Source organism: Ambystoma mexicanum, chromosome 9 (genome assembly GCF_040938575.1).
Source record: "Ambystoma mexicanum isolate Mex_15411 chromosome 9, UKY_AmexF1_1, whole genome shotgun sequence".
Classification (NCBI taxonomy): domain Eukaryota; kingdom Metazoa; phylum Chordata; class Amphibia; order Caudata; family Ambystomatidae; genus Ambystoma; species Ambystoma mexicanum.
The window spans coordinates 1,548,282,013-1,548,354,101 of record NC_090931.1 but is presented as its reverse complement, the minus strand read 5'-3'; positions in this window follow the sequence as shown (position 1 = coordinate 1,548,354,101).

Below are 72,089 nucleotides of genomic sequence, written 5' to 3'. Positions count from 1 at the left end.
GTGAGGGTAAAAGAGTCTCACTCTTGGCAGGAGAAAAAAATTAACCCCAAAAATCCAGCAAAGCTGCTGGGGGACTCACTAGGTTAGGAAATTCAGCCTAAACAGAGAATCATCCCTAACAAACACGTCACGGCCAGGCCCTTTGGCCTGCTTGAACAGAGTCCTGTTCCTACACGTCCTTGGAGCCACATCACGATGGATTTTATCGTTGACTTACCACCATCTCAATCCTGCACTTGCATAATGGTACCGGTGGATAGGCTGTCCAAGTTGGCACATTTTTCTTCCCTACCAGGTATACCCACGGCAGCTGGCATGGCAGAGGTGTTCCTCAAGGACATTTTTCACCTCCATGGCTTTCCAGACAAGATCACCTCTGGAAATCTTTGTGTGCCAACTTGGGAATCAAACGGGCTCTGTCTTCTGGGTTCCACCCCCAAACTAACGGACAAACGGAAAGGCTGAACAGCACTTTAGAACAGTACCTCCGTTGTTATACCAACCGGGAACAAGACAATTGGGTGACTCTATTGCCAACAGCAGAGCTCGCTTATTACAATTCCCGCCATACAGCTACCGGTCTCACTTCGTTTTACGGTACCTGCGAACAACATCCTCTTACAGTACTTCCCATGTCCCCAATACAGTCCACTCTACCAGCAATCGAACACACGTTCTACAGGTTGTCGGAAGCGCACAAGACCACCAAGCTCTGCCTAGAAGACAGTCAAAAGACCTACAAAGCCCAGGCCGACCGACATCGTCGAGAGGTGCCCGAATGGAAGGTGGGCTCCAGGGTATGGCTTTCAACCAAGTATTTACCACTCTGGGTACGACCATCCAAACTTTCCCCTTGATACATCGGCCCTTATTCCATTTTGGACAAACTCAATCCAGTTACGTTTTGGCTCAAACTACCCCCAAGCCTACAACGCATTCACCCGGTATTCCATTCCTCTCTTCTCAAGGGAGTGGCACCAGATCCCACTCTTCGTCCTTACCCATTACAAACACCAGCTCGCCCAGAAGTGGAATATGAGGTGTCGCAGATGTGTGATTCCTGATAACAGCGTCGTTAGGAGTATCTGGTACACTGGAAGGGGTACTCCAGGTCGGAGGATTCTTGGGAGCCTGTGTCACATATCTCAGCTCCAGAACTTCTCTGGAAATACCACCGGGCGCATCCGGGGAAACAGGGTGGCACACGTTTTGGGAGGGGGCATACTGTCATGCTTCTCTCTCCATGGCGCATGTGGCACAGAACATGACTAGGAGGCCATTAGTCACCCCACCATGTTCTGCTCACTGCCAGAGCTGTGGTCTAGTGTTTTCACCTTCGCTATGGCTGTACACTTAAGCCACGCCTGTTGCTGTAGGCGGCGTGTTGCAACCATTTCTGTTTGTTTACCCGCTGCCTTTGATTACAAGCACTAGTTTTTCTCTTTGTTCCACGTTAGGAACTTTTTTTGCTGTGTTCTCTCTTTCCGCTCGGTGCCCCGATCTCTTTCAGAGTGGCCGCGCACCTCGCTCTGTCTGTCTCTCCTCAGAGTGACCCGGTCTTGATCGGAGCTGCCGCGCCTCCCATTCTTGTTCTACCTTTGGCTCTGCGCCTCTGCTCTCCTGCAGCGGTGCTCTCTCCCTCTCTCCCGCCTTATTGCTGGCTTACCGGCCACTCTCTCCTTTCCCTCTTCAGCCAACTGTTGGTGTGCTACGAGTGTGGGTCTCTCTCTCCACGCTCGCTGCTCATGGTTCTTTTTTCCTCATTCCATTCTTCCGCCTCTCGGAACGCCTCGGTTCTCATGCGGACTCGAAGACCCAAGTCATAGGAGCCCATCTTCCACGGACCCTATCGGAGAGTCGAGGTTTGGAACTTCAACGGCATAACTACTGCTGTCAACTCAGGTTTTTTGTGCCTGGCAAGGCTTTTTCCCCATACGCCCCTTCCGGGAGGGGAGCCCCGGGGGAGCTGTGTCAGAAGCTTCCACTGTGGCTTCCTTTCGGGATTGACACTCACTTCCAAAAAAGAAGGATTATCAAGCCCGAAGACCGCAGATACCCACCAGCTCTGTGTCAAGTCTCTCGGGTGAGGAGGAAGAGGAGAGTCGGGGTTCCGGGGAAGATAAGTCAGCGGGGGCTAACAGGATCTTTGTGGGTTCCGAAGAGCAGTGCCTGATCATCTTGAAGCCAAGAAGTTCATCTGTGTCGCCCAGAGTCCGGAGGAGTGTTCGCGACCGATGGAAGCCAAGCTGCTGAATATCGCCCAGAAGAGGGGGTACCTTGGCATAGTTTTGCCAGACACCCGGAGCTGCGAATGTTCCAATCATCCAAATAAATCTTCAAGGGACATCCTTGCCATGACATTTGTCCACGCCGGACAAGGTGCAGGGTCGCTGCCTGCAGTGAAGTGTCTGCCGCTGTGTTTCCCACCACCAAAATCCAAAGAAGACATCCCGAGTGTCCAGACTTAGTGAGGGTCTGCAGTTCAGTCCAGTGGTCGTGTCCAGGTCGCCAGAAGCCACCCCCGAGGTCCATGTTTCGGCTGCAGCACCAAATAACCTAAAAGGCATTAAACCACGAAATCCCTAAACCCGACACCTACTTCTGCCATTGCACTCGTTGCCACCGAAAGTCAGCCAAGGCCACCAAGGTTCTTATCTTCTTGAGCCGGGCCTTGTCGAGTTACACAGCAAGTTTCACCTTCTTGGGACATCCACAGCTGGGCATAGCAATCCGACTTTGGAGACCACTGCGAAAGTCTTTTCTGACACTGCTTGGTTCACTTCTTCTAGACACCGACATCCCAGCGACTCCTCCTAGGGGGTGGTGGGTCCATCCTCGAGGGGTCTTGTTGATTAAAGCCAAGAAACTCCACCACTTCGCCTGCCAAGGCACTCAAGGTACTGTGATGAGGATGAGCATTTTCCATCCTCTGGATTCATCCAGGGGTCCCAGATGTGCCTTGGATCCTGTGCTCCTGTGGCCCCTCAGGTACTTTGGGGGTAGTGGGATCTATAGAAGGAGAAGCAGAATATTACTGAACATATTTGAGCTGGGCTGTAATATACAAGACAAAGTACACCTTAACCTTTCCTTACAGGTTGCGGAGGTGGGGGGATCCTCACACAGTATTGCATTTATACCCTAAAGAAAGCATTCTGCCTATCTTCTAATGATTAGCTGCCTTTCTACAATAATGTTTTATGAGTTAACCTTTGGCTAGCAATGTAATGCTTTTTAATAACTGTCAGTATTTTGTGCATTACAAGTGAATGTAAAGGTAACAGTGGTACCACATAGAACTATTTTAATCCCTCGTGTGGTGCCGGTGGGCTGCTTATCTAGGGTTAGGGGATAGATAAGAAGAAGCTTGCCCCAACTACTTCAGGCAGTTAATTATTTCATAACATAAGAAGACACCACTCTTAGTGTCTCCACCAACTCTAAACCCAAGCAATGTACTTTAGACCTTCCGGGCGACATATGCTACTTCATTGTCTTTCCCCGGATTGGCATTTAAAACATAATTTAAAATATACCAAAACTTGTTAAAGTTTGTACTACATCCTTTGGAGTAGTAAAACGGTGAGATTCCGGGATAATATTTCTGACTAGCAAGTGTTGTTCTCTCCACTTGAATTTCCTCTGGATCTTTTGGTCGGATTCTTTATTACTAAGAGGTCTGAATTGGCCAATTGGTACTTCAAAGGATGTAGCACAAACTTTACCAATTTTTTTAATGTTTTAAATGCCAATCCGGGGAAAGAGAATGAAGTAGTTGGGGCAAGCTTCTTATCTATCCCCTAACCCTAAATAAGCGGCCCACCGGTACCACGCGAGGGATTAGATAGTACGGTTGGAGGGCAAATAATTCTGAGTTTGACAAAAGGAAAAGAAATTCAAGTACTCACCTGTCGTATTTAGTGTTAATGTTTGGGTATATTGCCAGGCATAAGACACACTTTTGGTCTCCTTGTGTGTTTTGTACCACATAGAACTGTACATTTATTTTCAGTTAAGCTACTTGTTCAGATTTCTAGTACAAATTGAGTCATATTTATTTTTGTATATCTGCCTGACTTTTATCCTTTAGAGATTGGTGTTATCACCTACGATAGTGTGTGGACATTCCTTTGTGGGCCTCAGGGATTCACTGTACCTGGGACCAGCCTGCATCCCATCCTTTGAGCCTCAGACTTGGTTGCTCGTCCATATCTACCATTAGAGAACCTTGGCTGGGGTGCTCTGTGCCTCTATCCCAACTTAAAAGTGGGCAGAAATCTAGATACCCCTTCCAGTCTTTACAACAACAGCTGGCTCTTTGCAGAAGGAGAAAAAGAGCATTATTCAGTCTTGCACTTCACCGGTAAAGAGCTCCCAGAATCAAGGTATTTGGGAGACATTAAAGTACGGGTGGGGTTGGGAACCTAATAATCAAATACCCTGCAGTGTAGATCACTTTCGGTCTTAGGTACCTGGCTAATATGGAAAGAAGGTCATACGCAAGGGTCTTGAAAAAGAGTAATTACTAGTCAAATTGTTGGTGTCCCAGGCGGGACCACATAGCGCCATTTCATAGCGGTGGTAATAGCGCTGTTAGTGCCCCATAGAATCCGATGATGATTAGCAGCCTTACCACAACTCAGGATCTGGCGCGAATAGCGCCGAACTGAGTTGCACTAAAGCTATTTGAGTTGTCGGTATCGCGCTGCCTTTACTGCCTGTATACCGTCAAGGCCATGATGAGGCCCTTTGAGCCTTTCTTTTCTTTGGAACTTTTATTTTGTCACAAGGAGCACCATTTGTCTGTACGAGGAGTCCGCTGGGTGAAGGGAGTCATCCTCCCACGCAAGGGTGGACTGGCAATCAAAAGAGGCCCTGGAAATAATTTGACAAGTGGGCCCCATATTAAAAAAGTTTCAGCAAGCCTAAGCCTTTTCCTTTGAGAAAATTTGAAAATAAAATGTTTTACCATACAAAAGAGGCCCTGGGGGTAGAGGCCTACTGGGGAATCTATCAGAAATTTGTTTTGAGACGTTTCCTTTACCTGATAAACTGTCCATTTTGCTAAGCGGAGGGAGTCATCCCCCTTGGAGCCTAAGGGATCATATATATATATATATATATATATATATTAGGTTTTGTGTAGCATTAGGGATTGCAGTGTTTTGACCAGGACTGTTAACTCAACTGACCTGACCGCCCCAGTTTGTATTTTGTTAGGTAGGGAAACCACCTTAGAATAGGGATAGACAGGCGTTTGCTTTTTGTGTAATAATAAAAATAATTGAAAACACACATCTTGTTAGTTTGTAAGGCACTTTACAGCACCCATTTGCTCCAAAGTGCACAAGTTTATCATTGCTTTTCTGCATCACCTCTTAGAAGACGTTTTTCGTGTGATATAGAAATGTGTCCATGCCTTGGTTGTGAGCGTAGACAGTCAGCAGAATTACCTTGCAAGGTTTTTTCACTTTAAGTATTACTTTGGTAGTTAATATATTTTGATTTCCCCATTTTGTTTACCTTTTTTCAAGTCATTCTTGTATCACTTGAATGTCTTTGTCTATAGTGGGAGTCATGTGACTTTGGCATGTGATCAAAGTAAAAACGGCTTCAGTAAAATAATTGTTTCTTTGTCTAACATTCTCTAAGGTTCACAGGGAGGAAGAGGTCCCCTGTATTTTTCCCCCAACACAAAATTATTTTGTGGATATTTAGGCAGAATGAGAGTTGGAGGAACTTCCAAAGGATGGGTTGACGGAGAGGAGACACGAATAGAACAAGACCTTAAAATCAGGCGAGAAAATATTTGCTGCAGGTGGAACTTACATTTATATATCTATAAATTACATATTTCGGTCTTTATACCACAGGTGACGAGATCAGCAATCGAGAGGATTTATCAGTCATAAAGTTAGAAGAAAACCTGACCTCGAAGAGTCCCCCGAAAGCGGAAGGAAGAGAAAGAAATTACTGTCTCAGAACAGGTGAAGCTGGGAGGGCATGGGTGCACTTGACTGATTTAAAATATTCAATAACCCCCCCTTCTCCCTCTAGCTCCAAGATCCCTTGTAGAACTGTGATCTAGTGGATCCCTTGTAGAGATGTGACAAATCTCGTGGGTGTTTTTAATTTTTTTGTTTGTGTTTAGTTACAAAGAATCTTAAACACTATAAATTAATGATTTACACATTCATAATACAAAGCACTCAATATGCCTTATACACATTAATAATAACATCATTAAGTTGCAAGTTCAAAATACATTGCGTTAAATGGTTTATAAAACACAGTTCAGCCAATTTATAAAAATCAGATTTCATGTTCTTAGTTAATTATAACAGTTGTCTGATAAAAAATAAATAGAAATTATTTGCGATATTACTTATCTAAAATATGGCTAGTCTTAGAGCATTGCGTTAACAAGTGTCTGTCAGTTTCTACCTCTAGTTTGCACAGCCTGCAGATACGATCATCCCAAGCAAGGATCTTCCAAGCTCACACTCTGGATAAAGTAGGGAGTAAACCTAGGCATAGGCGTTAAATTAAACGCCTAGTTTGGAGGGGATTGGGTCCTCCGACGTATTCCACATCTATGACAGGTAATCACCACAGCTGTGCTGCTCCGAAAAATGTTCTGCGTCCTGCATCGATGACGTCGATACGCTGTCCTTGAGGGCCTCCATCGAGCCGATGTCACCGGATTTTATATGTAGGACGCACGACGCCCATAGCCTCAGTTCCGTTTTTTCCACAAACGTGTTCGCTTCAGAGATCTCGACACGCCTCGGTTCTTCGAACCGGTTTGTTGTGAAGATTTCCATGATGTCTTCGTCTTCTTCTTCCACCCCGTGGCCGGCTTTTAAGAAGTGTCGGGACTGCGGGTTCAAGATGTCGTTGACGGACTCGCACAACGCCTGCCTCTGGTGCCTCGGTGAGGGCCACGACACGGATGATTGTGTAGACTGCCAGTCGCTTACGTCCAAGGCCTTGCGGGAGCGTAAGAAAAAGCTTTCTGTTGGTAAGGTGTCCAAGTCTCGGAAGTCGAGATCCGCTGGGTTTTTTCGACTGACGATTGGAGGGGCGACTCTCCACAGCGTCATCTGTCCGGGGGGGGGGTCTCGGTCCCGGAGTAGGTCCCGCCATTCCTCTGCCTCTTCGAGGCAATCATGGAAGCGCTGTCATCGGTTGCCTTCCCTGTCCTCATCCGAGGGCTCTCGCCGTCGGCGGGTTGCTTGTCCCAACAAGCATTCCACTCCTGCGGAATGGGATTCATTTCGGCAGGAGATGATGGCGATTTTTCAGTCGCAGGGCTCCGTTCCATCCGCGCCGTCGAAAGACGCCGGCTGTGACCGTGCTAGAGCCGCCACTCGCACGCCTTCGGGCTCGGGTGGTCGGCGCGATCATCGAGCACCTTCGAGGACTCGATCGGACAAGGTGGATTGCTCTAGACATGCCCGCTCCAGGTCCCGGTCCTCAACGCCCTTGAGGCCGTCGGAGCCTGTGAAGTCTTTGAAGAAGACATCGACGCCTTCGGCGCTGAGTTCGTCGAGGGACTCTCTCAAGGCTCCGCCTCCGAGGAAGCCGTCAACGCCATCGGTGCCCAGGCTGTCGAAGGACACGCTCGGGGCTCTGCCCTCGAGGACTGTGTCGAAGCCGTTGACGCCAATTCCATCGACGCCTTTCGAGGCGGCTTTGTCGGAGGTACCCTGTGGCACGGTGGAACCCCCCTAGAAAGGCTCTGGCCAAGTCTAAAAATGTCTTTGTCCCTTTTTCTGTGCCCCCATTCCAGCCTATGGATTATATTTCTCAGGTAGAGGAAGGGTCTGAGGAAGAAGGTTTGGTTCCTGCTGAGGTACCTGATGAGATTTTGTCTGGTCTTAGCCAGCTTGAAGACCTGCGGCAGTCGTTGCACAACGCCAGTGGTTTGGACACCTCTCCGGAGGTGGAATTCGGTAGGCCTGAGCCTGGCACCCACGCTGAGTCCTCGTACCAGCGCCTTATGTCGAGGGTTATGGAATACTTGGGGTGGTCTGCGCCACCAGTGGATTTTCTTCAGGATGACCTGACGGATATCCTTGACCAAGGTCCACCAACTGACCCGGTACTGCCATTCCATATGGCCTTGCAGAGAAGGGTGGCAGCGACTTGGACTGCTCTGGAGAGTCTCCCGGCAGTAGCGACCCCAGCTACTTGACTACGCACCCCACTCCGGACAGTTTGGTGGTGCAGGCGGCTACGGCCCGGCAAAACAGGTGTCGTACCCTACCATCCCTCCTGATAGGGACGACAAATGCTTTGATGGCTGGTCGAAGAAAGTGTTTTCTTCAGTGGGTATGGCTTTACAGGCTGTCAACTCAGTGTGTGCCTTAGCACGTTTCACTCATACTCTGTGGAATTGTGTCTCTTTGGCGGCTGAACACATTCCCGAAGGGGAGGAACGGGATGGCTTTCTTGCTCTTGTACAGGATGGCAAGGATGCCATGTGTGAATCTGTTCGGTCGGGTCTGGACATGGCACATTGCGTCAGCCGGTCCATGGCGGCGAGCACCGTAATGCGCAGATTTGCGTGGTTGTGGAAGTCTGGGTTTTCTCCTGATGTACAAGTCCGGCTCCTCAACATGCCCATGATGGTGAACATCTTTTTGGCAGCAAGGCTGACGAGAGCCTTGAGAGGTTGCAGACCTCCAAGGCTGCAGCGAAGTCGTTGAGCGCTGCAGTTCACCAACCTCTGCCTCTTTGTCCTAGGGGACAACAATGGAGGGGAGGTTGCTTTCGATATTACTCATCTTTTGGTAGATCGAGGGGAGCTGCAAGTCAAAGGGGCAACCGTCGGAGTACCAGAGATGGAAAATAAGGTACACGAGGTGCCAAGGCCGCTCGGGCAGTTGCCTCTTTACCCTCAGGCAATGCCGCTTCAGCTCCGTCATGAGGCCATGTCCCATGGTTAGCCGGTTGGGGGAAGGCTGGCGCAGCATCTTGTAAAATGGCGTGCCATTACTTCAGATGTGTGGATTCTGGAGATCATAACCCACGGCTACTGTCTTCCTTTCCGGCAGAGGCCTCACGACAATCCACCAGGGAATCTCTCTTTGAAGAGTCTGGATCCGCTCCTTGCGCAGGAAATTCAATTCCTGCTGGAGAAAGGTGCTATAGAACTGGTGCCTGTAGTGGAGAGGAACAAGGGATGGTATTCCCCTTATTTTTTGATTTCGAAGAAAGACGGAGGATTGAGACCCATCATGGACTTGCATGCTTTGAACAAGTTCCGCAAGAAGGACAAGTTCAAGGTGGTTACTCTCTCTCTCAAGTCCTCCAGGCCCTTCAACTTTAGGACTGGTTGGTGTCTCTCGACCTCAAGGACGCTTACTTTCATGTGCTGATCCATCCCAAGCACAAGAAGTACCTGAGGTTCTTGGTTGGCGACTCGCACTTTTAGTTTCGGGTCCTGCCGTTAGGATTGACCTCCGCCCGAGGGTTTTCACCAAGCTCCTGGTGGTGGTGGCAGCGTATCTCAGTAAAGGGGGGGATTCACGTCTACCCCTACCTGGACGATTGGTTGACCAGGGAGCGCTCTCGTGAGCAAGTCCTGGATCATCTGTCAATCACCTGCCACTCCCTTCACAGACTGGGCTTCTCCCTCAACTTAAAGAAGTCCTACTTGACGCCAACACAGCGGCTCCAGTACATCAGAGCAGTTCTCGACACATCCCTGGGGCAGTGTTTCCCTCCCCAGGTGAGGGCTCATCACATTCTGCAGATGGTACACAAGTTTCAACATGCCCAGAGTCTCCCAGCGTTCGAGTTCTTGAGGTTGCTCGGCCTCATGGCATCCTGCATTCTTCTGGTGCCAGAGGCCAGGTTGCGGATGAGATCTCTGCAATGGGCTCTCAAGATGCAGTGGTCACAGTTCTCCGGCAGGATGTCGGACCCCGTTGAGGTGCCGCCCTCGGTCGCCTAGGACCTTCTGTGGTGGGCCGTCGAAGGCAATCTGATGAGGGGGGGCTCCATTTTGGCTACCCTGGCTGGAGGTGACGATCGTGACAGACCCATCCCTCATGGGATGGGGAGCTCATGCCAACAAGTTGACAGTCAGCGGTCGTTGGTCTCCATCGGAGTCCAGACTCCATATCAATCTGTTGGAGCTGAGGGCCGTCAGGCTAGCTCTGAAGGCTTTTCTGCCGACTCTGCGAGGGAAGAATGTCCTGATTCTGACGGACAACACAGTGGCATGCACTACCTCAACGAAAAGGGGGGGGCAGGGTCACTTCCTCTGTGCAGGGAGGCGATGCTGCTCTGGTTCTGGGCCGATCAGCAGGAAATTCCGATCTCGGCAGTTCATCTGGTCGGAGTCGAAAATGAGACAGCGGACGCTCTGAGCAGGCAGAGCGCGATCCCTCACGAGTGGGAGCTGGTTTAGGAGATTCTCCTGGAGATCTTCGCCCTTTGAGGGACCCCACAAGTGGATCTCTTCGCCTCCAGTGTCAACCGGGAGTGCGAAAGGTCCTGCTCGCGGGAATTTCATCCGAGAGGAGCCTTAGGTGATGCGTTCGTTGTGGAGTGGTCCTTCCCACTGCTGTATGTGTTTCCTCCAGTCCCCGTCATCCCGCAAGTGCTACGGAGGCTCGGTTCCCGGATGATCCTCATTGCTCCGGCATGGGCCCGGAGAACGTTGTACCCGGACCTTCTCGACTTGTCCATCTGCCCTTCACGTCGTCTTCCCTACCGAGATGATCTGCTCTCATGGGAGGCGGAGGCCAGGTTCTACATGCAGAGGTCAGATCCCTCAACCTTCATGCTTGGCTTCTGAAAGGTTGAGGTATAAGGATTGGGACCTACCTGAAGACGTGATGGAGGTGTTGCTTTCGGCCAGACAGCCTACATCAAAGTCCCTGTACCGATGGCGTTGGAGAAAGTTCTGCGACTGGTGCAGGGTTAAGAATGTGGATCCTTTTTCGTGTGACATTCCTGTGGTTCTGTCTTTTTTGCTTTCCTTAGCCCACAAAGGCCTGCAAGTGGGTACCATTAGAGGTTACCTGGCGGCGCTGTCCATATTTATGCGCTCGTCTGAGGAGTGTTCTTATTTCAAAATTCCTTTAATTTCTCAGTTTCTGAAGGGGCTCACTAATGTGTTTTCCACCGTCACCTTTCCAGGTGCCCGGTTGGGATTTGAACCTTGTTCTAAAGTTCCTAATGGGTGCTTCATTTGAGCCTTTACATTCCTGTCCTTTGAGACAGTTAACCCTTAAAACTGTATTTTTAGTTGTGGTCACTTCCGCTCGCAGAGTGAGTGAGTTGCAGGCACTTTCAGTTAAGCCACCCTTCACAGTGTTTCATAAGGACAGGGTTGTCCTTGGAGTCCATCCTTCGTTTCTTCCGAAAGTTGTATCGGAATTTCATTTAAGCCAGAAGGTCATTCTTCTGGCATTTTATCCTCCTCTGCATCGTGGTAAGGACAAGGAGAGGCTCCATAGGTTAGATCCTTGGAGAGCTTCAAGTTTCTACATTTCACGCATGTCCCGGGTCAGAGTGGATGATCAGCTCTTTATTGGTTACGCTGGAAGGCGTTTGGGACAAGCTGTTACTAAGCAGACTTTGTCTAGATGGATTATCTTGGCAATTTCTGAATGTTACCGCTTGGCGGGTAAGGACCCTCCGGTAGGCTTACGGGCCCATTCTACTAGGGGTATGGCTGCCTCTACTGCCCTGCAGAGGGGTGTTCCTATTCGTAACATCTGTGAAGCAGCCACTTGGGCTTCGGTCCATACGGTTGTAAGACACTACTCCCTAGATTCTATCCATGGGCAGGATCTGGCCTTTGTCAAGGGGGTCCTTTACTCTTCAATTTGATTGAGCATTCTAAATTTCTATATTCTAAATTCTTTTGCCTCCTCCATACGTTGGTACTGCTTTGGGAGTCTGTCATAGATATGGAATACGTCGGAGGACCCAATCCCCTCAAAAAACAAGTTACTCTCTTACCTGGTAACGTTCTTTTGATGGGATGGTCCGACGTATTCCATATCGCTCCCTCCCTACCTACCCCGCTACAGAATTTCTTATGCGATTGCAGCTTACGTTTCCACAAGGCTTTCTGGCAGAAGATTGGTGCCACACGTTCTGGGAAAAAACTACAACTGAGGCTATGGGCGTCGTGCGTCCTACTTATAACATCCGGTGACGTCGGCTCGACGGAGGCCCTCGAAGACAGCGTATCAACGTCATCGACGCAAGACGCAGATGCCGAAAATGTTCCGAAGCAGCACAGCTGTGGTGATTACCTGTGATAGATATGGAATATGTCGTCGGACCATCACATCGAAAGAACGTTACCAGCTAAGAGAGTAACTTGTTCTTTCCTATCTCTAATAGATATTGAAACGAGGCATTGATCGGGAAGGACTGGAATACATATCTTTCATAAAATGTTCTAGATGAAAGGGTTCTAAAATTCTTATCCCTATCCCATATCCCTGCATTTTCTTAAATTTCTATAAGTGCAATCCCAATATCATAAGTCTTTAGATCACAATCGGTCATATCCAGAAACTTCTTTCAACCAATTTTTTAAAGTGGGTTTAGGGTAGGTTTTGGCACTAAGAGGATTAAATTGTTGTACATTGTGTTTAGATTGCTTCCTTCTTTTTATGAAAAGAAGGCAGCAATCTGAAAACTTAGTTTTCTTAAGGGTACTGAGAGCCATAGTGCCTAGTTCAGTGTCTCACTTCTAAAGGTGTGCAGTTTGGTAGGCCCAATGCACGTCGCCATAGTTTCCCCTCCAGCGGGTCACGCACTCTGTCTGTAAATATCTCAAGTCCATAAAGGAAACTCGACATAGTGCTATTCTTATAGACTTTTAGGAGGCCCTCGATCGAGTGGCCTCCCTTAGCTCTTATATATTGCCTTATAGCATTACATTTTTTTTAGAGTTTTAGTGATGACATAGTTACTTAGTTTATCCCGGTAATCTTTTTCAAAGAAAAGGATGCCAAGGTAAGTATATTTCTCTCAGGTGGCCAGGGCGCGGCCATTGCCTTTGGATCCAGACTCTGGGGGTGGACCAGTGTGGGAGGATTGGCTGGATGAGGGCTCTTTGGGGAGTGTTGGTGAGGCAACCGATGGTGAGACGCAGAATTCCTCCCTTTCCCATATACATGATCCATCCTATTTTATAGGATTCTCCAATGTCCCAACTCCCCCCCACCCTGCCACACAAACACTGGGCCGAGGAAGAGGGCGACTGAGATTAACGAGGCTGACCCTTACATATCTCATTGGACATGTCCTGCTAATCGGGTCAGGCAAAGTCAGGCACTTGACTTTAAGTGCATACATATGATACCAATTAGCTCTACCCACACGGATAACAGGCGGAAAAAAAAGACCCACTCTGAGCAAGGAGGAACACGAGCAAGAGCAGAGCTTCCGGGGTGAATGCAATCCTACTGGAGCAGAGCGACGGACCTAGGGATGAGAGCAAGGGGTCGAGGACCCCAGTAAGTCCCTGCAGAAGGTTGTTGCCTCTAATAGGCTGTGAAAGATATGTGGAGAAGGCCGTACCCCAGACAAGAAGACTGCATTGTGTTTCAAGGACACCAGTGACCCTGCCGGGTGAACGGCAGAGTTGGGGAGGTGAGGCCAAGCCTGTGGTATTAACCTTGACTCATGGATTCTAACTAAAAGACAAGAAAGGAATGCTTGCAGCTGGTGAGATGGCAAGCCACATGACAGGCCGGTGTGTGTTAAACAGAGATTGAAGTTGCAACAATATATCACACAATTGAAGGCTGCACACGTGTGGATGAGACCTGGAGGAAGGCAGACCTGTGTTGAACTTTGAGTTACCGATAGCTGTGAAGCCAGCGATATTAAGTGGCGGAGTGGACCGGTAAAAGAAAGTTGCCCATTCGAAAGTCTCTGTGAAAAGTGAAATGTTTTTGTTACAAAGCGATAAAGTGAATCAACTATAAAAGTGAAGCCATCAAAATTAACCCTGAGGGAAAAGATGAAAGTAAAAGGTGAATGTTGAACTTTTGTGCTTATGACATCAAACTACCCAGACCAAGTAACACTGGGGCAAATAACACAAGGGTGTGGATTGAAAGGAAAGTTGAAGTGGTCCTGCAGAGGTCTGTAGTAAAAGCCACGTACATTCTTCGACATTTTCTTTATTTTATTTTTTTTATTATTATTGTTTGATCAAAATGTGATTTTACAATACTGAAACTTTGTAGTAAACTACAATGAACATGTCTTTGTGTTTTCTGTTTTGGAGGCTTATTCTTTACTGTTCGCTGTTAACATTTAGTAAATTCGAGTCAATGTGTTCTAGCATTTTTGCAGTTGCTATTTGCCACGTTGTTTTATCTCCCCCAATGAGTCTGCACCACCACATTTGCTCTTCTGGCAGTGTGCTGAAACCCGGTATCATTGGCAAATAGCACTAAGTGCTGCAGTCGCTGTACATGCCATGAGTAAATGTCTTATTGTCTCCTTTGGAGGTTGTGTGACGTTGGAACAGAATCTGCAGGTGTTTGACTGTGCTTGTCCTCGAACATATCTTATTTCATTTGTTTTGAACAGGTTGAGCCTAGCTCGTAGTATTAGGTTCTGTGCTTGCCTATTTGGAAATTGCTTTATGTAGTTTTGCAGTTCATTTCTTTTTACAGTGAAACTTGGTAAATGAGCGATGAGTTTTAATGTCGCGGTATCGTCATTCGTTTTGGCACAGTCCATGTCTTTTATTTTCTTTAGCACTTTACATGGATTTGTGATGAGTTTGTCTTCATCTGAGGCGATTGCATCTAATACTTTTTGATTTTGCTTTTGCCAGTTGGTTATCATATCACAAGTATTGTTGTTCATTTCTTGTTTAATGATACTGAAGATTTTGTTTTTGCTTCCATTCTGCATTTGCGGTATAACATGATGGCATTGCAAGTTGCGGCACATTCTAGAGATTGTAAACTTAATTTGCGTCGTATTGCTACCCCAGGAGTCGAATTTGGTAGTTTAAGAACTTTGCGCCAGAAATGTGCTTCTAATTTGCACCAAACTTTCTGTGGAGTCCTCGGCATGGCTTCTATGCCATATATGATGGTGGGTACGACCTTCATCTTGTAGAAGTTTATTATTGGTTTCAGGGAGAATTTTCCAAATTTGCTGTCAATTTTTTTTGCTTGAGCTGCTAGTTTACTCATTTTTGTATGTAGTTCCTGCTGCATTGTGGTTTCATGGAGGGAACTATCCATGTAGACTCCTAGATATTTAAAGTTTGAGAGCACTTCAATTTTGGTCTTGCCCAAATGCCACTGAAAGTTTTCCTTTCTTGGGTGACATTAGAAAATCATGATTTTTGTTTTATTTATATTGATTTCCAAATGATTGCTGTTGGTGTAGATTAGAAGGGCGTCAAGTTTGCGCTGCAGCCCAATTTGGGTCTGGTCAAAAATTGTTAGGTCATCAGCATAAAGTAGGTGTCCGATTTGTGTTTTTCCAAGTGTTGGTGGGAAGACTCGTGTTTGACTTTCCATATTTTGAATGTCACCGATATAGGTGATAAAGAGTGCTGATGCCAGTGGACAACCCTGTTTGACTCCTCGTGTGGTGTTTATTTCGGCTGATAGCTCTCCTTCACGGCTGAGTCTGACTCTTATGGATGTGTCATGATGCAATGCTTGAATTGGCTCTAACAGAGAGTGAGGACATTTCCATGCTTCAAGTTTGTTCCACAAGAGGGATCTTTCAACTCTGTCGAAGGCTTGAGAGAAGTCAATATAAGCTGCGAACAGACTGTGCTTCTTTTCTAGGGTTTTTGCTTTTAGTATACTGCACACTAGTATGTTGCATGTTGTACCTGTGTGTTTCTTGAACCCTGTTTGCATTTCATCATTACATTCTGCAGAGGCCGCCCATCTTTGAAATCTCGTCAAGAGTAATGAGGCATATACTTTCCCCATGACATCTAGTAGGGCGATCGGTCGAAAGTTCGTTGGATCCGTGAGGCTGCATTTTTTGTAAATCGGTACCACGATTGCTTTGGTCCATGATTGTGGCACTGATCTCGTTTCAGTGCATCGCTTGAAGATGACGCTTAACAAGGTAGCCCATTCTTCTGGATGACTTTTTAGTTCTGCATTACTGATGCCATCTGGGCCTGGTGCACGCAAGTTTTTCAGTTTTTTGATGATGTCGATGATATCCTCTTTTCTATCTAGGTTTGACCATTGTACAGCTTTTAGTTTTTGCGCCTTTGGTTTTACATTTAAATCAGATTTGAAGACTTTGCTGAAGTGACTTTCCCAAGTGTGTTGACTGATGTTGTTTAAAATTTGATTGTCCTGTGATTGTTCAACGTTATGTATTAAGGACCAGAAATTCCTACTGTTGTTGTTAAGCGCTTTTGTTATTTGTTCGGCGTCCTCTTGGTACATTTTATGTCTATATGATCTTACCCAGGCTTTGTATTTTGTTTTGATACTTTGAATCTTTGATGTACCGTCTGTGGCAATTTGCTTGTGGGCTGTTCGAAGAGCTCTTCTAAACTCGCGCCTTTCATCAATTAGCACTTTATTGTATGCGTGTTTAGTATTTCTGTTTGTTGCATTTCCTTTTCTTTTTGTCGTTTGTATATACGGCAACAGTAAAGGTTGGTAGTCGATGCTGGGGCATGTCACTGAGGTGGTGATAGCCTTGTATTTTGCTGTGATTTTGAGAATTTCAGCAGTACTTAGTTTGATTCTGGTGCCTTTCGCGTTTGCCTCAATTTGTGTGTTCATTTGACAGTTTTTGTTGGTTTTGAGGTTCCATGCGGTTTCAAGCAGGTTGTGGTCGCTTGTTGGAGTGTGCCGCACTTTAAAAAGTTGTAGGCAGTGCAACATGGATTTGGATACATAGATGTAATCGATCGTGGAGGCCGAGGATGCCCGCTCCCAAGTTGCTATTCTGTCGTTTCCACAAACACTTCATCCAAGTTGTATAGCTCACGCGAGTCGGTGAACTTTCGCCAAATTGTGCCACGGTGTGCGGACGCCTTTTGTAGTTCCGTTGCATTCATACTAGTTGTTTGGGTGACATTTAGATCTCCACATATCAAAATGTTCTCTATGACATGCTCGGTTCTTACTGCGTCAATTGTCCTTTCACAAAGGTCTATGAATTCTTTTGCGATGATTGCAGCTGGGTTCCAGTAAAGATTTATTATAACAATTTTTGGTAAATCTGTCTTATGATTTTCGTCGCCTTGCCAGGCAATCTCTACTGCCAAAATTGATTGATTTGCAACTATCGTTTGTACAATGGAGGCTCCAGAACCGTTTCGGCAGGCTATCAGGAGACCTGAAGTTGGACGTCCTTTGGTTCCTCTTGTAGCAGGGGATAGAATGATCCGATATCCTTCTAGTGTGGGGGTTTGCTGAAGCCAAGTTTCCTGTAGACAGATTATGTGAAATTCTCCAAGATTGGGGCCTCCTGGAGCAGTCAGGTGTATATGACCTCACGTATTCCATGAACATAACTTGATGTCGTTGATGACTTCTATGGGTTCATTACATGTGACTGCTTCCGCCCGCTTGAGTGGCTATTGTTTGTGATGTAGGTTTAGTGCTTTTGGCAACCAAGCCCAGATTCCTGTTTTACTGCTTGTATTTGGGCTTTGCTTGAATTGAGCCATCGGTGTTGAGCCGACTCTTTGCGTGCAGGTTATTTTCGTGGTGCCATCTATGATTGGTGTCCGTTGTGGCTTTACCATCTTTTCTTTCTCCGTTGTTTTGTTGTGTACTGAGTCATTCTTGATTTTATGGTGCTCATTTTTGCTCTTATTGTAATGTGATCTCTGATGTTTCTTTGATGTTTCAAGTCCCTTTTTTACTTTGTGGTCTTTCTGAGGATAATCCTCTGTATCTTTTTTGGCATCCGTCTTATACTTCGTGGTTAAGGGTTTGTTTTCCGTGGCGTCAGTCTCTCTAGTTTTAGCTGATTCAATGCGTTCTTCGTTACTGGGTACTATGAGGTCTTCCACGTAGTAACCAGAATTGTAGATGTCTCTTCTATTTTTTAGAATTTTTTTTAATATCGTTGAGGACGTTAGATGCAGTATTGTGACTGCCCCATGTTGTGTATGCCATGGTTCAACGATTTTCAAGTCGTCTGTGTGAAGTCTCTGTAGATCTTTAATTTGAGGCAGTATTTTCAAGACCGTTCTTCGATTTAAAATAGTCTCTTCTTTGATGCAACTTCGTTGGGTCATTCTAATTGAATATTTTGAGACATTTTTTGTGGGGTATCTCTCGTCGTTTTCTTCAATTTCTATGTTTCTTGTGTTTGGAGCGTGAGATGCTCGTTTATGTGGATCGTTCTGTTTATGTCCTGAGCTGGGATCATGTTTGGTATTGTTGTTAGTTTTTCTTACTTCGTGTTCTCGTTTCTTGGGTGTATCTTTGTACACCTTGAGCGTTAGTTTTTTTTTTCTCCTTGAGGTTCTTGTGTTTTGTTTTTTGTTCGAAGAGTGGTTGTTGACTCTCTGTCCGTTGTTGTTCTCTTTTTTTGTAAGGCGTTCTTCTGATTTGTTTCTGATATATTTTGTTTTATTGATGTTCTTACTTTGGATAGTCTCCATACATCTATCTGCAATATGGATTTGCTAGTGCTCTTTTTTGTTCTCACGGTATGCTGCACACTTTGTTAGACGATTTTGTTTTTGTTCCAGGGTTTCAAAGTCGTTTTCTTGCAGCATTTCCGCATGCTTTTCTTCTGTGGTTGCTGCAGTCTTTTGTTTCGGTGATTGTGTTTGTTCCGCCTTTTGATTGACTGCAACTAATGCTGTCGGTGAATCAATGACTTCATCCAAGTATGTGCTCAGGTTCGTTAGGGGATCCGTTAAGTCCAGTTTTTCGTTGGAGTTCCGTTCTTTGGTCAGTTTATTTTTACAGTTTTTTACGTTTTCTGAATTTTCATTTTCCCTCATTGTGGTGGCCGTTGAGCTATTCGCATTCCATTTTGGTACTGCGTGGCTCAGTCGTGTCTTTGTTGTTTATAAGAGTTTCTTTTGCTGTAATGTAGCCTTCCAAGTATACTATTTTCGTCAGAAGCATTGCTAGGATGACTTGTTGATCTTTTACTGCATCATTCATGGTCTCGTATAGTTTGCAAAAAGGATTGAGTGCAATAGTTATGACAGACATGATTCCTTGTAAGTCAGTTTTTTTCGAGGATGCCTCTTGTACTGCGTTTGGCGTTTGTGGGCATGAAGTTCTGCCTGATTGATGTTCAAACTCACTATGACTTCCCCTGGGTGTTCGTGGTTGCTGTGAGCTTCTTGATTCCGTTTGTATTATTTTTTCTGTTGGAAGAATCCATTAGGGTCTGTCTTTTGTTTTATTCACTTGAATGTCGAGTTCCACTATCTTTGGGCATTTATGTGGTTCTCTTGCATCTGCCACGTGATGACTGGTTGAGCTTGGACTGAGATTCTGACTGGCTGCGGCTGGTGATGTAGATGCTTCTGACGCAGAGATCTGGAGCAGGCTTTCTCGTTCTTGTGTTTTGGCCGTGACCGCAGTGGCCTTTTGGGGCTCTTTGGATTCTTTGCTGCCTTGAATCAGTTGTTCGTCGCTCGTCGTGCTCTCCTGGTCCATGTTAAACGGTGTTGAGGGCTCACCTTCTACATTGTCTTCGTTAGGTGCGTTTTTTCCATTGGGTATGTCTTCGCCTATATTCTTGAAGAGGTTGGCTTTTGACATTTGTCTTGTTGCATTCTCATCGCTCTCATTTGTTTTTTCGCCTTCCTCAAGACTAGAGTCTGTTGATGTGAGCCTTTGAGATGCGGATTTGTCTGCTTGTGACGAACCTGCTTCAGGTGGGGGGGTCCATTCTTCGTTGTTTTGCATGTGGTATGTTTTCGCTTATGGCTGTTAGCATATCTGCATCAGAAATTTCCGCGAAGTTTCGTGATTTCTTTAGTAGCTGGAGTTCAAAGAAGTCAGTCAACATACGCATGGTGTTTGTTTTTTTTGATTTCGCGATGTTTGTGCTTTTAATCATGCGCTCTTTCACATTGTGTGATGCGTTTTGGTGGATCGATTCACTTTGGTTCTTGCATGCATATTTGATTTGTTATTCTTCTGATTGGTGAATTTATGTGAGCTCGATTGTCCGAGTATGGTTTCACAACAATCTCTGCTTCTTTTTTTCATGTTTCACGCTGATGTTAGTGCGCTTTCTACGCAGTTCTTCTCTGGTGGAGCGTGTTCCATACAGTTTACACTTTCTTGGAGATCTTCATCATTGTTTGAGGCGTGTACTAGGACTTTTACTCGTTGATGAGCCCCCGTTGGGGATTGGTCCTGAGACTGTTTTTCACATTTTTTCCTTTCCATTTGCACGATTCAGAGCTCTCTACTTCGGTTGCGAGGCGCGTCTCCTTCATGTGCGCACGATCTTCCTCATCCGACGGCAATTCGGTGGTAGCTGTTGACAGTCGAAAGTTGTTAGGGCTCGGTTGCAACGTTTCTTCGGCGTCTTCATTTCGTGGGCATGTGTCTATTTCCTCACTTTGCTCTCGGCTCTCTTCATGCCTGCACTCCGACCCCCCCCCCTCCGGGGGTTGACGGTGTGGCTAGCTTGAGAGTGCCGAGTTGTGGGGAAGTTGACGTCTTGCCGTCCTCGCTCTTCTCATTATCCAACTGTTTACGACTTTTGACGCTAGTTGTTGTTTCCTCATTTACAGTAATTTCTGTAATTGTGGTGGGAGTGTGCACGGTTTTGTAGTTTTTTTCAAGATTGACTATCAGCGGGCTGGTGTGTTCGCAACTCGTTTGCATGAGGGGTGTTAGAGGTGCATTGATGACTTCAAAGGGAGCGTCATTCTTCTTTGTTGGTCTATTTGTTTCGTTACTTTCAATAGCCACACCGGTTCGGGGCCCTCCCGCTCCTTTCCTCGAGCTACGGAGGCGCCGCCCGTCTTCTTCGTCCATGCTTGGAGTAAGCTGATTTTCGTGCGCTAGGAACTTAAGTGCGTGTGTTTTAAGTTAATGAACTGCAATGTTAATGATTTCCACAGGGATGGGTGTTGGATTTGGAGCTTGTTGGGGCTGTATTCAAAGAAAGCTTAAGAGATCTTTCCGTATGAGTTGAGCTTGTGTTTGTGGGTGAGGGCACCAACCCAACCGCGGCCCTCCGCCGGACCACGCCAGACCACTTAGACACCACTTCGCACCGCGCGTGCTCCGCGCCGCGGATGGTGTTTTATAGTTGTTGCAGCTCCTCCTTCGAAACAGTGGCAATGAAGAACAGACTCCGACCACGCCAGACCACTTAGACACCACTTCGCACCCCGCGCGCTCCGCGGATGGTGTTTTATAGTTGTTGCAGCTCCTCCTTCGAAACAGTGGCAATGAAGAACAGACTCCGACCACGCAAGACCACTTAGACACCACTTCGCACCGCGCGCGCTCTGTGCCGCGGATGGTGTTTTATAGTTGTTGCAGCTCCTCCCTCGAAACAGTGGCAATGAAGAACAGACTCCGACCACGCCAGACCACTTAGACACCACTTCGCATTCTTCGACATTAAGAAAAGCTCTGAGCCTGACAGAGGGAGACCGGAAGTGTGATCAATTAGGGGAAGGGAACTAAGCTTGGGGAAGGGCACCCCTACAAGTACTATGTTTGAAAGGTCCAAGCCCAAAAAAGAGACTTTAATCTGGAAGCGTAGGCAGGCCTCAATCCACATTTTGAAGTGCCTTTGTTTTGAGAACCTGAGGCCAGAGTGTGTCATCCTGTCTACGGGGACCACCTTACTCCGTGCTCTCCAACATGGGAAGGGGAGCTGACTCACATTTATTCTGTATATTATAACACTGACTTTTCTTTCCATTCATATTCCCATTTACACACTTTTTTGTATAACAGATAGGGCAGGCATTAGGTTTATTAGTATAGGCCATTTTGATTTGACGGACCCAACTAGGACTGTTTTATTTATTATTTGATGGTCGAGTCTACTCCCATCCTAGTTTTAGGGCAAAGTAGGAGTTTTTCCAAACCCCGAAAATTGAACAAAGGTTTTACAAATCGTACCTTTTGTGTCAATGTCATACTTGTGATGCCATGCCTTCCTTACAGAGTCAGAACATCAGCTGTTCTAACACCCAGAAGAGTATGAGAGGGGGAACAAATGCTGATTAGTTCCAAAATTGGATGCTTATTCATGTCCAGAGGGTTGAATTCATGGATGTGTGTTTATACAACATGTGACAAGATTACTGATACCTTAGGATCACTAAGCATAAAGAGAGAGGAAAGACTACACCTGATCCACCCACCGGAAACAAAAGGTAAAGAGAGAAAGTCTGTCTCAGCACATATGTATGCAAAGGTATGTTATCTGTGCTACTCTTTTGTTCTTTTCTTCTTTATTTCGGTAAAAAATACTGTAAAAGTACATAAAACAAATAAAATGCAATTTAAAACATCATAGAAAGGGGTACATCATTCGTAAAGGGAGGATAGCTCTGTGGCAACGCGCCACAGCAAGGAAGCAAGACCGCACTGAGCAACACATGTTCGTATCCCGCGTCCATGCTTGAAATCAATTTTGGGGTTAAGCGTGTTATAAATAACCTGCACTTGCACAATCCGGATGCACAAGTGTGTAATGTATTCTTATTTTGTGGAGTGTGAGGAAGTAAACACTCCATGTGGACTGTATTTATTCTATTGTGTTCTGAGTTCTTAGCACAGCGATTGGAGAAGGAGCTGGGAGGGAGCTGGCTTTGCTCGGGGTCTCTGATGTTATCTCTTAAAAAATCCTATGTTAAAGTGCTACACGTGTGTTCGTGCTATCATCTTATCAATGGCGACAAGGATTTACATACCTTGAGGAAGAACGTAGATCCCTGGCAGCATATACAGTCTGAGTAACTCTGTTACTTCCAATCAAGTGTTTCCAGTCTGTGTAAGGAAGGCCTGGTATCAAACAGTAAGACAGACACAAGTGATCACAGTTCAAGGGTGTTTATTGAACTTTAATTGGGTTTGAAAAATGCTTATCTAATCCTAAATCTAAAGATGGGAGCAAGCTAAGGCCATCAAATGATAATACTGCAGTCCTAGTCGAGTCAGTCAAAATAAAAGGGCCTATACTAATAAACCTATCACCAATCCTTACTTCTAAATACAAATAGTGTTTGAAATAATGTTGTGCAAAAAAAAAGTGTCCACGAAATGATAGGTCAGGATATTCAAGCCGTTGGCTTCCCTTCTCCCCGTTTTCAGCACGGGACAAGGCGGCAGACTCAAGCTTAGCACCCTCTCTGGCTGCTCTAGCACAAGGATGCAGTTCAAAACCTCAACATCAGGGCCTTCTGTGCCACAGTCTCTTTGCCGTTCAAAGTCTATTATTTCAGAGGGCCTGATGCAACACGACAAAACATTCAAGTTCCTTTCCTCTTAGGATTTTCACTTATACAACTTCTCTGGTGATTTAGGGTCTCATCACGACTTGGGCGGTAACGCCGGCGCTATTAGTGCTGGCGCTATCTGCCCTACCGCCGAACTCCCCGGCGCTAATAACGCCGGATCACGAGTTTGGTGGTAATGTTAATCCCCATTCCCCATTGACCCCATTCGGGAATGCCCCATTCCCCATTGGGCTCAATGGGGAAATTTTGTGCTAATACCGCCGGCGGATTTCCCGCCGGCGGTATGAGCGAAAATTTTCGTCGGATTTCCCCCCCAGCTCAGAGCTGGGGTGAAATCCACCGAAGTCCTGATTTGGCGGACCCGTTGCAGGACCATTTTGGTTTACATTTCTTTGTTCTTTCAATTGGCCTCCCTTTGCCGGGCTCGGACCTAATTTATCAACAATTTTTTCACTTATCAGGGGATATCTTACAAAGACCTTTGATTAAGCAGCCACGTGGTGCCAGACCTCTCTGTCATAGGTATTGTAGCTTTAAAGTTCAATCACTCATCAGCAGTTCAACTTCACTTGCATCTCTTATCACATGTGTTTTAACAATGTTCGTTCATGCGCTCACCATACAATGTGCTTACAACCTTGGCTTCAACACAGACCGGTCTTGTATCGGCCTTCCCAACTCACCGACTGTGTTGATTTCACTGAAGCGGCTTTGTTCTTGGAGCCAAGGACGGTACCACTGCGGCTGGAGATTCTCAGCACCTTGTTTATTGATGTGGGAGGGGACTCCGACACACAATGCAGGATTCTTCAGCTTGTTTTCCTGGATTTATGCTTTCTGTTCTGGAGGTCTCTGGAAAGTAACGGTTCCTTGTCGAAAAGGTCAAGGGAATTTCCTTCCTTGCAATTCCCTTTGATGTTACCGTCTTTCCTCTGCCGCTCAGCTGCCATCTCGAACCTGCTATTTCCTCGTGTGCTTTGCCTCACTCAGAGTGTACTCTCGTGCCCGCCTTTTATCCCTGTGGGGAAGTGTAATGGAAGTCAGGTGTGTGTGATGGTCAGTAATTGCCTGACCTCACCTGACCATTGTATTGGGACACGTCAGGTATACTGCTTGGGTGTTGGTCTGTTTCCTCTCATAGCAGTTTGTCCGTGAAAAGTGTTTGTTGAAAAGGGGGCGGGGGGTAAGAATTCCTAAATATCCTACCTAGTAGGATGGGTTAAAGGTGTTACAAGAAAGGGGATACCGCGTCTCACCATCCGGTTTCCCACTCCCCGAAGACCCCTAACCCAGGTCATCAGCCGCACTGGTCCACCCCCAGAAACTGGATCCAAAAGTGATGGCCGTGTCCTGGCCACCTGGATAACAGATTATTAACAACTCGAGATCTCACCACAATAGAATTTGCTGAAGAAAAACGCCAAGATAAAATCATCATTCACCTAAACAGTTTCTTAATAAAAGACATCTTGTTAGACATAGCACCTAATTTAAGATCGATGGGTTTAATCTTAACAGAACTAAATGACCCTGAGCCGACCAACAACGCAACATCAAATCCAACACCAAGGCCGAATAATGCATGGAAAGATCCTAATCATCGCAAAGACACCACCACGCGCTCCCGGACAAGATTTCAATCAAATAAGCCAAAAGTGGAGTCGATTAGGACAGCTGAGACTCAGAAAAGAGGACCAGAGTCAGCGACTCCCGAAATTGGCACAGCAGAAAATTGGCGGTGGCTTGTGGGCTTGTTTGCAACAAAAATGAACAACGCATACATCTCAAATCAAGATAAACCAACATGATTAACAACTGCAAGCTGGAATACACGAGGGTTTACCCACCTAACACATGATAACAATACTTCTCCAGCATGGGGTCTGGCATGGATTCACATGCTCATGAATATTCCCCGTCGTCAGGCTGGGAATCCTCGGTAAAGAAAAAACCAGTTTTGTTTCTGATCTGTCTTTCGTAGTAGTAACCAATCACTGATCTCTGCGTCATACTGACCACAGCCAATGACTGCCCTCTACCTAAGCCCCGCCTCTGGCAGCCATCTTCAGATTTTTACCGCACGTTCAAGTGTTGGGATCCTCGTGCTATTGCTCTCGAGCGTTAGTGCTATTTTTTTCACGTTTTTTCTCAAAAACTTCGATTTTCCAGTCAAAAAGAGCCTCAAGCTCCACCGTTTCTTCATCCGATCAACGGGGACCGTGTCGGATTCGTCTACGCCCCTCAAGGGTGAAGATTTTGTCGAGCCACGCTTTTGGAGGACTCCAGAAGTTTCTCAGGCCCATCTCGGACATGGCCCAGGAGAAGGGAAGCTCGACGCCCGGAAAGCCGTTCAGGGTCTGCCCTGGATGCCAGCTTCAGAATGTCTTTAAGGAGGACGAACACTCCTTTTGTCTTTACTGCCTACATGAGGACAAGACGCACGTGGAGAAGGACTGTGCGTTTTGCGGCAATATGTCGGAGCGGACCATGAAGGACCGCCATCAACGTCTCGCCAACTGGCTGGAAGGGAAGAGCCCGTCAGGTGAGAAGAAGAAGAAGAAGAAATCCGAGCGGTCTTCTAAGACCTTTGAGGACGCCCCCGCGACGGGGGTCCAACACAAGGTCAAGCACCGCGAGTCCGCTGGCACCGGGAGCGCCGAACGGTCGGGCTCTACGGGTGCCAGGCAGGGCGCATCCTCCCCGGCACCATCAACCACGAGCCAACGCTCTGGTTCAGGTAAGAGGAAGGCCTAGCACCCGGCGTAGCTCCTGGAGAGGCCCCGGTCGAGTTCGAAGGCCCCATCGGAGGGAGAGCGAGGCAGTGTCCCTCCCCCCAAGGAGAAGGCGGTGAGCGCACCTAAGGTGGTGAAAGCCTTAATCCATCCGGCCAAGGCCTCTATCGAGACAGTCGCGGCGGCCCTGGCTCAGCCTGTGGAGGCTACACCAGTGGTGGCGACCTCGGGGCTCAGAGTCTCCCTGACACCGCGGAGGGAGTCCTCTTTTATGCCCATCGACGGGACCCCCGTGAAACCTCCGACGGAGAAGAAAAAGGGGGGCAGGAGGTCGTCGTGGATTCGGCCTCAACCTCTGAGGAAGAGCTGATCGAGGTCTTAAGCCACGGCGTTGGCGTGGAAGAAGACCAGCCCGTCGGGAGGGATCCCGACGTAGACGACGATAACCTCGAGGGTGCCGACGGGGCCCCTGACCTCCCATCGGACTCCCCTCAACCAGCGCCGCAAGACAACTCGGCGGCCATTTTGTTGGCTATACAGTCCTTATGCTCGGAGATAAGGACGAGACTGCCGTTACCACCAGCGGAGGAACCGCTCCCGACGGGGGACCCGGAGCCAGGCCCTTCTGGGAGCCCTCCCCATAAGAGAAGAAGGATTCATCCTCCACCTCATTTTCAGCCATCGCGCCCTGTTCAGCCCTCCTCCCCGTCCACGACTCGTGGGGATGATACGGGGACTGACACGGCTGCGACGGGTACGGACGACGAGGTTTACGACGAGGATCTGCCGTCGTCACCTCCCACCCGGGCTTCCCCGCCCGACGAGATTGGATCGTTTTACTCCATGATCGCCAGGGCATCCGAGCTCTTCCAGCTCTGCCCGGAGGAGAAGAAGAAGGAAGGTTTCCTTTATCAACGGCGCGAGGCCAAGAGGAAGACGGTCCTCTCCGTGCCTCTACTGGACGATATTTGGGAGGAGGGCCTCGCCCTCCTCAAGAACCCATCCACGACGCCGGCTAGAAGGGATCGGTACGAGAAGAAGTACCGGGTCCCGGACGCGGCCCCCTTGTGCCTCTGGGCACAGCCGACCCCGGACTCCGTCGTCTCCGCGGCGGCCAGGAAGAAAGTGGGGGGGGTGCGGCCTCGACGTTGACTTCCCCGCCGGACGGCGAGGGAAAGAAATTGGATACGATGGGACGCAGGGTCATCTCGTCTGCAGCGACGACGATTAAGGCGGCCAACGCCTTGGCTATCGTAGCCCGCTATGACAGGGAGCTGTGGTACAAACTGGCCCCCCTGCTGGACTTCCTACCGGACGACAAGAGGGCGGATGCCCTAGAGATCTTGCAGGAAGGAGAGGTGGCGACGGACCACGCCATTACGATTGCGACAGACATCGCTGACACAGGATTTCGCCAGTTGGGCAACGGCGTGTGCCTTAGGCGGTGTGGATGGCTCAAGGCTACTGACTTCCGTCAAGACGTGCAGACCAGAGTCTTGGACATGCCGTTCGATGGAAACAACCTGTTTGGGAAAACAGTGGACGATTCCCTTCAAGCCATCAAAGCAGACACGGAGACGCCCGGGCTCTTGGGGTTCTCCAGCAACGGCGGCCGCCCTTTCGGAGCGGCGGAGGCAAACAGGGTGCCTCCAAAGGTTCCGGCGGCGGATTTTCCACCTACCGCCAAGCGGCCCGTTCGTCGTCGCAGGAAGCTTACAGGGGACGAGGCAAGTCAGGCGGACCCCGCCGTCGTCACCAAGGAGGTCAAGGCGGCAAAGCCTCGTCGAAGCAGGACTGAACCGGCCGTGGGGTCGGGCCCCCACCGAAGCACCCCGGTGGGAGGCCGGCTGGCAAGCTTCGTCAGCGTGTGGGAGTCCATCTCCACCGACGGTTGGGTGCTGGACGCCCTAGCCCAGGGTCACGCGCTCAAGTTTCAAAAAAGGTGCCCGCGCGTCCCCCCTGTGGCCAGGAAAGAACATCACATCCCTCAACTTCTCTTGGAGGTAAAGGCGATGCTCAGGAAGGGCGCCATCGAGCTCGTCCCAAAGAGGCTTCGGGGCTCCGGAGTTTACTAAAGATACTTCCTTGTGAAGAAGAAGACGGGAGGATGGCGTCCCATCCTGGACCTACGACGACTGAACAAATTCATCAAGGCACAGAAGTTCTGGATGGTCACCCTCCAACACATCCTGGGTCAGCTGGAGGAGGGCGATTTCCTGTCTTCGTTGGATTTGGAGGATGCCTACTTCCATATTCCCATCCTAAAGGGACACCGAAAGTTTCTCAGGTTCGTGGTCCAAGGGCGTCACTATCAGTTCAGAGCCCTTCCCTTCGGACTAAGGTCGGCACCCAGGGTGTTCACCAAGTGCCTCGCACCGGTGGCGGCGCAGCTGTGCCGAGAGGGGATCCACGTCTACCCCTACCTGGACGACTGGCTCATCCGAGCCAAGACGAGGGAGCTCGCCGTGGAGCACACAGCAAGGACCGTTCAACTTCTCATGGACCTGGGATTCTCCATAAACTATGCCAAGTCCCACCTGGTGCCCGCGCAAGAAGCACTGTTTCTGGGAGCGAAGCTCGACACAGTGTCGCTTCTGGCCTCTCCGTTGAAGAAAAGGACGAGGGCCATTCTGGGCAAGGTGCAGCGGATGCTGGTTGCGGACGCGGCCAGAGTGAGGTCCATCAAGTCCCTCCTCGGAATGATGTCTTCTTGCATTTACCTCATCCCCCTGTGCAGGCTCCGGATGCGCCCGTTGCAGGAGTTCCTGGACGCGCGCTGGATCCAGACGACGGGCATCTTCGAGGAGAGGATCACACTCGACGAGAGTTTCCGACGAGCAATCCGGTGGTGGGGCACCCGCGCACATTTGACGGCGGGCATGGACTTCCAGACCCCCGGCCACCAGGAGACAGTGACCACGGATGCCTCCCTGGAAGGATGGGGAGCGCACACCGAAAATCTGCATGCGAGAGGCCTTTGGCTCCCGACGGAGAAGTCCCTCCATATCAACGTCCTGGAGCTCCGTGCAGTGTTTTGGGCCCTCAGGTCCCTCCTTCCTTCCCTCAAGGGCAAGGTGGTGAGGATCTTCACCTACAACACCACCACCATGTTCTACATCAGGAAACAGGGCGGAACCAGGTCCCCAGCCCTGTCCAGGGAGGCGCAGGATCTGTGGCATTCGGCCGTCGCCCAAAGGATGTTTCTGGTGCCGTTTCATCTGGCAGGGATAAAAAAACACCATCGCCGACTCACTCAGCAGGGGCTGCGCTCGTGCCACGAGTGGGAACTACGACAGGATCTAGTGGACCGCCTCTTCCGACGGTGGGGCACACCCCAGATCGATCTGTTCGCGACGGCGACGAACTCCAAGTGCCGGAGGTTCGCCAGCAGGTTTCCCCAGCCGAGGAGCATGGGCGATGCTTTCTCGTTCCCCTGGGAGGACCTGTTTCTATACGCGTTCCCTCCATTGCCATTGCTGATCCGGCTCATCAACCAGCTCAAGAGGTCACGGTGCAGGATGATCCTCGTCGCACCTGCGTGGCCGAGGCAGATATGGTTCCCGGACCTTCTGGACTTGTCAGCGTCCCCGTCAATCAAGCTGCCAGTGGACGCGGATCTGCTCTCCAGGGAAGGAGGCGCCATCCTCCATCACGACCCGAAGTCGCTGAACTTGCAGGCCTGGCTCCTGCAGCGTTAGAGTTTGGAGGATACGACATACCGGCCGACTGCAGAGAGGTTCTTGCAAAGGCCAGGGCGTCCTCAACTCTTAAATGCTATGGACACAAATGGAAGAGGTTCTCTGTCTGGTGCCACGCACAGAAGATTAACCCGCTGCGGATTACGGCTCCCCAAGTACTGCCGTACCTACTGACGCTGGCCAAAGGTGGACTGGCGCACGCGTCCCTCAAGATTCATCTTGCTGCGATCTCCCGATACACCAGAACCACGGGGCGGACGTCTTTGTGGTCTCATCATCTGGTGAAAGAGTTCATGAAGGGACTGTTCAGATCGTTCCCGCCGGTGAAGGCTCCGGCCCCGGCCCCGGCGTGGGAGCTCAACGTGGTGCTGACCAAGCTCATGGGACCTCCGTTCGAGCCTCTGCACTCGGCTCCGTTGAAGTTCTTGTCGTGGAAAACAGCGTTTCTTGTGGCCATCACCTCCGCACGACGGGTGGGAGAGATCCAGGCCCTTTCCTGCAAGGCCCCGTACTTGACTTTTCACGACACGAGGGTAGTGCTCAGGACGCACCCCTCCTTCATGCCCAAGGTGCCGTCGGACTTCCACCTCAAGGAACCATTGGTGTTGCCTGTTTTCTTCCCGTCGCCTTCGTCGCCGGCTGAAAGGACTTTGCACTCGCTGGATGTGGCGAGAGCATTGAAGTTCTACGTGGACCGCACGAAGTGTTTTCGGAAGACGTCACAACTCTTTGTGAACTTTGGACCTGTCAATCAGGGGAAGGCTCTCTCGAAGGCTTCCATTTCCAGATGGCTCTCCGGCTGTATCATGTACTGTCATCGGTTGGCAAACCGACCGCTGCCTGGCCGTCCGAGAGCCCATTCCACCAGAGCGATCGCAGCTACCACGGCGTTCCTATCTGGTGTGCCCTTGCTGGACACCTGCAGGGCTGCTACGTGGAGGTCGATGCACACCTTCACGAAATTCTACTGCGTCAATCGGGATTCCAGGGAGAAGTCCAGGGTCGGCCAAGCAGTGCTGCGCAACCTGTTCGCCTAAGGTGAGCCTGGTGAGGAGGTAAGATTTGCTTAATGTTGTGTTTGATGTAATGCTTAATGTTGAGCCTTTGCCACCTCCCGTGGTTGTGCATGTGTGTACTGCTATGTATTCTTTATTCATGAGCATGTGAATCCATGCCAGACCCCATGCTGGAGAAGGAACAAGTTACTTACCTGTAACTGTTGTTCTCCAGCATGGGTCTGGCATGGATTCACATGCGAACCCTCCCGCCTACCCCTCTGCGGCTCTTCACTTGGTCATACTGCCACTTCATGTGCTACCAAATCCGAAGATGGCTGCCAGAGGCGGGGCTTAGGTAGAGGGCAGTCATTGGCTGTGGTCAATATGACGCAGAGATCAGTGATTGGTTACTACTACGAAAGACAGATCAGAAACGAAACTGATACTGGTTTTTTCTTTACCGAGGATTCCCAGCCGCCTGACGACGGGGAATATTCATGAGCATGTGAATCCATGCCAGACCCATGCTGGAGAACAACAGTTACAGGTAAGTAACTTGTTCCATCCCGGAAGTGGCACGCAAGTGGGCTGTTGGGCTGGAGAGACTGCAAGTGTTTCTTGCCTGGATTGAGGACGTTTGGATCTTTGCCCTGAGAAGTGAGTCGGCAAGAGGAAGCACAGAAGGCTCTTTTTGCAGCGCAACATGCAGGCTACTCAGCGAAGTACTGTGAGCCAAGCGATGGGACTTGGGGACTTGCTCTGGGACTCTGGGTCTTAGGGACCTGTACTAAGGGGGTTGGTGACTTGGGGACTCTTGTTGGTGACGGTGTGGTGTGTCAAAGATAGGCTGCACCACTGGTCTCTGATATTTCTATTACTTTTCAGAGTCTGTTGTTTGTTTCTGTTTGCCCAACGTGCATTTAGCCTCACGTGCTAGCGCACCCGCGCCCGCACCCGGAAGTGGCACGCAAGTGGGCTTTTGGGCTGTTTGGGTGCTTTGGGAGTGTGAGGGTGGAGGGGCTGTAGGCTGGAAATTTCTACACTGGGGTAAGCTGACTTCTCTGCCCTGATTATTTTCCATCCCTCTGCCCTGCTACTAATACAAACCAAGGGCACCATGTCTACCGTGCTCCTTAACAGTAAAATCGGTGCACTAAAGAGCCCAGCGACCCCCATGACCTCACAAAAAAACTTGCTAACGCAATGCGTGGGGACAGAGATAGAGCCCATGGGGGAACCACATGAAACCCATGAAATATCCCCTTTGGAAGAGGGGATCAAAGTACAAACACTTGTGGTCCCTATACTGGGTATCATTACTCAGGAAGAAAACTCTGGGGCAGCCATTGCAGAGGAGGATGTAATGCTCACCTGGCTCCCATGGAGGCGCTGACCTGGTCTGGATTGCTGTGACCTCTTCAAGCGTGATGCGCAGGATTCGAAACACCGACTGAACTGGACCCCCAAATCTGGCTTGTCTGGCCCGTAGAAAAATCTTTCTGTAGGTGGAGAAAGGGGATTAACTGTCTGCAGAGTATTGTGATTGCTTCCCACCTCCCCTTTGCTCTTCTCTTACCACCTCCGAAATCCCCAATCAAGGCTTACCTTAATGTTTGAATGGATGAGCTCTCCATCCTGCTTCTGGTGCAGGGGTGTGTATTTGACCAGTTACTTCACTGGTTTCGGAAGGCGAAATGCCGTAAGTATGCAGTTTAAAAAGTTCCAGAGTAGAGTCTTCTCTTTGTTTGCTTTTCTTAACCTGCGATCTGTCCTTATTTTCAGGTGCAGAGTGGAAGTGATGCTTCGAGGGATATTGCCGGAGATAAACCCAGGTGAGTTTGTGATAAAATGATCCCTTTAAATGTCTTTGAATCCCTCTAGTAATGTCTTTCTTTTTTCCCCTTAGGGGCTGGGGTGCGGTACCAGGCCAAGAAGTGGCGCCGACCCGAAATGAGGAGTGGTTCCGTCAAATATGGCCAGGTAAGTCTTGTGACGGAAAATCAGGTTTTCCTCATTTGTTCCTCCTGCTCACCTTTTGTCTCTTCTTCTCCCCTGCAGGTGCAGAGATGTGGCAGAATGCCCAGAAGGTCGCGGTGGATAGTGAAGAGCCCACGAGGCAGGTGAGTGATGCGCGGCGCTGCAACAAGTAGCGCGATGCTTTTAAAGAATGTCTATCTTCAGGATCGCTGGCGTGATGGTTCCGGACACAGGTAGGAAGTTAGATTAAGTTCTTGGTTTTCACCTTTTCTCTTCCCTTCCTTCCTTTCAGGTATCCCAAGATCGAGGCGGGCGTGGCTGGAGGCAAGATGCAGGCACGGTGAGTGTTCAGCTGCTAGATGCAGAGCAACGCGAAGCACGTGTGGCAGTCCGGGCGTGGTTTAAATAGCCTTGGAAGAAGTTGCAGGTAAGTATTCTTCCCCGGTCCCCACCCAAGTAAAATAGATCCTTTGATAAAATAGTCCCTCCTAAGCCTCATTTGGCTTGAGGCTTCATGCAGCATGGTCTGCGTCAGGTAAGTGCACCAAACACCCTCTTTTATGAGCCTGGCACCTATGGCGCCAGGACTGATGTCCAACATGAGCCTGGCGCCAAAGGCGCCAGGACAAAGTCCAAAGAGCCCCTATTAGGGGCAGCTGGGCTTTTACCCGAGGGCATGATGCCTGCTCCCGGGGGTGCTGGGCCTGTCCTGGTGCTCCGGGGGTAGGCATCATGACAGCAGATGAAAGGAAAAAAAGGGAAGCCATCAAGCAAGAGGTGGAACTTTCCTATATGCACTCACAATTGCACACAAAATTGGGTGCACAATCTTCGGGGGAGGAAGACCTATCCTTTGTGCCCGCTGGCTTGTCTTTTGACTCTCAAATTCCTATTCATTCGAGTTTCTTAAGTGTAAGAGAGTCATAAATCAGAAACTCAATGAGGATTTTGACATTATGCCGAAGGATACAAACTTGGATGTATCTATGATGGGTCAAATAGTGAGGACAGAACTGGGAAGCACGCTAGGCTCTCAAGGGGTCCCTCTACACCTGTAAATGCCGCCTACAATGGAATCGATCGGGTACATCTGTTCAATACGCTTCCCCAGTTGAGGACTCTAACACCCCATAGAGTCTTTTCAGTAAATGCAAAATTCCCTCTACCCTCCGCTTCTATATTTACAAATACACAAGAAGGGTGGGGCAAGGAACCAAAGACCACCAAGGGGACTCAGGGGACACACCTTCTGTTAGAGAATTTGGCAAATTCAGCAGTTCCCTTGCATATTAATAACCCTCCAACTTCAGGGGTCTCTTTTACAAGCTCCCCAATAAATGACAATGATAAATTTGAGGAGTCACTTCCGGTGATTTCAAGGATTCTGAACCTTTTAGATAAAGGACATGAGCTAACACATTGGGAGATAAAAGACCTGAAAAGAATTGTTCTTGATACTCAAATAAAACTCAGCAAAGTGGAAGGCTTCCTCATGGTTAGAGAGGAAGCCAAGGTACTCACAATGAAGACAGACATTCCACCTTCCCTAAAAACAACCAATTCACAAGGATCCCAAACCCTAGTTAATGGAAAGGAGGGCCTGACTTTTGCCAATGTGCTCTCCATGGGGAACGGGATGAATAAGGCTATGGAAAAAAATTGAATTTATGCCCAAAAGCCTGTTTTTGAAGGGGAAAAAAGGATCATGGAGGTTCTTAAGGACCTCCATGAAAATTTCCACATTGGAAAAGGGCATGCAAGTATTGATACGGTGCTCAGTCCCAAGATTGCCCTTGGTGCCTTCACCACCAGTGCGGGAGGGGGAGTCAAATCTCTCAGACACACCAGATAGCCCATATGTCCTAATAAAAATACTGGACTCTGTAGAAGGCTCAGCGTTGAAAGAAGAGGCTCAAGAAAAACAAGAGGAAGATGAAAGTCTCAGTGGAAGTGGTTTTATCTTTCACGGCGACAAAAACGATTGGCTTTGAAAGCAAAAAAAAGGCTAATGAAAAAGGGATCGCTTTCCACTAAGCCAAATATTCCTAACAAAGAATTGAAGATCCCCCCCCCCAAATGAAGTTGCCCTATCTGATCTCAAACAATTGAATGAGGAGAGTAGGAAGGCCCTACAATTAAACAATGATGATTCCCTGAAATCCATCCCGGAAGTAATCCTGGAAAATGAAAATAATTTTTTTTAAAAATCTGAAAAAACAAAAAATACAGAAAAGAAACAGGAGAGTGAAAGTAAATCTTTGGCACAGGATAAGAGGGCTTGGCTAACGGAAAAGCAATGTTGCAACAAACAGGGTGAGGGGGGGAAATAAGGAAGTGAAACAGTTACAACTCTCTAACTTCTATAAGGTTTTAGAGAAATCGACATCCAGACAGATACTGCCTCAAGACCCCCGTAACCTCTTGGCTGATTGTCCTATGACCTCAGCGGAATCTAATAGACTGGGCTTTTCTTCTTTACCCTCTGTCCTGACCTCCGTCCACTCAATTCCCGGGACATCAAATATCCTGGATACCAATCTACCAGAGGGTTACATGAAGCCTATTTTTGAGAAATCCCAACCTCCGAGTGATACGAATGAGGGGCATACATTTCCCCTGAGTGGAGAACAACAGCCCTTGATAGGGAATGAGGGGGGTCAACTCGAATCTACCAGTAACCATAAAAAGGATTATGACGAATTTCTTCCCTGACCTTGCACTACCTGGAAACAAGGTCATGATGGGAAGGGATTACGGGGAAAGGGGAAATTCTGGTTGGCCATCGAGTGAACTGACTACCAACTCTGTGGCTAGGGAGGGAAATGCAGAAAAAGCACACTCTCACGTAAGGGAGGAATACGTGAGGGCACCCACTCAGCCGGGAAATGAACATGCTATGCCCCAATCTGCAGGCCCACAGGAATCGAGAAACCCATTTTTTTTAATTTTTTTTTTTATTTGATATGGATAATACAATCATCCTTTCAAATATGTATAAAAGTAAAACAGCACAGAATTGATTACATTTTAAAAATCATACAATTTTTGCATCTTAACATTTTGAAACAACAGGCTTTGAACAGAAAATAATAAAAGAAAAAGAAAATAAGGAAAATAGAAGGAACATTTGTCACCTGTACACTTGAGGAAAAAAATCTAAAAGTGAATTAATTAAACACGATAAGTACAAATTGGTCACATAAGGGTACCTTTCCCTCTCTTTATAGTTCATTGAACGTGTTTGATAAGTAGTTTGCACTTTGCTAAAGCAGCTAATTAGAATCTGCACAAAACTAGTCAATAAGGTTTGTTTGATGCAGCAGAGACCTATGAAGGAAAAGAAACACACAACAGCAACCCGGGGTTTAATGTAAGCTACTTCAAAATGACATTCAGAAAGATGGCATCTAAATAGTGAACTATAGCCACCTTCATACCCAAGTCCGGATTGTTGGTAATGTAGGACCATACATTGTCCATCGACATTAGATGATATTTGGTCAGACTGCATTTTTTAAAGTGCAACAACCTTTTATTAGCAAGCATTGGACAATATAGGATACAGTGTTCCAAAGTTTCTTTTTGTGTTTTCTCAAGGCAAGAACTACAAAAATTCCGATCTTGCTGGATAAGGTTTCGTCTTGTGAGTACCTCCGGTTGTTGGCCAAAGATTCAGGCGAAACCTAAGAAATTGTTGTCTGAGATATGGGCTCGGGCATTTCAACAAATAAGGCGTTGTATAGAGCTTTGGTATTAAAAACTCTGGAATCAAAGTCCTTATATTTTAGACATAGAGTACGATTACGTATCCAGTCATGAAGAAAAAACTTTTTTTTTTTTGCACGATCCGGATTTGAGATAATTAAGTCTTACGTAATAGATGCATCGGCCAAGATGTTAAGGACGATGTTACACCAGTTCTTGGTGAATGCATGATCTTGTGCTAGTAGATGTTGGGCTAGAATGCCCAACAAACCGCTAGAGGTCATTCCCAGTAAGGCTTTTCTGAATAGAGCACACATCCTCCATTTGTTGTAAGACTTTAAGGATGGGATTCCCAGCTCATGCCGAATTAGTGGCAGGGTCGTGCTCTGAGGCAATTGTAAGAGTTGTTTCCAAAAACGAGCCTCTAGGATTGATCACCAGTTATGTTTCATAGATATTAAAGTTTCAGAGCCATAACATAAGGTGGCTATCACTTTTTGTTGATAAAATAGAAGTATATGTTTTAGCGTGAATTTTCCATACTTCTTCTTAAGAATTTTAACCTGGGTGATTAGCATGCAAAGCTTAAGTTGAATTTCATCTTCCCTCTCATGAGAAGAGGTAGAGGCCTGGATGGTGACGCCAAGATATTTGTAATGGTTAACTTGAGATAAATTGACATTTTGTAAGAACCAACAGTGAGACTTGACTTTCAATTTGGCATGAGGTTTACATACCATGGTTTGGGTTTTTTGTGTATTCATTATCAGGTTGTTAGTCAATATATAAGATTCCAAACAGTCAAGAAGGTTTTGTAACCCAGAGGGAGTTTGCGAAATGAGGATTGTCGTCTGCGTATACCAAATGAGTTATGATATGGGACCCAAGCTTAGTGGAATCACTCTTTATGGCTTGCAACTTTATTCCTAGATTGAACAGGAAAAAGTTAAAGATAGATGAAGCCAAAATGCAGCCTTGTTTGAAACCTCTTGCAGTTTCAATGATGGAAGAAAGTTTGCCGGCCATGGAAAGTCTGATTTGGATGGTTGTGTTGGTATGAAGCAACATGATTAAAGTCAGAAGAGAGATTGGACAGTTGTGTGAGATTAGTTTCTGATGTAGAATACACCGGTCAAAAGAATCAAAAGCGGCTTTGAAATCTATATAATCCAGGTAAAGCACATGATTCTTATCTGCATATTTGGATTTAAGGATATTTAAGGTTAAATGATTTGGACAAGTCCCAAGGCCGGCAACAAAACCCGTCTGAAACGGGTCTCTTAAGTTGTTTTGCAGGGTCCACATATTAAAGTCCCTAAGAATAATTCTGGCAAAGACTTTTCCTGGTGCATCTAGCAACGCTATGGGCCTGTAGCTTGCCGGGGAGGAGCGATCTCCCTTTTTGTAGATGGGAACGATTATTGAGTGGGTCCAAGATTTGGGTAAGCATTGTGAGGTATTAATGATGGTGAAGATCTTGTATAATATCAAAGCCCAAAGATCAGGATGGGCTTTAAACATACGGTTTGAAAGCCCGTCAAGGCCACAAGCACCAGAATTGCTAATCTTGGAAATATAAAACTTGATGTCACTGAGATCGAATGACAGATGAAATAAGCTTTGAATGTTGTGTATTGTCATACTAGAGGAATAAGGGGGCAGGCATACAAAAGGGAGAAATGGTTAATCCAATAAATTCATTAACCGCGTTAGCTTGTGAAACAACTTGTGAGGGGCGAGTGGCTTTATTTATTAAAGACCATACTCCAACTGCAGATTTGGATTGAAAAAAGGACAGTAAGACTTCTCCATCACGCTGGTACATCTGTGCTTTGAGTGCCTTGAAGGCATTTTTATGCCTGGTCCTGATGGACTTCAGGATGGAGTTTCTGAGCAGAACCTGTGCAAGCATAGCTTGATGTTTCAAGGCACGTGTGTGAGCTTTTAATTGTTGGACTTGAGAATTAAAAACGTGAAGTCTAGGTTCAGGCTTCGCAAAACCAATGCTAAGCTTGGATGTTTCAGAGGTCTGGAAGTACTGCAATAGGTTGCAATATTGAACAATGTCTTGATCACAGTAGTTTCCCAGAGCTCCATTTAGCTCACACAAAGATTTAGATGACCATCAGAGGCGATTGCCTCCATTGTTAAGCAGTACGTTTTCCTGATATTGAGCATTTTCAGGCCTAAAAATCAAAGGATGAATATTCCACTCAGTGACTAATTGATTGTGATCAATATTGTCATTGGGAAAAACTTGAAAGTTGTCTATACATTGGAACAATGCAGCATTCACAAAAATGTAATCAATTATCGATGAACTGCAACCTCTTTTCCAAGTGGACTTCGGTGGTGTATCCGATGGAAAGGCTCCATTGAGGATGACTAAATCATAGTTGGGATCAAGGCCAGCCATTTAGTTAGTCTAGTTTTATTGTTGGCGCGGGGAGTAAAACAATCAAAACTTAGATCTCCCGCAATGATTACATTAGTAACCGAAGACTCAAGAGCAACCAGATCAAGTAGTTCTGTAAAGGCCTTAAGGAAACATCCATCGGATATACCAGCCACATTCCAATAAACATTAACTAGAGCATATTCCGAGTCATGAACGGTTAGTTTGATCATCTGCAAAAACTGATTCGGGCTGCACCATTCTTGGGTAACAATACCATGGCCCATTTTGATAGCTATTAAAAGGCCAGAGGTAGGTCTGCCCGAGGTCCCACGTTGAGCTGGATTAAGAAAGACATCATGATGATCCCACAGAGGGGCCGATGTCATCCAGGTTTCTTGTAACAAAAGTATGTCATGACACATAAAACAGTTATTATCGTTATTGATTAGATGTGTAAAGCCTTTGGTGTTCCAGCAGATGAGTGATAAAGTTTGTGCATTGTTTCCAGATGCTAGCTAATTTGACTGTGGGCCTGCGGGATGTGGCAGACCCACTACAGTAGGATCTTGCTGATTTTGATGTCCTTGGGAAACATATTCGCAATTGGCTAATGTTTTATTGAGGGTTAATTTATTGAGTGTGTCAATAGATGGGACAAAACCCAAGGAAGAAAGTTCGGCTCTGGCCATCCAAATCAAGTTTTGGATTGCTCTTGATTGAATCCACATTCTCACAGAATTGACATTATGCTGAACTTGAAATTCTATTAGCGTGATGTCAATTGAGCTAATGTCCTCAAGTGAGCGAATGTTGGAAAATATGGCCAAGAGTGTGCTTCTGTTCGAGATGTACTGGGTGGCTGGACTAGGTTTACAGGCCAAAAGAAGCGAGTAATTAGTCAGAGGTTTACCAGAGGGCTTTTGAGATGGAAAGGTCTTTTGTTGAAGGGGGGCATTGGCCGCCTTCAAAGACGGAGTTTTTGATATTTTTCTAGATTGGGTGGCTGTGAGTAGCATTTCAATCGTTTCCGGGGAAATTTTCGCCAGCACCGCATAAGGATCAGTCGTGGGGGTTGCCACAAAATTTGTAGAAGGTGATGAGACATTTATGGGTCTTAAATGAGGCACGGCAGGCAGCCTGATATGCGATACATGACTGGGCTTCATGTTTTGAGCATCAATAGGTGGAAGGCTATTAGAAGCACTGCTAGCAGATGGTTTTTGCACTATGGTAGATAAATATTCATCAACCGCCTTCCTGATCTCCTCCCGATGTGCAGTCTCAGGACTGATAGTGGAAATAGTGCTGATTTTGACAACAGGGAGCTTCTGTTAAAGCAACTTTAGGAGCAGGGGATTTAGTGCACTCAAGTTGCGATTGTTGAGTAGCAATTTCCACTAATTCATCCAAAGGAGGATATGATGACGGAGATTGAACCTGGTTTAAGACGTTATGTGATGCCTTAGATTGTTTTATCAGAAGATATTTCTTGGCAACAGAACAGGCCATATCAAGTGTGTTTTTTTTGGGGAGATTTAACTTCTTGATGAATAGTTTTGATTTAGCAGTATTTATTTTGTTGTTTCCATGGACATTTTTAGGTAGTTTCGGAACAATGGGAAGTCTTTTCTTTTTTTGGGAAAATAGTATAAGTCTCTTTAGTATAGGGGTCCGATGGAGTTTGAGAAGTGGCCAAGATGGGAACCTTTTGCGGTACATTCGAAGCCAAATCTGTTTGCAACTTAGCTGACATGGTTATCGATTTTTTTTCTTGTGTTTCCCAGGCCGCGTAGGGGCCTGTTCTGTGAGCAAACACTGAGAATCTATAGGAATGTGGTCAGATTCAATGTTCAGGCCAGTGTCAGGACACACAAATTCCACTGTGACTTCAATGGGGCGAATAATGCGATCAATGGATGGCAAACACTGATTCGGGGCATTCATGGTGACTTCGGTGGGGCAAATAGTGTGCTCAATGGATGGCAAACGTTGATTCGGGGCATTCACAGTGACTTCAATGGGACAAATGACTTGATCAATGGATGGCAAAAACTGGTTCAGGACATAGGACAAGCGAGTTTGGGTGACGGTGACTGAAGGCATTGAGAGACAATCAACAGTTGGTAAAGGAAGGCCCGGATGAGTGCTAACAGACAAAGATGGTGCGCAAATTGCAGACACAAGTGGTGGGCCAAGGAGAGCAGGGCTAGGTAAAAGGGGTAGACCTGGCTTAGGATGCTCACTGGCCCACTCAATTTGCCAAGCATTTATTTTCTCTAACAAAGTTGATTGAGTTTGAAGTTTCAAATCTAGAGTGTCGAATAACTTAGTTAGAGCTGTTAAAGACACATGTAAGGCATTAAGGGCAAATAGCGTAAGCGCCGAGTTGTTTTCGGTCGAATGCGCCTGTTGTACTGCCGGGCATAAATTGAGCTTATTGCATGTGCATTTCAAGTAAGATCCTTGGACCCGACTATTAACGGTCGAGGGGATCGAAATGGCAGTAACGTTATCAGGAGGAGCCACTGGTCTTCGAGGAGTAGGTGCACAAAAAGCGATGTTAGAAATGGAGGAGCAACAGCTCAAAAACATTATAGGTGATTTAGATAGATTATCAGACATAAGATGAGGAGAAAAAGAAGAGTTAGATGGATTAAGGTCAATTATTGCAACATCAGACACCCGTGACATATGAACGAGCGGTTGTGTAAAAGCTCAGCAGTGGGGGGGACATTTTCCAGAATACTACTATCAGTAATGGCATTCGATTCCCAAAAATAATTTGCTGAACAGGGCTCCAGATGGCTTTAGCGCACTATGGCAAGTAGAAGCAAGCTGTTGATCTTGAAGAGTAGAGTGAGAGCTCATGGGAAGAGTTGGAGCCTGGCGAGGATTAATCTTTTTCAACAAAGTTTTACGAGAGATGTCACAAGGCACAGGCGTACAACACTCTTCTGTTTGAGCCTGAGGAGGGCGAACGAGAGATTCTTTATAGAATTTCCGTATGTCAGGCGAATTCGTTTTTTTAAGAGTAAAGTTCACGGCTCTTTTAAACCGCCAGGTTTTTGGGGTGGAAGTGGAAGTCACAGCGGGCTTCTGAGGATTTTTAATGCCACGTCCTCCGGACCAATTTGTACATTTTTAGGCATACCAGTTTTGAGTGTAGGAAGCATTCTATGCAGAACTGGAAGAAGGAATCCAAGCAAACTTGCGTGGGTGCGCAATAAGGCTTAAACCACTCAACAAATTGTGACAAGGGACCCGGCGACCAGCAAACAGTACTTGTCAGTTAAAGGGCTCACAATCGCCACACGAGTTAGCGAAGTAAGAAGTTCAATTTGTGTGAGACTTCAATAGTAAGTGAAAGTGAAAAGCACTCGGGCGGCTCAAAGGCACAAAGCCAACAGTCACCATGCAACGGCAGAAAATGAACAGTTCAATGTAGATATAATTGAGGATCAAACAAGGCACTTGGGAGGCTCAAAAGCATGAGGCCGACAGTCCATGCGCAAGTTCAGCAATTAAAGTCTCACATGCGCCCACAAAAATGTTATCGACTGCTCAAAGGGTCTTGCCCCACAGTCGCAGTCGAGCGCGTGAATAAGCGATGAACAGGGACAGCAGTGGTGTTGCTTTAAGAGATGGATGGCTTAAACTTTAGTAAAAAAAAAGAGAGTTCACATTTGCTTTTCAGTAAGTTCATAAGTTGAGCGCTCTTACGTGGAGAGTAGTGAATCCCAGCCTCCTCTCAGCTCTCACCCCGAGCCACCAAACACTTGACTCAGGCGCTTCGTGTGGCTAGTATGGTTATAAGCCCACGCCTCCAAGTCACCTGGCAAAGTTAAATGGGCCAGTCCACACAGCCGTAGCACGTAGCTCGTGCAAGTTTTATTTTCTTTCCAGCCGCAAGTGAAAAGAAAGCTGTCGACTGTGGTAGAATAAGATGCTTATCACTTTATCTCTGCAGCCAGGATAAACACTACGCAGTCCTCGCAGTCCACACCAAACACTTGACTCAGACACTTCGCGCGAGAAACCCATTACAATATGAACCAGCTAGGCCGGTTCACATTAAGGATAGTGACTTAAGGAATACAATGTGGCGGAAGGTTTCCCTCCCGGAATATCCAAGTACCCTCCTGTATAATCTGTGTGACATTGGAGGCCCATCCTCCCTGAATAGACCCCGCATCCTGTCGCTCTTTAATGAGGTGCCACGGTTGAGGCTGATTTCTTCAGCGGACATTTGTTTGGTGGACTTCATTCATCCTTCACGGTTAGATCATGTCCGCATTGTCCCTAATTCACAAAAGATCTTTGATATGATAACACAGGAGACAGAAGAATTTAATAGAATGGGTTATGATATCTTGATCTTTAGTAATGGTTGGGAGAATGGAAATGTTCATACGCAGGAAAAAAGTAACCCCAACATACCAAGGAAGGAAGCGAATACACGAAAGGAAATAAATATGGCCTACAAGGGGGAGGAGGCTCAGGATTGGACCTGGCTTGCGCAATCCTTAAGAGAGTCAATCTCTGAAATTTAAAAGATGAAGCAAAAACTTTAGTACCCAAAATGAAAAATCTTATTGGAAATTGCTTTCATGGAATTCAAGAGGTAACTTGAATTTGGTAAATTCTGGTCCGTTATGTGCAGAACTCAAAACCTTCGACCTCCTATGTATACAGGAGACATGGCTCACTAATCCCATGCATTTAGATGGTTTTGCTTGTAAACATCTTTTAGCCAAAACGGGGATTCGTGGGAGACCAACTGGTGGCTTAATCACAGCTGTTAAAATTACATCAGGCACACAAGTCCTGGAATCAAGGGAATTACTGAACTTTGCTCTTGCTGTTGTTCTGGAATATGCGAGTTACTCACACCCGCAGTTGATCTTGTGCTAAACATTTATTGGAACCCCCATGTGCCATTCGGTAATGTTATACCACACTTGAATTAACTATATATCATCTATGTTGCTCAAATATAGAGGAATAGACCTCATAATTGCAGGGGATCTAAACTCAGAAATCAGACATGGCCAAGGTATTGCAAACAAAATGGGTGTCTCAACAATAAATTCCATGCAGCCCCTGAAAAACGTGGGGGTGGCCCATTTGCAATTAAACAAAAGCTAATTAATGGTGAGATCTGGAGGAACTTATTTGATTATTGGGGTTTGGATCACATTAATGGTCTTTTTACTTCCTCTATACATGAGCATACATGGTCCAACAGGGTTTTCAAATCGCAGATCGATCACATTTTCATGTCTAAATCCTTATCTGCTCTGTGCTCGGAACTATTGATAAATGACACCAACATGAGTGATCACAGATTCCTGGAGATTAAGATGATTTCAAACACCGTAATACCTAAACAAAGCACAATGCAAAAGCACTCCACAGTGTCATGCGGTGGAAATCGCATAACCTGGCATAAAGGAAATGTCAACAAACTTAATATCATCTTTGTCCAAGAATATAACAATATGTCATTGTCTACAAGAATTCAATGTTTCTCTGTATCACACTTTACAAATTACATCAAAGACATGATAGGTAGGTCGATAAAAGAGAGAAAACAAGGCACTGTGAAACTCCATGTACACGCCTACGACCCCCTGGTAAAACAGAAAAAAACTTTACAAATCGCCAAATTAGATTAATTTTGAAGGCCAATCTGCCCCAAACAGAAAAAAGGAAACAAATTTCTCGAATTAAACAAGCAAAAAAAAATTGGATGAAAAATCATAAAATGGTCCTTCACAACAATGATAATATTAACATGCTAGAGGCACTCAGGGGTTCGTCGGGACGCGAGTTCTGGAGCCTGATAAACATACTGGAAAAACGTCAGGTAACCACTCCATCTGTACATGTACAGGAAGCAACCTGGGAAAAACACTTTTCTTCTCTATATAAAAGTAAAATGGTGCTCACAGACGAACTTGTAATAAAGGCGATTGGAATTTTGATTTCACAGTTACAGATATCGAAAGCCAGATTAAGAGGGCAAATGCATCTAAGGCGGCTGGACCAAACGGGCTGACCAATAATACACTGAAAAGGTCCTCAGAGCATTGGGCTAAGTCCCTATCCATTCTCTTTCACTCTATTACACAACTCAGGTTTATTCCTCAATCCTGGAGAATATCATATGTTGTTCCAATATATAAAAAGGGGGACAGAACATGCCCGGCTAATTACCGCCCCATTTCGGGGATGGACGCCGATTCTAAAATCTTTACGGGGCTGGTATTACAGAGAATTGAGGAGTGGGCAGATTGTAATAAGATTCTTCCGCCACAGCAGTTTGGTTTTCAAAGGGGGATGGGAACAGAGATAGGGGGTCTGATAATCTGTCTTCTCTTAGAAAAGACATAAAAAAAACTGCATCCCCAACATATTTGGCGTCAGTAGACCTGTTGCTTGCCTTTGATACGGTGGACAGGGTGCGACTCTGGACAAAATTAGCCCATCTGGGGCTTCCCTCAGTACACCTTGCCATTCTTATTAATTTGCATGAGGATTCTGCAGTCCAAGTGGGATTGACCTTGTCTGGCGACCTATCAAAAATAATCCAAACACACAATGGACTTAGACAAGGTTGCCTGTTCAATCTTTATACTGCCAATGTAAATGTTCCACTTACAACCTCTTCCCTCGTGTCTCCCAGTGTAGAGTTAATCAAAATATGCTGGAATGCATATGCCGACAACCTCCTCCTGGTCGATAATAGCCCTGTGTGTCTACAGCGCCAACTCACAGCACTGGCATATGTCCATGAAAACGAACTTGTCATAAATGAAAAGAAATCAGTGATTATATCTTTTACCACCAGAAAAAAGATTGCAAAATATAATTGGCGACTCAATGCATGTATCTCTCTGCTATCTTGGCTTCCAGGTCTTTGGGACCGCTTCCATACAATCCTATTGGAATTTCTACCTTGAAAAGTTGGATAAACTTATTCCCCAAATGAAGAAGGTTGCCAACAAATATTGTAAATTTTCAGTTACTCCCCTGATGTGGTTCTATAACCTGAAAATCGTACCAACATTATTATATGGTTTTCAAAATTCTACCCTTCGAAACATCACGTTTGGTACAGAAAATGGAATTGAAAAGTTGGCGGAAAATCATCTTTTATTTACCTCAAAGTGTGCCTATATTAGCAATCCGCTATGAATTAGGCCTTACGTCCCTAAAAATGAGTGTAAACTGGAAAAAAATGGTTCTGTATCGGAATTTGATTATATCTAAGAATAATTCCCTATACACCTTGCTGGGCTGTAAATTGAGAAGCGGTACTAGTGACTCGAAATGGATGCTGAAGCTACAGAAAGACTGTACAGATTTGTTGAGTCTATTAACGTAACCCATGAAATGTTAACCCAAAACCCGATGGGCGTGAAAAAACGGCTGCAGTGGCTTGATTGGGCAACCACCATGGAAATGGTAGCTGCATCTAAGATTTACAAACAACTACTCGCAGAAGGGAAAGAACTAGGCAGGTTGGAATCCTACCTGATTAAATTCCAGGATCCAACTAGGAGAGCAGTATACTTACGCTTTTGTTTCAACGTTCTCCCTACGTGGGAAATATTAGAAATTAGATTGCGTACTGGACAAAAATTTCCCTGTCGCTTCTGCAATCATAAAACCATGACCGAATCACTCGAGCACTTATTGCTCTACTGCGAAAAAATTGCACCTCAGCGACTCATTTATTTTGGCCGTTTTGTTCACGACACATCAAGGGTATTCTCTGAAAGTTTATGATGGCACATGCTCCATGGAAAGTTAAATGCTCTGAAACTGGCCGTGGTAAACTTCTTAATTGAAATAGCATAGTGAAGAATTCTGACTCCTGAATTGAAATGAATGTATAGAGTAATGTTCTCTTTTTCTCTGTTCCCTGTTTTTATTTTTCTGTTTGATGTATATACGTAAATTTAGTAGAAGTTGTATCAGATGTGTGAGCTTACCTAAATTGAAATTGTCTCTTGTTTTGTTATTTCTGTCTTGTTTACTAGGAAATGTCAAATACTAAATAACGAAATTGTAAATTGTTTTAGAAAGGTTATATACATGGAATATTGTAGTATATTCTTTTAAGTCATTTTAATTACGTCTTAATTGATTTTGTAAAGGTTTATTTTGTATAAACCAGATGCAAATAAAAAAAATGTATTATCATCATTTGCTTACAAGAAACGTGGTTACAAGCTATTCCTACCATTGAAGGGTATTCACTATTCTTGAATTCGGCCACTAAAGGCCTGCGCGTAAGACCAGCCTCAGGTCTTCTAATCGCTATTAAAAACTCACTAAGTTTTGATTTAATTTACTCAAACAATCTGAACTCATACTCTCAATGTGTAGCAGGCATCCTGTTGGACAAAACTTTTAACCAATCCAAAACTCTAGTTATCCTAAATCTATATTGGAATCCGGTAATTAAAGCTCTCAGCAACAATTTTCCAGAAATGATTTCACTGTATATAGATAAACTTGGAGAACAGTGGTTAAACCCTCCTTTCATTATGTGTGGTGACTTAAATGCCTTGTGTTGGAATGATGATGGCTATGATACAGATGATTATTCAGCAGTTATATCTGCAGCAAGAGGCATATCATGGAGACGTCATATGACGCAAAGAAATATCAGCATCTTAACTGATAATCTGATTAATGAAAACCAGGTTCAGCCACATGGAGAGTAAAGAAACCGAACAGAATTCGTGACTACATTTGCACTTCAGAAAATGTTTTGCAACATCAAACCTCAATGCAAGTAGTCGTGACAGCCATGAGTGACCATAGCCTCTTGAAGAAACAATGCTTTTGCCAACCTGAATACATAACAGATGCTTATACTAGTCAACTGGACCTGATGCCAGGACGGAATCGCTTAAGGATTTCCCCAGCTAAATTACTTCACTTCCATAAGAACTTAAAATTGCTCATCTTAGACATTGATTTACATCAATCGGTGGATATTTCGACTTTTCCAGCATTACTGCAGATGTTTGAATCGAAGAACAATAACTTGAAAAAAACGGGATTCAAACATAAGCATCACTTCAATCAAGTATTGCCCACTCAAAAGAAAAAAATAAAGAAATACGTGCAATATCTAATACACATTTATTAGACCGTAAAGATATCATTAAAAAAAAAAACTAAAATTCCGTAACTGGAGAAAACGTCATTTAAGGTCATTAATATTAAATGATGCCGAACAAATGCTCAAACATATTTCAACAAAAGAATTCTTCCCAAATATGGACTTTGATTAATAATCTCGATACTCCTCAAAATGCATATCAAATTCCATCTCTGCATCAACCTGGTCTACTTATTTCTCAAAATTCTTCGATCCAAGCTTACAACATTCAACTGATCATAGAGAAGCAGGCTGCAACTCGGACTCATTTGATATCAACATAACGACGGTACAACAAGCGATACGCAAACTGAATAAAACCCGTGCAGTGGGACCAGATGGCCTGACAAATGTTTTCTTGAAAGAAAATGTTGAGCAATGGTCTGAAATTTTGACGGCCTTCTTTATGATAATAATAAAAAAAACAAGAAATACCGCTATCATGGAAAAAAGCGATCATAATACCAATATTTTAAAAAGGTCAGATCTATTTCATTTAATTATCGACCTATTGCTTTACTCGATGTTACAAGGAAGATATTCTCAACTTTCATTTGCAAATCATTGAGCCTATGGAGTACAGAATCTAATCATCGCGACATCTGGCAAAGTGGCTTCGTACGAGGTCTAGGCACAACTTTAAATCTTTTTATTTTAAAAGCTCAGACCCAACGAAACAAAGGCAAAAAAACGTATGTTGCTTTTATTGATTTAACGGAAGCTTTTGACCGAGTTGATAGTCATACATTGTGGCACAAGCTAAAATTGTGGAAATTCCCTCAGGCAATTTGTCACACAATACAAGAACTATATTCGAACACTTCGATTCAAAAGGGTCTTGACCGATACGGGACGCTAACAAAACCCATCAAAACCAATAAGAGGCTAAAACAAGGCTGCCCCTTGGCAGCCGATCTGTTTAACTTGTTCATAGCGGATATCGAGCAGGCATTTCACGACATCAGATGCTTCCCTCCTAAAATTGGAAGCACTTAAAAAAATCGGCTTTCATACACCGACAATATCGTTTTATTAGATCAAACTCCTGTAGGCCTGCAAAAGCAATTTAATGCATTCCACCAATATGTGCAATCCAATGGGCTACAAATCAACCCGACCAAATCCTGAATAATGACTTTTGGTGAGAAAATCATCAGGACGAGGAAAAAAACCAATAAGTGGTCAATAAATGGCGAAATAATCCCCCAAGTAACTGCGTTCACCTATCTTGGGGTATACCTGAATACAAGGCAGAGCGATAAACCGAGGCTCGATCAACTAAGAGAAAAAGCTGTTAATTTAGCTAGACAAGGCAGAATTCTATTAAAACGTTATTGCGAATTCTCCTTTAGACCATTGATCGCTTTTTACCGCTTAAAAGTAATTCCCATACTTACCTATGGTGCAGAAACAGTTTTCACATTCCATGAGCATAATTGCACAGTTCTGGAAGGACTTTTCTGGAAACGAGTGCTCCGATTCCCACTTGGAACACCAATCCAAGCTTTACGCATGGAATTAGGCCTTACGTCCCTCCAAGCAATCGTCCTATGGAAATTACTAGCCTTGTATCAAAAATGCATCAATCCTCCAAAAGAAAGTGTATTGATATATATAAATAATGCCTTATCAACTAATCAAGAATTGACTCTACAAGAATGAAAATTAATATGTCTGGAAACTCAGAAAGTTCTGAATGAAACACCAAATACACTGTGTGAAAATCCAGACAAAATTAAGAAGAAACTTTACGCCACAGACTGAATTAAGACACAGAATGATCGACAAAAACTAACACGATACGGAAGATCGTTTGTTGATTGCCAGAAGTTGAGCACAATCCCGAAGTATTTGGCAATTTTTCCAAATGCTGTATTTAGAGACCAATATCTAAGGTTTCGGTTGAATCTTTTTCCTACTGGTGACATCATTAATTCAAGATGCATAACTAAATCTCAATGTAGATTATGTCACTCAGCCAAAGCCAAAGAATCACTAAAACATTTAGTTCTACATTGTCCAACAGTTTATAACATAAGATGTCAATTAATGTCCAAGATCACATCTAGCTATGCTAACAAATCAGCAGAAGACAGGTGGTTGATTTTGCTCCGAGGTCATCGTTTATGCATTTCTTTAGCGTTGGTGAAACTTTTTCTAGCTATTTTTAAGAAAATTAACGATGACTGTATTCCCTGAAATGTAACTACAGTTTTTTTTGTACATATTGAGCCTGTATGATATTTGTTAGTGTCACTGAACTGTTTAGCCACATTTTAAGTTGGAAAATGTCAACAATTTCTGTTTTTTTTTTCTTTTTATCTAAAGGCAAAAGGTTTGTAATTACTAAACCAAATAAAGCCTTGTAAAAAATAAAAGAAATTCAACCTTTAATAAGATAACAAAGTCACATCGATTCCAGAATTAGTCAAAAGAGAGAAAAAATAATTAAATGCACAAAAGAAACCTCCCAAAGTAAGTGATTCGAAATAACTATGAACAAAATTAACATTCGAGTTCAGTCATTGCTGAATCAATAAAAGACATTTTGAGTTTACAGTCAAAGTGGTAGATCCTGACAGGCCGTGATTCCACATAAAGTCCATTGCTAAGGTGTCCTTTTTTCTAAGTTTATAAAACACTCTATCGCGTAGCTGTTTCAGGGCATCGCAGGCCAACATAAAATGCTTAGTTGTTTCTCTCACGGACGCCTCTTTACAGAATCTGCCAATAAATGCGGCCCCCATGACCAGACCATATTTTAGCAGAGTATCCTTAGTCCTCGTCAAATTTAAACAAAATCTCAAAAAAGTTGATTGCACGGCCTTGCTAGAGTAAATTGATAGCTATGGAGCCAGACATCCTTGCTTTTTCTGATCTTCCTTGAGATGACTTAAGACAGGGTATGTGTGGTACTCTGTCACCGTATTGGACCAATCCGCTGCAAAAAGGCCTTCTTGACTTTGTCTGGGTTGCCCTTAAGATCACTTTCTGTGCACCCAGTTTCTGCCAATGGCAGAAGGGCTAGCTGCCTGAGTTCGGATAGAGCTTGTGGTCCCCCCGCTCACATGCTTCACCAAAGTCCTCCATCAAGGAATTTGCTGATGGTAAGAGCATTTTCCTATAAAAGATTAAATATTGCCTGGGTGCTCTGGCCTTCAAGGAGGTAATACCCAGTTTGTTACAGATGATTGCATGCAGCACGGAGGGTGGAAGATGAAGGACTCTTCTCCATATCAGGGCTTCCAAACATGATAGATAATCTATCAAAGCCGGGTCATATATCTCAATCCCGTCGAGTAATTTTGGAACAATCTTGCCCTCAAAGTAATGCAAACGGGGCAGGAGAGAGGATTTGCTGAATTGGGAATCCACCCTTTGTATTTAATTTGTTAACTTAACAGTTTTAGTGTGCAGCCATGAGTGAATAGAGGCAGGAGAGGGTTTGGAATTGATCATAAAGCCCAAATATAAGCAAGAATCGGTCCTCTCCACCGGGTCTGACTGAACGAGCCACTTGAATTGAACCCATTTTCGCATGCTCGAAGGCTGCATTACCTTTGTCTTTGCAGGGTTGACAAGCAATGAATTTGCATTCAAAAGGCAGAGAAGGCTTTCAAGACACATTGAAGGCCAATCGGGGTGTTATCAAGAACCAGATAGTCATCCGCATAACCAGTCCATAAAGGCCTTAGAGTAGAGAATTTCGCAGTTGCCAAGGCAACTGGCTGAAAATATTGGTCTAACTCCGCCATATGCAAGTTGTAGAGACAGGGCCAAAACACACCACTGCCTCACGCCTCTGAAGTTTTTATCGGGTGTGGCAACATGCCTTGCTGATCCAGGCTTACTTTTATAGAGGACTGGCTGCGTAAGGCAACTAACAGTCTTAAAAGGCCTATTGGAATGCAGCTTACTCCACAGTAGTGCCCGGTCCACTGCGTCAAACGGTGCTGGCAAGTCAATCGAAGCGAGAAAGACCGGGTTGCTCCCCTTTGACCAGGCCTGGCACTGAATGCACCTCAGTAACATACCGTTCAATTGAGTACCCATCCCCTTCCTGAAGCCCGTTTGCCATTTAGATATAAAATTCTGTCTGCAAGCCCAAGATTCCAGATCTTAGATTTTTGAGTCGACAGCAAGAATCGCGATTGGGGCGATAGTTGGCTGGGGTTTATTTATTTTTATTTTTATTCTCTCTCTCTCCTCCCACCCCCCTCTTATAAATAGGTATGACGTGGACTCTATCCCGTGTGGGTAGCAGTTGCACAAATGTGACAATATCAGAGAATAAGATATAACACATTTCTGCCCAGAGAGGCGGATTAGATTTAAAGAGGCTGTTGGAAAGCCCATTCGAGCCAGGTGCCTTTTGAGTTACTGCAGCTCCGAATTACTTCGATGAGTTTCGACTGAGATAAAGTTATATCAAACTGGGCTCCCTGAGAGATGTCATTCACCAGGGAGAAGGCAATCGAGTTTTGAGGTAATGCATAGAGTGTTTCAAAATGCTGAACCCAGGCATATTCTGCTACCGCGTTGACCAACCTACCCACGGGAACATTTCCTGTGGTGTTATTTTGGGGGGCAAAAGGACTTAGATTCCCTTTGGACCAGGCAACAAGCATAGTTTCCTCGTCCCGTTGAAGACGCGTGGCTCTAGATGATCAGAGCCAGTTTTTATATGCAGCTGTATTGTCTTCATCTTTGTGTTTCTACTCTGATCTTTTATTAAGAAATCAGTTCTAATATGTCTTGAAAGACATCTCACTTCTCTTCTTTTGTTAACCACAGTACTGTGATATGTATGTAAGTGAGCAGAGGTACAAGGCTTCTTAGTGCCGGGTCTGGGGACATTAGGGACAATTCAACTTTCCAGGAAGTACTCAAAGTTCACCACTGAGATATCCAACTGCATGTCAAGCATGGACATGGATGCAGTTCTTTCCAAGATCGTCCGGTTGACTTAAGTTAACATGTATGCTGACCAGTGCAAGCGATTGCCATGGATGTTGAGAGACACAGCCCACCACCCCAGATGTGCAACCATGTGGGCTTTGGTGATCAACAAGGGATCGTAAGAAGCTGCCAAAAGAGAGTGGTCACTAAACTCAGACCACAAAACAACATCAGTTCCCAATCCACCACCAGCATACAGAGATGTAGTCAATTGTAGAGAGACTCCGCCCATTGGACCAAGAGGTATTCCCAGGAATGGACCCATTGAGAAGTGACAGCCCCAGACCTGTAAAGCAGTCCACCCATACTCTGTTGTTCTTGATTTTTAGATCTTCGTTACTTGAACATACATCATGTGAGACCATTGCAGAGAGACAGTTTGAATTTAAATCCCTTGACACCAAAATGTGTCCAGATGGCATGGTGTAATGCCAGTCAGCCACACAACGGGTGAATGCTTCAACTACCTGTCCCAAGGCCTCCATTCCCCAGTGCCAATAGATGTTAATCACCAAAAAGTCTCCAAACATGAGTTGACGGGATGCTATTGCCTCTATCAAAGGGGAGTGTTTAACCAGAGTTAGAAGGCCCCCAAAAGGACGACCATTGTCGGCCTGTCGTGCTGCCTGATGGACGGCCTTATAACCGTCAAAGGCTGGCAATGACTTAAGCCATGTCTCCTGCAGTTTAGTAACTGTGAATTTTCTGAGAGAGCTAGTCAATGAAACGCTATTAGAAAGAGGACCATGCCCTCTTCAGTTAAATGAAGCCACTGAGAAGCAGTCTGGCCTCCTTGCCACCTTGGTCATAAGTGAGTGGATCTTTAATCTATTGTGAGGTGGAGGCCAGACGCCAGGACCAGTACCAGCTTTCTTCGGATGCCATAATTTTCCTTTTCAGAGAGAGTACTTGATTCTCCACTGAGTCCCGGGGCCCTGAGTGGTACAGTAGGTTGCGCCACCTTCATGCGGAAGCACCCTGGATGAACCTGCCACTTCCTGGGGTTGATGTCAATCGACACCAACTCACAGCCCAGGCATCTCAAGTTGTCCTGCTCCTTCAGAACAGTGTCCATAACAAGTTTGGACTTTTAAGTAGATCACCACTTGATTAAGTCTAGATCGATCAAGAAAAAGTACTCTGGCCACGTTGTTTGGCTTAATTCCACCCAACAAGGTTATTTCCTGCAGAAGAGACAATACATTTGTTTGTTTTAAAACTGAAGAGCAGGTTTCTGGAATCACGATTTCCATGACTACAGTTAACAAGTCATCTGGCGTTTTCTGCTGTTTTGCCAGACGCGCATTGCGTAGACCAATTGGGCCCTGAGGGTAGCGGTCCTGTGGGTTTCCTGTGTAAATATCGGAGCCCCTTGTGTGATATGTGAGCCTGGGGTAGCAATAGAGGCTGCCCTTCGAAGGAAAAATTGTGGCTGCCTAGGAGAATTCATAGATCCTTGCGTTATACGCTTACCAAAAGACAATGGAAGCACCCTAGGGCAGCTATTATCGACTCCGTAGTTGCAGTCTGACCACTTAGATCAGGGGCTTTGTCAGTTGCCCCCACATGCTGCTTATCCTGTGATGGCAACACAGGGGCCTCATTAGGCTGGCAGAGGCCAAGCACGAGGCCCCAGTGGGGCCACTGACCCAATTCAGCTGAGACAAGATTGTGCAAATTACGTGTTCATAAACTTTGTGCCCCTTGCTTTTTGGAGTTTTTGCTGGAATATTTTTTTGTTTTTTGCAGCAGGGCTGCCCTAGATTATTTGTTTGGGTGGGGTTTCCCTGACTGCCACGATTTTGTCACTCGGGCCATGCTCAGGATCTCCTCTAGTGAGTCCTCTGAGGAAACCTCCTGGACAGTGCACTCTGAGGTCTTAGGGTGCGTTGCTGAGGGAATGTCATTCCCCTGCCAATCCAGTGACACCCCTGCAGGCTGCCCCAAGTCAGGTGTTACTCCAGGCAACTGACCCCCTGAGAATGCCTGCCTGGGCAGAGACTGTGGGCTGCTTGTCAAGGCAGAGGCAGAAGTCGCCTTACTGAGGTCCCAGGGACCCTGTGTCCCAGTCGGCTCTTGGTCATTTGTGGCGGGCAATTCGGTAGTGTCCAGAGCATGCAGTGGGTTCGTAGTGGTTGGTTCAGTTGAGCCGTATTTTTGTGAAAAAAGAAACTCACGAGCAGCAACATGGATGTTGCTGCTGTTGAATTTAAACAGAACAAATTCGAGAAGGGCTGTGTTAATTTTAGTCTCTCTCTGAATGCCCTCATATAGAGAGACTAGTATACACAGCACCTGGTTGATTTCTCTGAATAAGCCATCTTTGTCTTCCCCTTTGCCTCCCTCCATTTTTTTAATTACTGCGGATCATCGCAGAGGAGGCAGCGGAGTCGGTGAAGGTGCTGGGGAAGATGAAAAGCAGTCAGTTCCTAAGGTGTACTAACCGTTTTTTTGATGGGTCGGAACAATTGTGCATGTCTGGCGGCATGTCCACCATGGACCGATTTGATTGTGGGCTATTCAACAAAGAAGACTCCACTTCAGTAGGATTGAGTGACTCAGAGGCCACTTCTGAGGCCACCTCGTACGCCTGAGCTGACAACGTCTGGGGGCAAGTATGCAAATGAGTGTCCAAGAGCAATGCCCTGACTTTGTTTGTAAATCGGTTGGGCGATGCAGTCTAGTCCGGTGGCTAAAAAAGGTAGTGATCAGGTTCAGGCAGTGTATTTTTGGACTTCAAGCTAATTTTTTCCCTCTGGGTGACAGCGTTTTAGATGCTGCCTGCAAAGCCCCTTTGTAAAAGGGTGACAGTGGAAGGGGAAGAGTTATAGCTTCCAGCATCTCAGCATCCGTGATCGGGATAATAGGAGGTGAGATTGTTGGTCCCCTTCTCCGGAGATCATACGTCATTACCCACTTACTTCAAATGACAACAAAAGGAGTACAGACTGCCGTCAGATGTGCCCTCACGTCCGCCCAAGGCTAGCAGGCTTGCCTGCTGAACAAATGGTTCGTGACTGGCTGCCCGCCTGCCCAAATCCCAAAACCTAACACACTGCGCACACGCTGTGTCCGCTTCGTGCCGGTGTGAAGTCTTTATGGTGTTGGTCCGCCTCCAAAAATAAACAGCAAGAAGATACTGCAATGCTACTCTCGATACCAGCAGATCCAAGAACTCTGTGTAAGCAATGTAAGGCACTTTACACACTGCACACACACCACCACTGCCTGAGTTATGTGAGATCCCCTGACCGCCAATACAAGAGGGTGGGAAAGGCTATGCTGTAGTGACAACTTGCCATGGGCTCTATAGAGATAATGCCCTTCCTGCTGTCCCAACCAGGCCAGCAATTAGATCATGTCAAGGCCCAAACACAGCTTGAGGCCAGGATACCCAGTTCCTCGGACCAAGACCAGTTAACTAGAGGAGAGGATGTAATTTATGTTCCATCCTTTACTTGCCCTTTCTGCTCTCCCAACCAGACCAGCCATTAGATAATGTCAAGGCCCAAATACAGCCTGAGGCAGGATACTCAGTTTGTCAGACCAAGACCAGTTAACTAGAGAAGAGGTTGTAATTTGTGTTCCATTAATTCCTTGCTCTAATACATTGAGACCCTTGCTGGTAATTTGGGGCAGTTTGGTGAGGAGCCCCCCTCACCATCTCTCATGAACAGAAAATCCTCAGGTCTCAAAGCATCCTTAACTCTGAACGATCCAATGGCTCGGGCTGTTATCATTGCTCAGATCCTGAACCATCCTTAACTCTGAATGATCCAACAGCTCGGGCTGTTAGCTTGGATTCTGTCTCCAATGTGCTACAGGAAGGAGCTGTTCTGGCTGTCCTTTTGAAGAAGAATATTTGTGAAATCAACAAGGGTCTCCTCTCCTTGAAGGAAGTGATACTTGATCTAAAAAGGGAACTGGGCTCTATACGTGAGGGCAATAAACTGAGAGCTTTGATTGCTGACGCAGGCCACAAAGATCTCAGTAGTAAACTGCAGCCTTCTCCTCAGAATAGGGGACCTGCTGTGGACCAAGGATTACACTGTTAATACGATAACACAGCAGCAGAGTACCCAAATGTTCGGTAATGCTACAGGAAGGAGCATGAAACCCCTGCCAACTGTGATTGAAAAACAGGTCCAGAAGGCAACAGGTAATTTAGTTTACACTAGGAGAACTATATTATAAATTAGACCACTGCTACCTCCAAGGCAAAGTGACTACGGCATTTTGCACGCACAGACACCTTTTTCATCAGTTCGTCGCATTGCTAGTTCAGCTGGGACTGGGGATAGGGCTGAAATAATTATGATATTTGGTGACCTTAACGTCCAATTAGCACCACAGAAATGGCTGGAGGATATATTGGAAGAGGAGGACGAGGTCTGGAGTACGTTTAGGACAATGAATGTAGATAGTTTGATTAATTATTGCTCAACTAGTATCCCTCCCTCGAATTTACTTAAAACCTTACACGTCATGGAACGTCCTGAAAGCGACCATAATGCCCTGGTGGTTACCCTGAACTATGTCCCAGATATCACCCGATGCAATAATGGTTGTAATATCAAATGGGATACATTCAATAATGTACAACTGAGGGGGTGGGGTGGGGTTCATGGGCCTGTGGACCCGATATTATCTGTATTTATTAATAACATAAACACAAGCCAGGATTACAAGCTCACATTTTATGAAGAATTAGTACATTCTATACACCCTTTTTTATTTGAGCATCTGATCAGTTTACAGGCACTGCAAGGAGGAGATGTACAAGCTGGTTGGACGAGGATTGTAAAAAAGCCAAGAGTAACCTCTTAGCAGCCCTCGAAGCTGATAGTCGTGATAAAGTAAATTTGTTAAAACAAATGAGAATTGACAATAAAGCCACAATTAAGAAGAAAAAAAGAGGTAGAAATTGTAAGTAGATGGGAACGTTTAAAGAAAGCATCCTATGAGCGTGATCAAAATAAGTTCTGGAAGATTGTTTCACAGGGTGACCTAGATATAGAGCTTAGTCCCATTATGGCCATTCCTGCCACCGTGTGGTACGACCACTTTAAGCGATTATATGAGTCGCGACCAGCAAATAACTCCATACCAGCAGCTTTACAGGGCTTGCCTGTTGCCAGTGACGATCCTCTGCTGCTTTCTGCACTTAATGCATAAAAGAGTAATAAAAGCTCCAGCGCTGGACGGTATTCCCATTGGTCTCTTTAAGCGCCAGGGCCTGACAGTATTCCCATTGGTCTCTTAAAAGCTCCAAGGCTGGATGGTATTCCCATTGGTCTCTTTAAAGCGCCAGGGCCGGACGGTATTCCCATTGGTCTCTTAAAAGCTCCAAGGCTGGATGGTATTCCCATTGATCTCTTTAAAGGAGAAGCTTCTTTTCAAATCCCAGTTGTATTAAAACGGTTTAACTTGCTCAACAAATACCAAGTGCCACCAATGTCCTGGATTTAAGCTGTGATCGTTCCTATTTTTAAAAAGGGGGTCAGTATCGTCCCATGAAATCATAGGCCCACTTCACTTTTAGAAAGTTTGGGAAAAGCGTACGCCAAGATTCTTGCTAATCGTTTACTCTCCTATTTTGATGAGTTAAAACATCTTTACCACACACACACAACCAGGCTTTTGTAAAGGTATAGGTACGGTTGAATATGCCTGCTGATTAACCTTGATTGTACAGAAATATGTTGCTCAAAAGGCCATTCCCCTTTGCATAGCATTTATCGACCTAAAAGCTGCCGGCGACAATGTCGAACGCAACCTTTATGGGATATCTTGCACGATTCTGGACTTCGATTCCAGTTAGTGACCTGCATCAAGGCACTTACACTTCTGATATAGCTAGAGTTAGACAGGGACAGCGGGGTGAACAAGCAGAAGCACCCCTGTCACAAAATGGGCGACACAGGGATGCGTAATGGCCCCTTATTTATTTACACTTGTTATTGATGTCATTGCAAGATCTTTATTGGGGTCTCAAACTGACGCCCCTTTGATAGGAAATGAACGTATTAACATTCTCTTATTTACGGATGTTGCTGTTTTACTGTCTACCTCCTCCCCAGGGTCTAAAGAAGACTTTTAATGGATGCTTATTTCTGTGCAGCATAATACAGTCGGCCACACCTCTTTAAGGCTTGGAAATGCCGCCAATGCACTGTAGTTCTTGTGCCCTTTCCATGAAGTTTGTACTCTTATGCCTTCTGTAATATTTTATTCTGAATTTGGCTTTTGTTGTTCAATGTCACCGAAATAAAGCTTATTTACTATTTACTGCTATTACCTGTGCATCGCTTTGGAAACATCATGTTGCTTTAAAGGGCATTTTCACATAACCTTGTAAGGTGTTCTTTGTTGTTTCTTTGAGGAAAGATGAAGCCTCGGGTTCAGTGTTTGCTTCTCATCTTGGAGAGGAAGTGGGAGGAAGGAGTCCAGGCCAAGAGTTGGGTGAGTGTCACACATGCTCCTGGGAGCCTCCAGTATTTGCATTGAATGTAAGTGGTATATGATCCTGGCATGAGAACTGCAGGGCTCGCTCAGTTACCCATCTCTTCCCATCCTGTTACAGAATATCCTAGTTTGTTGCATGTCTTGGGTTGAACAATTGGTGGTCACTTTTCTCCCTGTGTTGCTACAAGTTCTCTTTGTGCTGATGACAAATGTTAGCGTACAGGATTCCTGCACCTGTTCTCTTCCTGGGATTACAGGACATGCAAGTATTACAGCCATCGACACGATGCATGTTGAAGACAAGACTGATGCCTGTTGCACGGAGACCCAAGAATCGAAGACCGGGAGACCTATGGTTGGGTAGAATTAAGTGATGAGTTTGAACAGGGGCGGAGACCGACTCAAACATTTCGGGAAGAGTTGGGGAGTTTTGCAAAAGTCCACCTGTGGTAAGACTTCAGAAGACACACACACTTGGGACACAGGGCTCCAACTTCTTGCAGGACAAGGCTGCAGTGTTCTGCGACACATGTGCACAGGAGATGCTGCCCTTCGATACGTAATAAGTTGTGCCTATGTCCATGCATCCAAACCTTTAAGAAACGAGGATCGGACCCTCTGCGGCAAAGCCCTCGCAGGACAAGGCCACAGTGTTGTGTGACACAGTTGTTTGGTGGCAAAGCGGTGGCGGGGCAGTGTGTGATCGTGAGATGCAGCCATCTGCTATTTGCGTCCAAAAGGTAAGAAATGTGCCGGGAGGGAGAGCAGTTAATACTGCTCTCTACTGAACCCACTGGCCTTTGCACGTAATTCCATCAAACCGTCTGACTCAACGTACACTGTTCCCTTGCATAATCTTAGGCTCTCCCCTTCCAGCGGTTAGCCAGACTTTTGTGTTCTATGTCTTTTTCTCATTGTGGTTACTATTGTACTGTTGAACTGTGGCATTTAGGCCCTCTCCCACTCTCTAGCCCCGCCCCCCACTAAACTGTGATGACAGTTTTACTGTGATCTTTGTCTTTAAGCACTCCCCTCTCTCTATTCCCCCCCCCCCTAACTATGGTTTTGTTACTGTGATCTGTGTCCTTAGGCTCTCTCCCACTCTCTAGGTCCCCCCTAACTGTGATTTTGTTACTGTGATCTGTGTCCTTTAGGCTCTCTCCCTTTCTCTAGGACTCCCCCTCCTCCCTCTGTTGGGGGTACCCGTTACTGTTAAGTGTACCTGTCGGCCCTCTTGAGTGCTCCCTACTGTGTGGCACCCTCTCCTGTGTATCCTGCATCCTATCGCTCGTGCTCCCTCCTCCTCCTCCTACTTCCTCCTGACACCCTCAATGGTGCTTTCCGTCTCCCCTCTCTTCGCTAACTGCTATTCTATCTCCTGTCAGGAAGGAAGAAGTTCAAGATTCAAGTCTCCAATCCAGGCCTCCCTATTGCTAATACCTACATCAGTGCTTCCTCCAGACAGATTCTTACCGACATCCTCTTCGGTGTTCCCTCTCCAGACCTATGGACCTTTCATATGGTCTATGTTCTCTCTCTTCTTTTTCCTCCTCTCCCATTAATGGTGGCATTAGGTGGGAGGTCCTCTTGCCTCCTTCCATTCCTCAGAGACCATCATTAAGGTCTATCTGAATGGCACCGTTTTGGTCCAGGGCCCTCCAGCCCAATCTCCTCCTTTTCGATAGGCGTCTCCTGCGTCTAACTTCCTTCCTTCTCCTGCTACTCCTACCAGCGCGTCTTTGACTCCTCCTTCTTCCGCTATTTCTCTGGTGCTAGGCCATAAAGATCGCATATGGAAACTAAGGCATAATAACCATATACTAAAGTGACACGTCAGACACGAGGTTCGTTTTCCAATCAAGTCTGGTTTATTTCAAAGTATTCTCAGTCGGCCGAGCGGGTCTCACCGCCTCACGACGTGTGTTCCCAAACACTGTGAGATGCGAGAGAGCGAGCAGCGCTCAAGCAGCAATATATATACATTAGACATAATCTTTGTGAAGGCAATTCGATCCGCCCACATACATATCATACAGGCTAGGGTTCAGTGATTGACAATTATGACACGTTATGACAAGTCTTCATTCAGCCTAAACATAGTTATTCTAGCAAAGGCAGCAGAGACGGCTTTCTGTTATGGGGAACATGGAGCTCTGGCTCAGCAAGAATATTGTGTTCTTAGCAGGGAAACATTCCTTACTACGTTATCTGTGTGTCTTGGTTCATGAGCGAAGGGTCAGATAGTTCAGAAGCAGAAAATACCATTCTCTGGGAAAGGAGCACCGCTAGAAGAATTCATGTTTTAACTGCCTTTTTACTACAGCGTTTGCAAGACAACCCAGCACCTGGTCTGCTGATTAGATGCAGCTTCTGCTCGACTTTAAGGACTTGGTGAGAGAGAAAAACAATGTATTTCTGCAAAGTTCGACATTCCTGTCTGTGTTAGTATTTCAGCGTTCAAGGCGTGGCCTCGCACTGTGTGTGAGTTCGAAGCATAGAATATATTTGCAAAGCCGTTTGACAGAAAGGAAAAAAGCAAATGGCCGTCATTACACAAAATGGACGCCCTTTGGTTCCGTTGACGATTCTTAGGTCGTGATGTTTGTCACATGATGCGATTGGTTTCAGGCCAACATACTATACATATCATTCGACTATAGGGTTACCATGTATCTGATTCCGAACTACCCATACTGCTGTAATCTTCATCAGACATATTAATTGCCACAAATTCTGTAATTATTTCATTTTTGTGTTGTGCACCTTCACTTAACATGCAAGGAGGTTTCGTTCTAATCGCATGTACACACTCATTTGTAATTTGGGAGCAGAGGACTGGCAGGCAATGTATGCAACAACAGCAGAACATGAGGATTCCAATTATCATAACCAAAATTGCAATTAGTTTCCATCCCCATGATCGCAGCAGTTCCCAAAACCATGAACTTATATTCAGATTCCAACCTCCTGTGGGAACATGAATTTCAGAGCTTAGGACATGCAATTTCTTAATTACTTCAAATATCGTGGGGGAGGAGTCACTTACGAATACACAGCACGCTGACCCCACCATTTTGCACACTCCTCCACGATCAGCCAAAATTATATCAAGCACCATTCTATTCTGAAGTGCAATTAATCTGATTGCTTTTTGTTCCAATGTCATATTATAGAGTATATCTGTAGTTCCATTTATGTTTTTTTCTAACACCCTAGACAGTTTCCTTATATTGCATGAATTTATTGCTTTTCCCCAAAATGGTATAAATGATTTTGCAATATCCCCTACGATCTGTCCTGCAGTATCATCTCGACGTGGCCGAGATCTAGATAGTTTAGATATTTCAGAGGTTTTGGAAAGAAATGCACCAGGTAAAAGTATACCTAAATAACAGGTCCCTTCCCAAGTTCTAGGTAACCTCCTATATATAATGGTCTTTCTTCTTGTTCAAGCACAGCAATATTCATACATCTAGTGAATGTTCTCACTGGGTTGGAACCCTTTTTCCGTATGCAAAATGGGACAGAATGCGGACTATGATTAATAGTATAAGAGGGAGGCACAGCATCTTTATTTCCTACCGGGGCCATCTTAAAAGTGATTAGGTACTGGTAAGGCCTAGAGAGCCTATCTACTGAACTCATTGTTACCGGGTTTACTTTGCTTCTGCTTGTAAATACGGAACAACCCAACGGTTCCAATACCAATCTTTCAAATTCATTTATGTTTGTTCCATCAAACTGACCAGTGACACTATCATTCCATTTTCTGAAAAATAGCGCTCTTAATGATGCTTAACAGTCAGTATTAAGTGGCAAAGGATGTACATACCAACCCATTCCTCTTTCCCCATGCTGGGGTAAATGGGAACAGACCCAACAATTGGACCTATTCAAGATAGCATGGGTCATATTCATAATCCGTAGCAATGTATTATTGCCATACCCTTTTCTATGTTTCACTTCTTGTGAGGGGAGATTATAAGAGAGCACATGTATTGGGCTGCTCATAGTAGGAACATTGGTAGTAGTCAAGAGAGAGTTCAAAGGATGCACAGTTTCTAGATACCAAAATATTGGGACCAGTGTAATCAAGATGCAAAGTGGTATCATAATCATTAGCATATTATTCTTTCCGAACCAAGTCTTTCTTGCAGTAGGCTTAATCTCTATCTCTATATCATTAAAAGCATCAGTGTAGGAGGGAGCAGGAGTGAATATAGGCGTTGTCTGTAATGTTTATCTCAGGAAAAGTTTTTCAGTGTCCATCGGGGAAAGTTCTCAACAGCACCACACGTTAGCAACAAATGTTCAGGCCAGTCCAGACTAGCCTGCCTATTGATGATGGCAAGCTGATGTGAATTTGCACAGAGCTACAAAAAGGCAGGAGCAAGTATCAATTTGATAGTGTCGGTACCATATGCCTCCGCTTGTCCGTGCTAGGTTGCAATGGTCCTTCACTTTTCGATGGTAGAACTGGGAAACCGCATGTCGGAGCTTTCAATTTGATACAGCTTGATACAGCTCATACGCTCCTTTTCCCTAGGCCTCCGTTCCCAGCTTCATCCGTGAGCTAGGAACAAAGGCGAAACAAAAGCTGATCATTTCCAATTTTGTGAACGTACATTGTACCTCACAGCTCCAGGTACAGTATGATCGATGAATAATGCATTCTCATTTCCAGATGCAGAATTGGTGCCAGCTTGAGATGCACTGTGTGATGATAAGGCAGCAGTCAGACAAAGTTGAGGCACCTTTGGTTTTTCGATCTTCGTTGCAATCTCCCCAGGCCCTTTCTCAGGCTTAGGAAGCAATTCTGACAGAGAACTGGCGATGATATCTTTGTGATCTAGTGCAGCTGTCTTTCTTTCGATTTCAGGATCATCAAGCTTTTTCTCATGTGGCAACGGAAACAGAACTTTTTTCAAGTATTGTGTGGATTCAATGCTTTCGTCCATTCACTCGGACTGCAGTCTGCGTGACCAGTAGCACCTGGAAGGGTCCCGTCCAGCACGGTGCTAGTGAAGACTTTCTTTAAAAAATGTTCACAAGTGTCCAGTCTCCAGGCTGCAGACAATGTCCTGGGCCGGTATATCTGACAGGAAGAGCCTCCTGCACCTGCTGATGAATCAAACGCAAATTTTAAGTCAACTGTTTACAGTAATGGGTACTCTATATCCCTCAACCGTTTCTGCCGAGGGGCATTCCAAACATTTGCTGGTCTCCCCATCACGATTTCTTAAGGGGAGAGACCGGTCCTCGCCTGTACAGTTGTCTGCATGCAAAGTAAAGCTAGTGGTAATGCATCGGGCCATTTCAAATTGCTCCCTGCACATATTTTGCTAAGTTTGTTTTTCAGGATACCGTTCTGGCGTTCTACTAAACCGGCACTCATCGGGTGTCTGGCCGAATGAAATCGTTTATCAATCTGGAGATCTGCACACATTTGCAATTTCACGGCTGCCATAAAGTGCGGGCCGTTATCTGACCATATGACACAGGGTAGCCTGAAACGGGAAAAGTATTCTTTTAGCATGGCTTTAGCTGTGGACATAGCTGTACAATCTTTCAGGGGATAGGCCTCTACCCATTTACTGAATGCGCAGACCAACACCAAAAGGGCATACTTATAGTTTTGGCACTTCTCAATTTCTATGAAATCAAAATGGATGACTTCAAATGGCATGGACGGTGGGCCAAAACTACCTACTGGTGTCACTATTCCCTTTCCAATGTTACGTTGTAAACAAGTCATACAATTCTGAACCAATCTTTCAGCAGTTTTTCTAATGTGTGGATTCTGCCATACAGAATCCAGATGTTGAATCCTTTTTCTATCACATACGTGTGTTGGACTGTGGGCCATGGTAACCATTGCCATCACATAGGCATTTGGTAACATCCATCGGTTATTTTTCTTGTCCACCCAACAACCTGCAGGATCTAATTCTGCTGGACCCTCGGACCAGTTTTTTATTTCATCTACAGTAGCTTCTGCTTGCATTTCCTTAACTGTTTTAATTCCATTCTCTATCATGCAGGGTACTTCTTCTATTTTTTCGACATACATTTTTGTGTATAAATCGGTGGTAGTTTGTTTTGCAGTTTTGTCTGCAAATGTGTTTCCCTTTCCAACATTACATGTTATTTTTTAATGTGGATTTTGCTCCTGTGTGATGTCAGGAAACCTCTTTCAGCCCATAATCGACCAGAATCATGTACCACCCCAAAGGCATATTGACTGTCAGTATATATGTTTACCTTGAGGTTTGCAGAAATTTCACATGCTCTTGTCAATGCTATTATTTCTGCAGCCTGTGCTGATTTATATGGGATTCTTTTGCTTTCTATAATACTTTTCAGTGTATTGATGGCATAAGCAGCAGTTGATGTGCCATCTGGTAATTTAAAACAAGAACCATCACAAAACAGTTCTCCATCTGGCTCTTTCTGTGGGGTATCACTTAGGTCAATTCTTCCTTTCGTCCCTTGTTACATAACCATTAAGCAGTCATGGGGGATTTGTTTTTCACCCCCTTTGTCATGTGGAGGTGGCATTAACTCAGCCGGATTTAAAGCGCAAGACCTCATAATTTGGATATGTGGTGCAAATAGAACGATTTCATACCTTGTTAATCTGGCTGATGTAAGGTGTTGTGTCTGTGTTCTATTTAAAAGAACGTCCACTGAGTGAGGTACGGTTAAAGCATGACCTAAAACCATTCCCTCGGTTTGTTTTACTGACGCAGCGGCTGCAGCAACAGCTTACAAGCACCACGGCAAAGCACATGCAACAGAATCCAACGTGAAAGAGAAGTAGCCGCATGGTCTATTTCCCCCACCCCCGTGTTCCAGAGTCAAATCAGCCAAAGCACATCCATTATTTTCATGCACAAATAACTTCAAACTCTTGTCATAATTTGGCGTGCCCAAAACCGGAGCTGAACACAATGCAGCCTTGAGCAGGTCAAATGCTTCTTGACATTCCATGTTCCATGGCAAAGGTAAGGTAACATCCTTCCTTGTCAATGCCACTATTGGTTTCACGATCATTGAAAAGATAGCGATCCACTGCCTACAATATGAAGCCATGCCAAATAAAGCTCTGACTTCTTTCTGCATATTTCGAATAGGCATATCGGAGATGCTTTCTATTCTTTCTGGTCTCAATTTTCTTCCCTCCTTCGAAAGGAGGTAGCCCAAGTAGGCCACTTCCTTTCGACAATACTGGAATTTATTTAGCGAAGCTTTGTGTCCATGTGCTGCTAAATGTGTCAATAATGCAACTGTACTCTCTTTACAAATATCTTCTGTGTCTGCTCCTATCAATAAATCGTCTATGTATTGTAGTAATACGCAGCCTGTTGGTAGTTCAAGCATATCTAGTTGTTCCTTCAAAGCTCTACTGTAAATACTTGGACTTTCAGTGTAGCCCTGCGGAATTCGTGTGAATGTAAATGAACATCCTCCTAGAGTAAAAGCAAACAAATATCTACTATCTGGATGCACTGGGATACTAAACGCATTTTTCAAATCAACTACACTGAAATACGATGCAGAGGCTGGAATCATAGTCAAAATTGTAGTCCCATCCGGGACTAATGGAAATTGTGGATTAACCACTTTATTTACTCTGCGTAAATCAATTATAAAACAGTAAGGTACATCATTACCTCCTTTCTTGTAAACCGGAAGAATCGGGCTATTGCAGGTACTACCAGAAGTTTCTTCAATTACTTTTCTTTTAATCAAATCCGATACAATGCATTTCAACGCTTTTTCTCCCTCAGCCGAAATGTTATATTGCGGAATACGCGGCAATGTAATACCTTCTTTCAGAACAATTTTCGCTGGCTCTGCTTTTAAACAACTAACATCATTATCGTTCACTGCCTATATACAAGCCGGTACTTTACTCAATTCAATCGGTAGTGGCTTAGATACAAATTGCGATACAGGAGTCGTTTGTGGCGAGATTGTCAAATACACTCCATCAGGAGAACAATAAATGACCACATTCAATTTCTTCAGCAAATTTAATCCCAACAAATTTTCGCCAGAATTTTTCGTCAAAAGAAATGGGCAAGATTCAGTGAATGGGCGTAGTGTTATAGGTACTTGTTGTGATGGTGGACTAATTACTGGCATACCAGAGAACCCTACTGAGACATTCTTATGCCCTGACAGTGGTATTTCTGGAAACCGCTGATGGTCAATTGAACATTTTTGTGCACCTGTGTCCACTAAATAAATGTGCTCCCTATTCCCAACCTTCATTTCTACGTAGGGCCCTTTCTAGTCTACGGGAATAACTGCTTTCCAACCCCTGTCTCGGGCTGTCCTAGTAGAACAGTACATCGTCAGATGTAAAGTCGCCAGAGTAATATGCATTGGACTGATTGTCAAAAATATTCCCACCATTGTTTGTATTGTTTTGTTGTTGATTCTGATTACCCTGGTTATCCTGAAATTGTGTGGCGCTCTTTGGTTTCTATTCTGTCCTTGTATTCCCGGACGAGCTCTATTCTGTCTTCTCGGAATAGTCCCATTTCTATTCTGTATCTGTAGGCACTGTGCTCGCCAATGGCCTTCTTGTCTACAATATGCACACTGATTAATCCCTATTGGGCCACCTTGCATATTGGACGCTAATGAAAATTGGACTCTGGACGGTGCGTCCCACCACCTCTATTATTGTTCGCTACTTGCTTTAACAATACTCTTGTTTTCAAATTCCCTTCGACCCTCCGTTCCTTGTCCTTTTCTGAATTTACTCTTTTCATAATACTGGGCCATGTGTAATACTTCACTTTGTGTTTTTGCTTGCCATGCACTTTCAGATGTCATTATTAGACTTTGAATTTTCGGTAGCAACCCTCGCACAAACTTATCAACAATCTCTTCCCTGGTTCAGTACTTCGATTTTGACCACTAAAATCTGCAAATACTTCTTCAAATCGATTAAAATTATCCATCGCTCCTTCCTCTTTGCCCTGTAAACAAGCAGTCAATTTATCCCAAACTATTCTCTTTTCGGGCACCATAGTTTTCAATTTCTCTACTATTCGCGATGGTAGAGCCAACATTACATGCAGTGCCTTCTCTCCAGCCATTCTCTCACTATCAATTCTAGTGAAATTATCCCATGTATCGCCTAACATCGGCACGTCATTTATATTTCTAACCTGTTTCCATATGTCTACAGGAAGAATCGCGGGAAACAGTAAATCAATGTCACTCAGTGTAAAAACAGATGAATTCAGCACAGATTCAATTTCCATATAGAATCCTGACGGGTTCTTCCTAATATCAGGGATTGTCTGCTTTATAGTATTTACCTCTTGCCTCGAAGAAGGGACATTTACAAACTGTGCGATATAATGAGCTTCTATCGTTCGCGCTGGAGTTCCTCCAGAGGCAGCAACTTCTACTTTCGGGACAAACGTGGGAGGCACCTCCCTCATGGGTAATTGCAAACTAGGCGATTCTACATTCGTTCGTCTACTAAGCAACAAAGCTAAATCAAGTGAAGTGGTAAGGATTAGGCAATTGTTTTTTTGTAGTATAGGCCATTTTATTTATCACACACCCGCACTGCCTCCTGGCAACCCTTGAACCTTGGTTGTAATCGGCAACGCTACAGTCTCCTTCCAACACTTATCAGACACCCGTTGTCTACACCTTATTCCTGCACTTACCTCCCGCTGGCCGCACTACCTGTTGTTGTTCTATCACGTGTTCAGCACTTTCCACTCCTCGTCTGCCCCTCGCACTTTCCACTTTCCCTCTCCCCCCTGCACTTGCACATTCTCAATGTCCCTTGGCCTAGTAGGATCGTTGTTTTGTCCTCCCTTGTTGCCCTTCCCTTGCCTCGTCACGCTCGGAAACACTTGTGTATGAGCGCGATGCAAATAAAATATCATATTTTGAAAAGACTCTACTAGGACTGCATTATTGTTATTTGATGGTCGTAGATTGGTCCCATCTGTAGATTTAGGTTTAGATAGGCGTTTTTTATCCCCTTGTGAAAGTTCAATAAACACCCTGTGGTTACTTGTGGCTGTCTTACTTCGATACCATGCCTTCCTTACACCGCCCTCCTTGGACCCTCTCCCTGCGCCATCCTGTGCGCAAAAACATTGGTGTCCGCTTCGACTCCACTCTCTCCTTCTCTTCTCTCCTCACATCACAGACCTCTCTAATAAGTCCCACTACCAGCAGACCCTCCTTAGAGGTATTCTTCTTTTTCTCACTTCCCCCCAGAAGATCACTTGTCCCCATAGCCCTAGTTCTCTCTAGGCTGGACTACTGCAACAGCCTCTTTCTCAATCTGCCTTTCTCTACTCTCTGCAACTCATCCAGGACAGGACTGCAAGACTTGTCCTTGGCCTCAAGCCCACAGACTGTTTCTCTCCAGCCTTGAAACCTCTCCACTGGCTCCTGGTGGCTGCAAGGATCAAGTTCAAGACCCTTTGCATCATCCACAAGGCTTTCTTGGGCTCGCACTAAACCCAACTCGCCCTTCCTAAACACTTTCCTTCCCGAGCCCTTCGCTCAGCCACCTCCAACTCTGAGGGTCAGAAGCTTCTCTAGGCACAGAGTGGGGGTAGATATCTCCCCTCTGCAGGTGCCTCCCTCAGGAATGGCCTCCCTGCCCCTCTCAAACTTGAGCAGGACCACCTGAGGTTCCGGAAGCAGCTCAAGGTCTTCATTTTAACTTCTGCTTTCTCTCTCTCTCTCCCCTGCTGACCTACCTGTCTGGTGCGCTCATTAGTTGCCTGGCTACCCTCAGAAACTAAATGGGCACCAGGCACTTCCACGACCGGTGTCCCATGCACTGCCTCTGAGCCTACTGTGCACTTAGGGGCTGTATCTGTGACCCTACAGTCCCCTCCCTCCTTGCACTTACCCAGAGCTGCGTTGCCCTGGCTGCACTTACTCAGAGCATTGCTGCCTTGATTGCATTCTCCCCTTCCATCTCCCTGATACTGGCCGTGCACTTACCCAGAGCCGCACTGCCCATGGCCCCATCTGGACTAATTTAGTTGCATGTTGCTGGTAATAATAGTGACCCAGCTAGAGAATCTGGCATGAAGCGCTATATAAATCTTCTCTGATTAAACTAATTTTGGTTGTGCAGAGTATGCCTAGCATATACAACAATAAGAACATTTGCTTGGCTGGGTCCAGTAAGGCGAGTCTTTGGCACAGTAAGAACATTTGTTTTGGCTGTGGCCAATGAGTCAAATATATGCCACATTATAAGACAATGTGCACTGCCTGTGTACAGTAAAGCCACTGTTTGCCACAAGAATAATAATTTTGGTTTTGTCCTTTAAGGCCAGTATTTGCCACAGAACTGATGTTTGTTCGTTGTGCCCAGTAATGCCAGTTTTTGCTACTGTAATAACACTCCTATTGTCTATGAACTGGGGCAGTTTCATCATACATTGTGTCTTTTCCATGATTATGCTCCGGCTCAAAACCTGCCTCTCACTGATCCACTCTTGGATGTCCATTGCATTCTTGAAGCTCAACCCCTTCAAGACCGAATTCCTATTCCTCACCAACAACCCAAAACACCCAACACCCAGACATACAGATCTTGCAATTAACCATGACCCTTGAGGACTTCACACCCAAGCTCACCTCCTGCGCCAAGTCCCTCGAGTTTCACATCGGCAAATACCTCTCCTTAAAGACACACATAGCTAAGAAAGCTGAGACAGCCTGATCCTATCCCACCTGAATGGGGGCAATGCCCTCCTCAAAGGCATCCTCTTGTCCACCCTTGTGCCCCTGAGAAGTGCCCTACATGTGGCTGCAAGCCTAATCAAGGGTCTACACAAATACGACCACATCACCCCGGCCCTCATCGACCTTCACTGCTCCCAATGCACGCACGAATCGCCTTCAAGTCCTGCTGCATCATGTATAGGGCAGTCGCTCTCAAGTCACCCAGCTATGTCACAGTGAAACACGGCATCTCCAGCGGACAGTACACCACCAGAAGCCAGGACACGTGCAGACTTGAAATCTGCTTCTGCAAAAAGGAAAGGACTAGAAAACAAGCCTTCTCTGCAGACGCCCCAAGACTATGGAACCTCCTCCCCCCTTCAGCATCCGATTCGCTCCTACAATTCAGAAAAGTACTGAAGACCCACCTCTTCAATGAGTCTCTCCTCCTTACCACCTAGGACATCACGTCCTCCCCAGCGCCACCTGACTCGCTAGACGATGTCCGCCTCTCTCCTCCCAGCCACCCGGTACAGCTGGACCCCTCCTCTGTGCCCCTCTGTATCCTACCGCCTGCTGTATATCTGTTCTTTTGTTACCTCTCAAAAGCACTCTGTTAAGCATCTGTACTGTTGTATACCTCTATAAAGCGCTCCATTGTGTGTCTGTACTGCTGTATATGTCTGGGGAGCACTCCGTTATTTATCTGTACTGTTGTATACCTCTATAAAGCGCTCCATTGTGTGTCTGTACTGCTGTATATGTCTGTAAAGCACTCTGTTATGCATCTGTACTGTTGTATACCTCTGTCGGAGCTCTGTTGA